The 71576-nt window shown below is 39.0% G+C and overlaps 5 protein-coding genes and 3 long non-coding RNA genes across 12 annotated transcripts; 1 reads left to right on the top strand and 7 right to left on the bottom strand.

Annotated features, from left to right (window-relative positions):
• Window positions 1-26138: 26138 nt before the first annotated feature.
• On the bottom strand, window positions 26139-27671 carry LOC104446888 (phospholipase A1-IIgamma-like). The gene is made up of 2 exons (XM_039312256.1): window positions 27003-27671; window positions 26139-26817 (listed from the first exon to the last, which is right to left on the bottom strand). The coding sequence occupies exons 1-2, from the start codon at window positions 27552-27554 to the stop codon at window positions 26755-26757; spliced, it is 615 nt and encodes a 204-aa protein (XP_039168190.1). The 5' UTR covers window positions 27555-27671; the 3' UTR covers window positions 26139-26754.
• Window positions 27672-30889: 3218 nt separating this feature from the next.
• Window positions 30890-33100, bottom strand: LOC120293241. 5 transcript variants are annotated; one of them, XR_005550984.1, is made up of 5 exons: window positions 33061-33100; window positions 32516-32584; window positions 32043-32378; window positions 31478-31691; window positions 30890-31396 (listed from the first exon to the last, which is right to left on the bottom strand). It is a non-coding gene; the product is annotated as an uncharacterized LOC120293241 (long non-coding RNA). The 5 variants fall into 5 exon arrangements; XR_005550982.1 differs by having other exon boundaries at window positions 32043-32584; XR_005550983.1 differs by lacking the exon at window positions 33061-33100 and having other exon boundaries at window positions 32043-32389; window positions 32516-32921.
• Window positions 33101-33105: 5 nt separating this feature from the next.
• LOC120293242 lies at window positions 33106-34265 on the bottom strand. Its single transcript, XR_005550985.1, has 3 exons — window positions 34190-34265; window positions 33521-33594; window positions 33106-33161 (listed from the first exon to the last, which is right to left on the bottom strand). It is a non-coding gene; the product is annotated as an uncharacterized LOC120293242 (long non-coding RNA).
• A 249-nt stretch (window positions 34266-34514) lies between these two features.
• LOC120293243 lies at window positions 34515-36989 on the bottom strand. Its single transcript, XR_005550986.1, has 3 exons — window positions 36478-36989; window positions 36304-36405; window positions 34515-34581 (listed from the first exon to the last, which is right to left on the bottom strand). It is a non-coding gene; the product is annotated as an uncharacterized LOC120293243 (long non-coding RNA).
• A 14091-nt stretch (window positions 36990-51080) lies between these two features.
• Window positions 51081-51464, bottom strand: LOC104446890 (phospholipase A1-IIgamma). Its single transcript, XM_018873364.2, has one exon. It carries the CDS (start codon window positions 51462-51464, stop codon window positions 51081-51083), a length of 384 nt encoding a protein of 127 aa, XP_018728909.2.
• An 8700-nt stretch (window positions 51465-60164) lies between these two features.
• On the bottom strand, window positions 60165-61139 carry LOC104446891. Its single transcript, XM_010060687.2, has one exon. The coding sequence runs from the start codon at window positions 61137-61139 to the stop codon at window positions 60165-60167; it is 975 nt and encodes a 324-aa protein (XP_010058989.2).
• Window positions 61140-64845: 3706 nt separating this feature from the next.
• On the top strand, window positions 64846-66133 carry LOC104446892 (ervatamin-B). Its single transcript, XM_039313743.1, has 2 exons — window positions 64846-65099; window positions 65551-66133. Exons 1-2 carry the CDS (start codon window positions 64846-64848, stop codon window positions 66131-66133), a joined length of 837 nt encoding a protein of 278 aa, XP_039169677.1.
• A 669-nt stretch (window positions 66134-66802) lies between these two features.
• LOC104446893 (protein NRT1/ PTR FAMILY 5.3-like) lies at window positions 66803-67590 on the bottom strand. Its single transcript, XM_010060689.2, has 2 exons — window positions 67502-67590; window positions 66803-67232 (listed from the first exon to the last, which is right to left on the bottom strand). Exons 1-2 carry the CDS (start codon window positions 67588-67590, stop codon window positions 66803-66805), a joined length of 519 nt encoding a protein of 172 aa, XP_010058991.2.
• Window positions 67591-71576: the final 3986 nt, after the last annotated feature.

The raw sequence follows: 71576 nt of genomic DNA, 5'->3' as shown, positions 1-71576 counted from the left end.
TCTTCTTTGAGTTTATAAATTCATGTTTCAAAAATGAAATAAATTAGTTATGTTATGAGTTAAGAACAAGCATATTCCTTGCATAAATTGGATTTAGCATTTACTACCATTTGCGTATTAGATGTGAAAATGTTATATTTTGATTATAGTCTAAATTGATTACTTGCAAATGGGTTTACAAAGCCTTTTGGGAAAGACTCACGAGAAGTCTTTGATTATAAATAAGGTTTGTGAATGGTTATATATTGATTTGTGAACTGGTTCACGAAATGGACTTTGAAATAGTTTGGGAAATGTATTGTGATATGTAAGATGTGATTTGATAGAGATTAATTAATGGACTTGACCATTGATATTTGAATTGTAATGGTGAAAAGTTGTGATCTGGTTGTTAAACCTAAGTTGTAAGATTGTATTTTATTTTACTTGTGGATTTCTAGAGATTGAGCTTGATGGATTATGCTTAGTGTCTTTATAAACCTATTGAGGTGTGTGTGGGTATGTGCATACTAGTTTAGAATATTTTTGTGGACGGAGTAGCTAGCTGTTAATAGGTGGAGACCTGACTAAGGAGAGAATCTTAGTCACCTTTTTATGAGCATTATGTATGATCATGACTAGATACTTGAGCATGAGATTGGTCAATGGAATGGACTATTTATTGGTGGATGAAGCCAAATCTTTTTAGGGGCTTTTTTTGTCTTTTATATTAATTTTTCTTTTAGGTTAAAAGCTACACCATTATATTAGTGATAGTTAGACATTAGCAGTTAGCCATCAAGGGGTTGAAAAGGAAAACAAAGAGAAAAGAAAAAGCGAGAAGAAAAAGTGAGTTTTTCTTTATGAGTGTACTCAACCTTTTTGTGCCTTGATCTTGACCAAAAATTATCGCTATATTCCAAATTTCTTCAAAGTGCATTCATAGAGTGCCTTGTGCGAAAATGTAGTCCAGGTTTGGATGAACTTCAACAATACATTTTCTAGTGTGTTCTTTCGACTCTGCTCTTTATTATTATATTATGCTTGAGTGAATTGTTTGCAAACGTTATTTTTCTGAAATTGACATGCTCTTTCCTAACATCTAGTATCGTAGCCTAGGTTGGCTAATTGAGAACATAGAGGATTTGTTTGGTAACGTTCGATGGGCAGGATTTTGGAGGTGGAAACTCCAAATTGAGAACTATATTTATTAGAAGGATCTCTAAGCACCACTTTAGGGTTGGAAACCCAAGATCATGGAGGTGGATCTAGTAGCAAAATTGGGGTGGAAAATTGATCGAAATGCATTAGATGCAATTCATCTAGGGCTAACGAAAAAGATAAGATACCATTGCGAAAGCAAAAACTACAAAAGAAGCCATGGATATTCTAACGAATATTTATGAGAAGCCATCCACATCAAATATGGTATTCTTGTTGAAGAAGTTGGTTAATATGAAGTTATTTGTGGCAAAACTTATCAATAGTTTCACATAAGTCACATCTTAGTTGGAATTCACAAGCATAATGAGGATATGAAATTTCAAGCATTGTTATTTTTATGTTCCCTTATAGAAAGGTATAATACCATAGTGCAAGGAATTTCATACCCCAAGAAGGATCATTTGACTTTAGATGGATGAAGAGATGCCAAAGAAAGTCTCAAGTGGAGATAATTTTTCAGCATCTACATCGTTGTCCCAAGGACCAATGTCATTTTCAATCACACATCCACATCATGATGCAGCAATTCCATGATTCAATTTAAAAACACATTGACGTCAGTACAATCCAGGGACTCAACCATCAATCGAATAAATCCTTAGTCATTTCTTATCCCTGAGAGTAATATAAACTCACTAGTGCTTATATTATATGAACTGTAAAAAGAATCTCATATTCTAGGCCCTAAATTAGCCTTGAAAGGTGTTATGCGCGCCCTTAGAAATGACATTTGTTATCTAGGTAAACAGGTTTAGAAAATAACGAAACTTTAATATAAGATAGACAAGACCTAGTGGGACATTTTTCAGCGAAGGACCCAAAGTTCGATTCAGCTAAATAACTTTCATGAAGGACGCATGTTAAGATTCTTTGACCAAAAATTTGTGGAAAATGGAAAGCAAAAAGAGGTTGGTTCGGCGACCTCGAAAATAGATTTCTAATCATGTAGTTTTCAAATGTATTTTTGTCATATGAAGTCCTAAAATTCGGATATTAAAGTATGTTGTAGAACGGCCAAAAATGGACAATTTTCCTGAAGAATGCCTCTGAAATTCACATCATATAAGTCAGTAAAAAATTAGCAAAATTCATGGTTGGGCTAAATCGAATCTGTCCTCAATCCCAGCACTAATTTCACCCATAAATTCAACTACCAGCCCCCGTACGTGGTAAATATTAACCGTCCATGTTCCTACGACCTAACCACAAGCTCGACTACTTCGAACTCGACAATGTAGCTAGCTAACATAATTGAAACTTTTGATAAAATGAGGATCTAAACAATATTCATGAATTTCTAGGAAACCATCCTCATCACACGTAATCGGTCGACATATGATAGAACGGGAGATATCTACTTGCCTTGGGTCCTTATGGATTGTGGTGGCAGTTCGGCAGGACAGTGGGGTGGCTGATGGTGGCGACGTGCATGGCTGCGACGGAAAGGGAAGCTGCTAGTGGTCGCAAGTTGTAGTGGTGCGCTGGACAAAGGCTTGGGGGAGAGAGCATGACCGTTAACTGAGGAGGGGCGGTCTTCGCTAGCTTCTAGCTTGCTAGCATAGACATGTAGAGGGCAACCGAAGATGAGTGTGAGGTGAATTGTGGCGTGACAACAGAAGAGAAAGAGGGAGGGAGCATGTAGTGTTTGAAGAGGGATTAAGGAAGCAGCTTCTGCTCCGAGCGAGGATGGGTAGAGTTTTTGTTATACTCTGTTTTTGCCTTCTCGCTGTTGTTCTGGAGTTGGGCAGCACCGTTGCTCGAGTTGGTCGTCGTGATTGACTTGAGCGGCATTGCTGTTGGTGGCAAATGGAAGAAGGGCCAACCGGTCAGGCGTGTCTTGTAGGGATGCGGCCAGGTGGTGGCATGCGGAGGTGCCGAGTTGGCAAGCTGGCATGGCATTGCCGTGGCGGTGCGGTGGTAGTTTGCCAATGCCGGAAACTACTAACGTGAGAAACTACTAACGTGAGGCACGATGGATCCGGTGTTGAAATTCAATAGTGGGCTTGGCAAGTACGAGGTGACGGTAGGACCTAGTGGCTTGTTTTAATGGCGGTTTAAGACACGGCACTAAGTGAGGGAGTGGTGGTGGCGCGTTGCGACAATGTCAACTTGACCGACTGAGGCGTCTTGATGGTGCCGAAGACGAGCTTACTTGCGCCGCATGATTGTCAAGTATTTGAGGCTTGTTATTTTGTCGAGGGAAATTTTGGATGCCACACTCCCCATCCCTATGATTATGCATCACCATAAAATTGACAATTCGTTTATGCAACTTCCAATTTTCATCAAAAAAATGTGCAGTGAGGCATAAATAATTCAGGTTTTGAATGGAACTTCATGTATCAGTCGTGAGTGTAATCCTAAATTAAAGACAAGGTGGGCTCATTACTTCAGAACAAAACTTGGGAGATGACCAAGTTGCCTAAAAGTAAAAAGGCCTTATTAAACAATTGATATTAAACAAGTGAGTGTATAGGATAAAAAATGAAGCAAGTGGTGGTATTAGATGCAAGGTGAGACATGTGGTCAAGAGCTTTTCAAAAAAAGAATGGATTGACTACACCAAGATATTTCACCATAGTTAAAATGACATCAGTCAGAGTTCTACTGAGTATAGTTGTAGTGGAGGATCTTCATCTTGAGCGGTTAGACGTAAAAACGACATTTTTACATGGTGACCTAGATGTAGACTTATACGGCGCAATCTAATCGTTTTGAAGTCAGAGATAATGAGCACATGGCATGTCGCTTGAAGAAAAGCTTGTATAGCTTGAAACAAGCTCCACAACAGTGATATTTAATTGATGGTTTTATGGAAGAAAACGGATTTGCTCATTGTGAGGTTGACCATTGTGTTTATTTTCGCAAATATGACGATGGTGATATTGTGTTTCTCTCTTTATTTTTAAATGACATGTTAACTTTTAATTGATGGTCCATGAACTTTTTGTATTTATTCGATATAATCCATAAACTATATAAAAATGTTTAATGTAACTATCAATCAAAATTCTATATGATACACAAATTATGTAATTTGTATATTTGGTTGTAATTATCTTGTGGTGCACGGAAAAGTTACTCCCCTGTACACAATGTTTATGTCACGTTCACATGTAATGAGCGATTTGAAATGTCCACATTCGTCAATTACTTATGACATTGCAAGACTAAGCAAGTGAGACACCTTGCAATAAGAAAGAAGATGTATGCCTCGGATTGATTAAATCATAGGGACCGAATGGACAGGAAGAAAACACACAAGGAACATAAGGTTTTAATTCAATAGGACAAACAACAACAATCGACAGTGCTGATGAGGCATGTTAACGATACTCACAGAAGAAGAACAAGAAGAATCAAAGGAGATTAAGATGGTTAGGGGTCAATGGCTTGAAGACGGTGGGAGCGTGGGACTCAATGAAGGCCACCTGAGACCTGGGGAGGTGAAGGTAGGCCACCCAATCCCCATTGGAAAGCAAGCTGGGCATGGGCATAATGAACCCGGCTTTGCCTCCCCATGGGAAGTGGTAGGACCCTAGCACTAGCTTCCCCCACTCAAAGTCCATCTTGGTCACTAGGAACCTCTGTTCGGATGACACCACGAGCACCGTCCACCCTTCCTCCTCCACCTTGCTGTCGGGCTTGCAGAATATCCTTACCAATGCTGGCATTCGCCGGTGTTCTTCCACCCAATCTATCAGGTCTAGAAAGTGCTCCTTCGTTGCTGCCCTATCCACAAACTCATGCCTTGGTGAGATTTAAGATTAGTTCTACACGCTCTAGACATACCTTTGGTAGCTTACCCTGAGAAGTTATCAAATAACATATTGACCATATAGAACAATGTTATTTCAATAAATAATTATATATGTCCGAACATGGAACGCATGATTAACATAGAGACTGCGAAAAAGGTGATATCCATTATCTAATTACTTCATATGAGACTTACTAAAGAGAGGAGAGATTATTTAAGAGTCTTAGGATGTATTTGGTAACCATTCTATTTCCGAAACAATTTGCACTCGAAAATAGTTTTTTTTTTCTCTGATTCTGCTCCCTAAAAAGTTTCTAAGGGTGCGCATGACAATCATTTTGTTCTAGAAATAGTTTCTAGAATATAAATAAATTTTTCTATTTCTATTTTTAGAAGATTTTTAAGTAAAAATAACCGTTTGATAACGATGCAAAATTTCTATTGTATAGAAATTCATTTAATAATGACATAAAATTTCTTTCTTTCAAACGGTAGTGGACCGGCGGCGGCAAAGCCTGACAATCGGCGGCAGCGACGTGGCGGCCGGTGATTGGCAGCAGCAGGCATGGCGCGGCGGCCGGCGGCGGCGGCCGACCGGCAACAATCGACCAATGGTGGTCAACGGCAACAAATGAAAGACTGGTTGACGAATGATGAGAAATTTTTTTATTTTTCATTTCTGTTCCAGAAATAGAGAAGTAGAAAATTTCTACTTTTGATTTCTATTCCAAACCTATTTCTTGAATAGAAATCTATTACAGAAATAAAAAAACGGAATAAGTTTATCAAACGGATTTCTATTCCAAAAACAGATCCGGAATAGAAAAATTATTGCCGGAACAGAAATATGCAGTTGTCATGCATCCCCTAAGTATTCAAATATGTTTGATCATTGCATAAATTTTTATTCCCAAAATATTAAAAGAACATCAATGCGTTTTGTACGATCCTCAAACCTTTTTTTTCTATGAAGTAAAATGTCTTTCAATTTTTTAATAATTTTGTGAGATTTTTCGTTTTTTTTTTTTTTTTTTTTTTTTTTTTACTTTGTTCTTCTTCCTCCTCTAGCTAAACGCTAGGCCTTGGCAATGGTTAGTAACCAACCAAAGACAAGAGCTAGCAACCTCGTTAGCCCCCAGGGAGGTTGGCCTCACCTAGCTACCAACAAGGCTCGACCTCACCCAATCAAGGCAAGGCCAACCTTGTTGAGGGCCGGCGAGGTCACTGGGCCTCATCTCTGATTGGTCATTAGCTAGTTGCCACCATTGCCGAGCCCTACAATTAGTTAGAGGAGGAAGAAGAAGAAAAGGGAAAAAAAAATGATTTGGTTTTAGAAATTGTTCCCAAAAACAAAAAATTAATTTTTTCAATTTCTTATTTCTATTTCAAATCTATTCGATGGTCACTGATTTATTCCCGTGAATAGAAAAATTAGCTAATGTTATCAAATGAATTTATTTTCTTTTTTTATTTTGAGAAATAAAAGAATAAAAATAATCAAGGATTGACCGGTCATCTAATAAGACCTTAAAATGTTTCCCATGAAGTCGAGGGTAAAAGAGAGATCCCACCTCTGCCACATATATTTGAATTATTTTGTGCTTGAGGGCACTAGGAACCCACGCCATGCCATTACGGTCTCAATAAATTAATGATTGCTTTTGAGGTCCACCTTCGCAATATTTTTCCACTCATTCAATTCGGTCCATAAAAAAAAAAAAAAAAAATGATAGTCTCCTCCTGCGCTATATTATTATCGCTCATCTATCATGCTATTATTATCTCGCTATTCTCTATGGACTCAATGAGCCAATGTATAATCTCAATGATCACACAAGTAAACGAGAGAAACTCGTGCAAAGTGTGAGATTCTTTTTCCTTTCAATATTTAGGTTCAATTTATTTCGGAAAAAAATATAATATTTCTGAAAAATATTTTTCAAGGAATCACTTTTGAGGAAATGACTATTTTATAGTGCTTAGCTAAAAAATGAAAATGAATTAGAAAATATTTTCCACCGTTTGGCATGGAAATTGATTTTCTTGGAGAAAATTAATATATTCAATTATTTTTTCCATTCTTTTTATCTTTTTCCTTCTTCCTTGACCAATCGCTGGCCATAGCGGCAATTGGCTAGGCTCATGCTCTCCAAATTCCAGCAAGCTTGAGCCATGGCTTGCCTGCGATGGGTTGTCGCCGTGGTGGTTGAGTAAGAAGCGAAAAAGAAAAGTAGAAAGAAAAATAATAAAAAATAATTTAAAGTTTGAATTTTGAATTTTTTTTTTTTTTGCAATATTTTAATAAGAGCAAACATTTCATCAACCAAGGACTCGAGTCCAAGTGCCGAAGACCGATGTCGATATATAGTCATATTTTGGAAAATGTTTTTCAACCTTTTAAGGAGGAAATCATTTTCCCAAATTTTAGTATAGATTTTTTGCTGACTAGGAAAACATTTACCATTGGCTCATTTTCCTAAGCAAACCAAATGATGGAAAAAAATGGAAAATGTTTTTAATAAAATATTTTCCACGAAACAAATAGAACCTTAGCAATAAATCTTTCTACATTGTTATGTTTTGTATGAGAAATCATTGATGTACTTATGCTCTATTTGTTTCACAGAAAATATAATATTTCTAGAAAATCTTTTCCAAAAGGTCATTTCCCAAGAAAATGATAACGTTTTATGGTGTTTAGTTGAAACCTTAAAATGAATTGGAAAATATTATTCACCATTCGGTATATAAAATATAATTTCATTTTTCTAAGGAAAATTACTACTAAATTCAATATTTTAAATAATACTTTGAATTTATTAATTTTCTTTCTTCTTTTTTTTTGTTTTCCCTTCTTTCTCAGCTTGTCACTTTGGCCATGGTGACGATTGGTGAGGCTCAAGCTTGCTAGATTTCGATGAGCTAGAGACTTTTTAGTGGTCATTGAGGTGTCTAGCAAGCTCAAGACTTGCCAAATTTCCACAAGACTGGAGCTCCCCGAGAATTTGGTGAGCTCAAGCTCAAGTCTCACCGACCTTTGGTGAGACTCAAGCTAGCTTATGGCCATTCGATGATTGTTGGTGTGGCCCACAATTGGCCAAAAAGAAGCAAAATAAAAAAATTAATTGAAAATTCAAATTTTTAAATATTTTTATAAGAATGAACGTTTCATAAACAAGAACTCAAGCCCGTGTACCGAAGACCCACACCAATACCAAATCATATTTTGAAAAATGTTTTATGATCTTTCAAAGACAAAATCATTTTCCTGAATTTCTTGTCTGATTTTTTTTTTTTTTTTTTTGAGTCGATTTAAGCATAGTTTTCCATTAACTCATTTTCTTAAAAGAACTAAACGCTGGAAAATATTTTTCATGAAACAAACAAAGCCTTAATCATAGATTATGCTATTAGGCGTGATCAAAGTCCAAGCATTATTCTTCTTTTTGAACAATGGTAGAGGGTATCCAAATCGATCAGTCAAATTTGCACACTGAGTGATGTAAACAATTAGTTTATATTCAATGCCTATTGAAAACACTTCAATATCGATGAAAAATCAATTTAGTGAACCGTTCTAAGTAAAGTTGGAAAATTCGACTAATAGACTACATGCAGAAGATGCACTATTTTGTTCGACGCTAGTTATGCATAAATAAAAGATTTAAGAAAAACACTATAGATTTAGGTGAAACAAAGATGAAAATGGGTGCGATTGCTTATACAGTAATATGATCTTAGATGGATAAATGATATATAGTGAGGTTGTATCTAATATCAATACCTGAACAGCAAGCACGCCTCGCTTCTTTGTGGGCACCAGTTTCCCTTCAATGGTGTCATCTGGATTATCCAAGTTGAGATGGCGGAGTTCCATGTCTGCGAAAGCTTCGATGAAGCCGACCCCCGAATTGTTGCATAGGAGCTCAGGCTCACCGGCTGAGTTTTGCACCACCTCTCTGACGAGAGCATAGTAGGAGACCAAAGCTTGGGCCAAGGTAGCTTTTAGAACACCAACCACAGACCCATATTCCAGCCTCTATGATGCGATGGTGATTGGATTGGTGTAGTAGAAGAAGACGCCTACGTCGAGTATGATAAGGCTAGTAAGGACACCTAGAGGGGGGTGAATAGGTGTTAAAAGATGTTTTTGCAATACTTAATAGATTAACTCGTCTTTTGAGGATAATAGAGTGAAGATGTAAAAGACTACAAATAGTTATATAAAGCTACGAATTAAAGTAAAGAGTTCGGCGAAAGAAAATTGAAACACAAGATTTATAGTGGCTTGGCTTAGACCAAGCCTACGTCCACTCTCCCGCATTGACAGCCTACTGGCTAGATTTCACTAAGAATCAAAAGAGATTTTACAGTCTCACATCCTTAATTCAATAGTGTAGAAACTTTACTACACTTCCTCAAGGTCTCACAAGTATTTGATCTCTCTTTTGAGCACAACTTAAGCTTAGCGATTGAAATATCAATGAACTAAGAGCTTCAAACTTTGGAATTTTTCTTTCACGCACACACTCAAATAACTTGAGCGTCTTCCTTATATACTCCTCCATGCCTTTATAACCATTGGTACTTTCCAAAAGAGTTCTTCCAATCTACCCATTGGACAGAATCAATCAAAGAGATCTCGAGTTATTTAAGGAATGTGATGATAGCCTACCAATCCTACTTGCTCATACAATCAGGATCTAGGTTTCCATAAGTAGAACTTGATATAGCTAGTATGAGTACCTAGAGGGGGTGAATAGGTATATAAAGGATTTTTCTTGATAACTCGCACAATACTAGACAGTTGATAGATTTGAGACAAACGATAATCAAAGTAAGACTGAGAGAAGAGAAAATTGAACACGCGGTTTATAGTGGTTCGGCTTATGTCAAGCCTATGTCCACTCTTCTGCACTGACAGCCTATTGGCTAGATTCCACTATGAACAAAGAGATGTTACAGTGTTGTTCTCTCTTGCTTTCTCGGTGTAGATGATCTACCACACTCGCTCAAGGAATCACTAAGTATAGACACTCTTTGTGTGTACAATTTTGCTCAAAATGTATTGACTGATAATCAAGGTACTTCAGACTCTGGAATTTCTCTATCGATCATGCACTAAAGTAACTAGAACGTCTTCCTTTTATACTCCTTTATGCCATCATACCCGTTGGCACTTACTAAAGGAATTCCTCCAATCTACCCGTTGGACGGAATCAATCAAGAAGATCATTCAAGCTATTAAAGGAACCTGACAATAGCCCATCAATCTTGTTCGCCCATACAATCAGGATCTTGGTTTCCAAGAATAGAACCTTCCAAGAATATTTCGTCGACCATCGGATCTTCAAACGATCTTTAATACGAATAAAAGAATCCGTTATATTTATCCAGCCAAGAGATCTTCTCCGAGGATAAGACCAAATCCTCAACCAAATACTTTGGCTTTGGATTGCCTTCGTCACTGGATTAGAAGAACTGTCAATGAGAATAGTCTTGAGTCTTGAGTCTGCTGATCCGAAAGTCTTCAGACTCTAAACCGAAGGTCCAGTACTTATCCGACTAGACCGATAGAAATGTTTTGTCAGCTTCAAAATATTCGAAAGATTTCTCCAACAATCTCCCCTTTTTTATGGTGACAAAACTTTCCTGTAGATTTGAACAACTTTGACCTACAAAACATTACTCAAGCAATATGGCTATCTCATAAAGATTAATAAATTAACCGACTCGCATCCACAGAAAATTGGTTAGTCTTTCATGAGTAAGACCATACAACAATACTTGATATAAATGCAAACAAATCAAAGATCAAAATCCACACAAGTCACCAAATTCAAGTTCACACCCAAGTCATACTCAAATATTCAAACACGTCTCAAAGTTTAAAGTTAAAGAGTTTAAAGAGTTCAAATTGCAATTCTCCCCCTTTTTGTCATCATTAAAAAGGTGAGAAATGAGTCAAGTCTTTTTGGGAACGCGCACAACTGAAGTCTCCCATCGATTGGACGATGCCTTCCAGGCCTCTTCAAGTCTTCCCGAAGATGAGCCACCTCTTCTCCTTTGGCATTGGCTTGAATTTGAAGAGCGAGGTCTTTCATTTGATCTGCGCGGGTAACGAAGATGCTTGTCCAGCATTCTTCATGACTTGAAGTTCACATTCCGAGCATAGATTTGACCCCGCATTTCCGGAAGAACATCAAGGATACAACGAAAATCTGCTGTATTGTCCGTCTCGTGTGCTCGCATTTGCTTTTTCGGATGGAGTGAAGGCGGACGATGGAACTTCAGCGTAATCGAGCAGATTTGGTGTTGACGTATCATGTCCTTCCTCGGGCATTTGAGAAGCCTGAAAATCTTACCGGATTTGCTGGTGAGCGACTCACACCTTCACCGTTGACGCATGTGGTGTAGTCCTTCCTTGCTCTCCATCTCCCCCTGTCTCTAAGACCTCTATTGGGGAAGTGTTAAGGTCATGCTCTTCTGCGCCTTGATTCCCTTCCTCTGCAGCTTCATCTGCAGACTTTTCTTTTTCTGCTTCTCCTTCTGCTTCAGCTTCTTTTTCTTTCTCTTGTTGCTCCTTTGCTTCTCTCGTTCTTTGATTGTCCCTCTTCTTCTCTATGTGGTCCCCCTGTTTGCGATTCTTGAAGACTTTCTCGAGGAAGACATTCTTTCTTGTCGTTGAAAGATTCATTTACTCGCTTTCCCAAGAAAAAATGACAACTTTCTCGAAGATAAACACGAAGTAGAAACAGGATTGGGAGGAGAATGCTTTTTAGGGTTTTGAAGATTGAGCGAGAAAAACTGTATATATATATATATAACTCAGTTTAAAAAGGAAAAACCAATCGGCACAAAGGAAAATGAACAGACGCCTTTTTTTTTTTTAAAATCAATAACGCCAAATAGAAGTTAATCTTTTTAAAAGACAAGATTCAGTTTTTCACGGAAATTATAAATTAACTGAATTAATGATCGTACCTTTTCGAGATTGAATATAATAACAACTTACGTCTATAGCCATGTATGTCTAAGTATGAGGGTTGGAGAGTCTCTAGACTTTAACTTCCTCAAGCTTCAAAATGTTGAGTCTGGAACGGATGAAATCGAATTGATTTTTCTCCAAAGGCTTTGTGAATATATCCGCTAGTTGATTTTTTGAATCAACAAATTGAATTGAGATTTCTCCATTTTGAACATGATCTCTAATGAAGTGATGGCGAATCTCTATATGCTTTGCTCTTGAGTGAAGAATTGGATTTTTAGTGAGATTGATTGCGCCGGTGTTGTCACATCTAATCTCTCGTGCATGAGTCTTCAATTTCAAAGTCTTGTAGCTGTTGTTTTATCCATGGAATTTGCGAACAGCAACTTCCAAGAGCTACATACTCTGCTTCTGTTGTTGAAAGAGCCACGGTGCTTTGTTTCCTTGAAAACCAAGACACCATCCCCGCTTCCAAGCAACGGCAAGTTCCCGAAGTGCTTTTTCTATCAACTCGCAACCGGCCAAATCTGCGTCTCGAATATCCTTGAAGATTAAAGTCTCCCTTCTTAGGATACCAAAGACCGATGCTTGAAGATGTAGCAACATATTTAATAATACGTTTCGCAGACCGAGATGGGATTCTCTAGGATCTCGATTGAAACCTAGCACGGATGCAAACACTCAACAAAATGTCGTCTAGAAGCGATAAGATAAATAAGTGAACCAATGATGCTCCTATAAAGCTTTTGATCAATTTTTTTCCCTTCTTCATCTTTGTCTATCTTCAAAGAACTTGACATTGGTATGTCGGTCTTTTTGCACTTTTCCAGTCCAAACCTTTTGACAAGATCGTTAGCATATTTTTCTTGATAAATAAAAGTTCCTTCCTTCAATTGTTTTACTTGAAGACCAAGAAAGTATGTTAACTCTCCCATCATACTCATTTCAAACTCATCCCGCATAGACTTAGAAAATTTCTTGCCTGGACGACTTTCATTAGATGATCCAAAAATAATATCATCAACATATATTTGAACAAGTAAGAAACTTTTGTTTTCCTTTTTTGATAAATAAAGTAGTATCTACTTTACCTTTGACAAAACCATTCTGTATTAAGAACTTACTTAGCTGTCGTACCAAGCTCGAAGTGCTTGCTTTAAACCATACAAAGCCTTTTCGGTTTGAAGACCGAGTCCGGCTTCTTTGGGTCTTCAAACCCTGGTGGTTGTTCCACATAAACTTCCTCATGTATAAATCCATTTAGGAAGGCGCTTTTGACGTCCATTTGAAATAACCTGAAATTTTTATAACAAGCAAACGGAAGTAATAGTCTAATAGCTTATAACCTTGCTACTGGCGCGTAAGTCTCATCATAGTCTATTCCTTCTTCTTGCGTATATCCCTTGGCCACGAGTCTTGCTTTTTTTTTTTTTGTACGACTTTTCCTTTCTCATTCATCTTGTTCCCGAACACCCATTTAGCTCCAATAACGGTTTTACCTTTTAGTTTGGATGTCAATTCCCGGACATCATTAATGTTGAACTATGTTCGAGCTCTTCTTGCATAGCTTCAATCCAGCTTTCATCAGATAAAGCTTCTTCTATGCTCTTTGGTTCAATTTCAGAAACGAGAGCCACAGCACTAGACTCTTCTCGCCTTTTGGATCTGGTGTGAATTCTTTCATTAATTTCGCCGATAATGAGATCTTTGGGATGACTGGACTTATGCTTCCAGTTACTGGTTGATTTGTCTAGTTGATGATCTCTTTCTTTATTTGAATCTTCACAAACAGCTTGATGCTGGTCTTCTAGAGTCTGAGATGCTTCTTGAGTTGTAAGCTTTGGAGGGTCTGGAGCAGGTTCAGACTCTTCATGATGAGTCCGACTGGATTCATCTTGCGTAGAGTCTTGAAATTTGACATTCATTGACTCCTCCACAGACTGGCTCTTCTTGTTATAGACTCGTAGGCTTTGCTTGATGTAAAATATCCAAGGAAGATGCCTTCATCTGATCTTTCTTCAAACTTACCAACTCGATCTTTTGCATTTTTCAATATAAAGCATTTGCAACCGAATACATGAAAGTATGAAACAATAGGCTTCTTATCTTTGAATAACTCATAAGGGGTTTTCTCTAGAATAGGTCTTAAGAAGACTCTATTGATGATATAGCATGCTGTTGAAATAGCTTCAGCCTAAAATCGTGAAGAAATCTTACTTTCAATTAAAAGAGTTCTAGCCATTTTTTGAAGAGATCTATTTTTTCTTTCCACAACTCCATTTTGCTGAGGAGTATATGGAGAGGAGAACACATGCTTAAAACCAGATTCATCACAAAATTTTGTAAAGTCTTGATTTTCAACTTCACCTCCATGATCTGTTCTTATACTTGAGATAACACACCCTTTTTCATTTTGAACCTTTTTAGCAAATTTTTCAAAATACGAGAAGGTTTCAGACTTACTTGCAAGGAAATATACCCAAGTAAAATGGGAGTAATCGTCCACAATTACTAGGCAATATTTCTTACCTCCAATGCTCTGGGTTCTAGTTGGTCCGAAGATATCCATATGCAGCAGCTGTAGAACATGATTAGTAGAGACATGATTTATTGGCTTAAATGAATTTCTTACCTGCTTTCCCAGATTGCATGGAGTGCATGGATCAATCTTTTGGTAAGGTAATTTGGGTAGACCTCGAACAAGCTGCTTTGATGAAATTTTGGCTAATTGCTTCATGTTGACATGACCAAGCTTTTTGTGCCATAAGCTTGCTTCGTCTTGAATTGAGATTAGACATTGCGATTCATTTGGTTTCACATCCAGAAGATAGATATTTCCATGTCTTCGACCCATGAAAGACTGAGTAGAGTCTTTACTGATTCTAGAACATATTCATTCTTGAAAGAAGATCTTAAAACCAGTATCACACAATTGACTAAAGCTGAGAAGATTGTAATTGAGTCATTCCACTAGGGAAACATTACTTATTGTGAGATTTCCAATTTTCACAGTTCCAAATCCCACAATACTTCCTTTGATGTTTCCTCCAAATGAAACTTTTCCACCATTTACTTGAACAAGCTTTATGAAGCAATTTGAGTCTCTTGTCATGTGTCTTGAGCATCCACTATCAAGATACCACTTCACATTTTTCTTGACGGAGACCTGCATTTAAAATAGAGTCTCAAGCTTTCTTTGGTACCCAAACTTTCTTGGGTCCTTTGGTGTTAGTAAGATAAGCGTATTAGCCCATGCTTTCTTAACGGGTTTCCAAACCATAGGACACTCTTTTTCAAAGTGATCCAGACCGTTGCACTTTGAACATCGAGAGCATTTCGACCTACAGACTTTACAAAAACTTTCTTGAAATGATTTTTGTAAGCCTCTCTCGAGGGTCTTTTCTTAATTCTTTCTTTTACTTTAGGAAAATCAATCAAGGGAATTGTTTCTGCTGTCATACCTAGACCGGACTTATTGAAGTAAGGTCTTTGAGCTGAAAGAATTTTTTCAAGTTTTTCGGACCCTATTGAAAATTTCTTTGAAATATTTGATATGTCGAGTTTTTAAAAGAGCATTTTCTTTCAAAAGATTATCTTCATTTTCTTTAAGAGAGGAAACAGTCAAGTCTTGACTTTTAACTCTTTCTTCTAAAACAATTTCCTTTTGTTTTAGAGTTGAGTTTTCCTTCTTAAGTTCTGAAATTCTTTTGAGAGAAGTCTTAAGACTAAAACACAGTTCATCAATGTATTTGGAAACTTGACAGAATTTTAAAATTACTTGCCTCAAATTCATCAAGCAGAGTCGATCCAGTCCGAGTCGATTGTGCCATTAGACATAGGTTGGCATTTCATTATCACTTTCTTCACACTCTGTATCACTCCAGGTTTCGGCTTTGAGAGCTTTTCGAAACTTTTCAGCTTTTCCTTTCTTCTTCTTCAGAAGAGGACAATTGGGTTTGATGTGTCCCTTTTTCTTACATTCAAAGCAAACTACATCTTTGTTTGGTTCCTCATCATCAACGAGACTTAGTCTCGCTGTCTTTGAAAGCTTTGTTTCTTTGAGTTGAACCTTCTTCCTTTTCTATTCAGTTTTCTGAATCTTCTTATCATGAGGGCAAGCTCCTCATCGTCCATATCATCTTCAGAATTTGTATCATCAGAATCATCATTTGATTTTAATGCAATAGATTTCTTACCTTTTGGATCTTCATCATCATTGATCCGTTCCACTTCATAAGACTGAAGAGTTCCAATCAGCTCGTCGACAGATAATGGCATAATCTTTGCATCTCTCTTATTGAAGTCTTTATGTGATTCCAATCCTTGGAGAGTCCACGCAGTAGCTTGTTTACCTTCATGGGATCAGAAATTGCTTGTCCTTGATTCTCAAGACCATTGACAATATCTGTAAAACGGCTAAACATGTCAGTTATAGATTCTCCTGACTTCATTTTGAAGGCTTCATATTGACCGAGGAGAATGTTAATTCTGGTTTCCTTCACTCGATCTGTTCCTTCATAGGTGATATGTAATCTGTCTCAAACTTCTTTTGCTGTAACACAAGAAGATATTCTATTATATTCAGTTGGTGACAAAGCACAATATAAAGAGTAAATTGCTTTTGCATCGAGTGCTTGTCTCTTGATTATCTCTTCTTGAGTCATTCCGCTGGTCTCAACAGTTTCTTTCCCTCTTTTAGAGACTGATGCAGCTGTAGGAGTAATTCTTTTTTCTACAACGTCCCATTCCAAAGGATCCTTTGATCATAGGAAAGCTTTCATCTTGTTCTTCCAAATGTTGTAATCCTTTCCATCAAAGTAGGGTGGTCTGGTATTGCTTTTCCCTTCCATCAGCCCTGGTGCTAACATACTAGCCATGGATCTTTTACTCTGAAGCAAAACACTTCAAATAAAATAAGTACACGAGCTCTGATACCAATTGATATAGCTAGTATGAGTACCTAGAGGGGGTGAATAGGTATATAAAGGATTTTTCTTGATAACTGCACAATACTAGACAGTTGATAGATTTGAGACAAACGATAATCAAAGTAAGACTGAGAGAAGAGAAAATTGAACACGCGGTTTATAGTGGTTCGGCTTATGTCAAGCCTACGTCCACTCTTATGCACTGACAGCCTATTGGCTGGATTCCACTATGAACAAAGAGATGTTACAAGTGTTGTTCTCTCTTGCTTTCTCGGTGTAGATGATCTACCACACTCGCTCAAGGAATCACTAAGTATAGACACTCTTTGTGTGTACAATTTTGCTCAAAATGTATTGACTGATAATCAAGGTACTTCAGACTCTGGAATTTCTCTGTCGATCATGCACTAAAGTAACTAGAACGTCTTCCTTTTATACTCCTTTATGCCATTATACCCGTTGGCACTTACTAAAGGAATTCCTCCAATCTACCCGTTGGACGGAATCAATCAAGAAGATCATTCGAGCTATTAAAGGAACACGACGATAGCCCATCAATCATGTTCGCCCATACAATCAAGATCTTGGTTTCCAAGAATAGAACCTTCCAAGAATATTTCGTCGACCATCGGATCTTCAAACGATCTTGAATACGAATAAAAGAATCCATTATATTTATCCAGCCAAGAGATCTTCTCTAGAGGATAAGACCAAATCCTCAACCAAATACTTTGGCTTTGGATTGCCTTCGTCACTAGATTAGAAGAACTGTCAATGAGAATAGTCTTGAGTCTTGAGTCTAGTGATCCGAAAGTCTTCAGACTCTAAACCGAAGGTCTGTACTTATCCAGACTAAACTGATAGAAATGTTTTGTCGGCTTCAAAATATTCTGGAAAGATTTCTCCAACAGAACTTTCCAAGTATACTTTGCCAATCGACAGATCTAATTATCCAAATTGATTTCAATAAGAATATTTGATCATGAGATGCTATCTCCAGCCATAAGATCTTCTTCAACCATACCAACCAAATCCTTAAAGATAAACTCGCATTTGAATAAATCTTCTCTTCATCGGTCTAGAAACTATCAGTGAGGGTAGACTTTAAATCTTGAGTCTGGAAGTCTTCAGACTTTGATGATAGAGTCTACAAGCCTTCGAACTATACTTGATGGAAACGTTTTGTCAATTTCAAAATAATAAAGAAGTTTTCTCCGACAATCTACGCCATTTTGATGGTGACAAAACTTTCCCGCAAATTTGAACACTTTTGTTCTGCAAAATAACACTTAAGCAAAACAAGATATCTCATAAAATATAAGAAGATTAGGACATGGATAGTAATGATTTTGCAACCATAGAAAACATGTTAGTCCTGCAAAATAACTATCCTTCCATAATCATTATCATAGCCTAAGTTACTGCAGGCATCAAAAGATTAAATCAAACAGTCCAAAGTCAAAAAGTCCAATCCACAACCAAAACAAAAGATAAGTCCAAGGGTAAAATAATCCAAACCAACAAACAAAAGTCAAATCTGCATCAAACATCTCTCCCTTTTTGTCAATAGCAAAAAGTGGAGAACAAATAAAAAGAGTTGTTTGAAAATAGCGGGGTTTGAGTCAAGGCTGTTTGGGCAGGCAAACAAGCTGGAATTCTCCTATAGAATTCACTATCTTATCAAGATTTGCTATAGTCTCCTTCAACGGTTATGAATCTTCACCCTTCACATTTGTCTGTACTTGAGTCTTCAAGTCGAGTAGCCATTCTTGCAGTGACACTGAAGTGGCCATGAAAGCTTTCTTAAGATCCTTCATCTCATACTCCAAACCATATTACTTGTCTCCTCAAATCCAACATGATATCAAGCAGTCTTGAAAAGTTTGATGTTTGTTCTAGTGCAGCACTAGGTCCAGTGAGTCTAATCTAGGAGTTTTGAGAATAGATGGCTCTTCAGCAGTTTGTCCACCATGACTAGGAGTGGATGCTTCTGGATAATGAGAGACATACACATCCTCTAGGTCTGTTGCAGAACGACTCACATCACTAGTAAAGATATGTGAAAAAATACATCGTTTTTCAATAACTTCCCCTATTTGTTTACCTTCTAGTGGAGTGGTGAATTCTTCTTCTTGTTCAACTTCAGCTTCAGAGTGATTTTTTTCTTTTCATGCTCTTCAAAGAATTCCATTTCCTATCTTCTTAGAGTGATTTGACAAGGATATAGCCAAAGTTGGCTCAAAGAGTCATCTTGAGCCTCTTCTTCCTCTTCCCTTCTTTCTTCTTCTCTTTGGTCAAGTCGAAGTGAATAGGACCTCGGGCATGTGTTATGGTCCCCTGCTTACGATTCTCAAAGACTTTCTCGAAAATATTGTTGATTCAAGGAAGAAATTCTCAAACTTGCTCGAAAAGGTGAAATTTTTTTGGGTTAATCGAGAGTGAAAGTGAAAGCAAGTAGGAGTTTAGTATTTTAAGGTTTGGGAGTGAAAACGGAGAAGACGAAATTGAACAGTATATAAAGCAAATGAAGCGAGGTAAACGAATCGTCATAAAAATGCCTTTTCAAAAATGAATAGCTGCCTTTTTGAAAATGAATAACTGCATTTTAAAATGAATAACTACATTTTTGAAAATGAATAACTGCTATAAATTCAAAAACTTGGAAAGGTAATTTCAATAAATTTGCAATTAAAAAGTAACTGAACCTTTTCAAGCCTTTAATCAAAAATTAAATTGCTAGAACCGAAATAATTTACAGTCGTAACTTTTGGTCTTCTAAGTCTCGAACACCTTCAAACTTTACCTCTAAGTCTCGAGCACCTTCGGACTTTATTGGATAAGAGATGTGATATTCAATCTGGTGCGAATGGACTCAAATAGGTTTTTCTTCAGTGGCTTTATAAATATGTCTGCCAGTTAATTCTTTGAATCATTGAACTGAATCATAACTTTTCTATTTTGAACATGTTCTCTAATAAAGTGATGTCGAATCTCTATATGCTTTGCCCTTGAGTGAAGAATTGGATTTTTTGTGAGATTAGGTGTGCTGGTGTTGTCACATTTGATCTCGGTGCATAAATCTTCGATTCCAAAGTCTCTCAGTTGTTGTTTTATCCATAAGATTTGAGAATAGCAACTCCCAAGAGCCACATACTCTGCTTTTGCTGTTGAAAAAGCTACATTACTTTGCTTCCTTGAGGACCAAGATACTGTCTTGTTTCCCATCAATTGACAAGTACCGAAAGTACTCTTTCTATCAACGCTACAACCCGCTAAATATGCGTATGAATATCTAAGGGGAGTAAAGTCTCATTCTTTAGGATACCACAAACCTAACTTTGAAATAGTTGCAATGTATTTGATGATGCATTTTGCAGCACTTAGATGAGATTCTTCGGGATCTGATTGAAATATAGCACAAATGCAAACACTAAACAAAATGTCAGGTCTATAAATAGTAAGATAAAGAAGTGAACCAATAATACTCCTGTAAAGTTTCTGGTCAACTTTCTTTCCTCCTTCATCTTTGTCCAGCTTCGAAGAACTTGATATTGGTATCTCAGTCTTTTTGCAATTCTCCAATCCGAACCTTTTTAACGAGATCTTTTGCATATTTTTCTTGGTGAATGAAAATTCATTCCTTCAATTGTTTCACTTGTAATCCGAGAAAAAAAGATAGTTTACCCATCATGTTCATCTCAAATTTATCCTACATAGACTTAGAAAACTTCTTGCACAGATTTTCGTTAGCTGATCCAAATATGATATCATCAACATAGATTTGAACAAATAAAAAGTTTTTACCTTGTCTTTTAATAAACAAGGTAATATCCACTTTTCCTCTAACAAAACCATTTTGAATTAAAAAGTTACTTAACTTTGTTGTACCATATTCGAGGTGCTTGCTTTAATCCATATAGAGCTTTTTTCAGTTTGAAAACCGAGTCTGGTCTCTTTGGATCTTCAAATCCAAGAGGTTGTTCCACATAGACTTCTTCTTGGATAAATCCATTTAGGAATGCACTTTTGACGTCCATTTGGAATAACCTAAAATTTTTATAACAAGCAAAAGCAAGCAATAATCTATTTGCTTCTAACCTTGCTATTGGTACATAGATCTCATCATAGTCTATCCCTTCTTCTTGCGTATATCCTTTGGCCACGAGTCTTGCTTTGTTTCTAACCACATTTCCTTTTTTCGTCCATCTTATTCCTAAAAACCCATTTAGCTCTAATAATAAATTTACATTTTGGTTTAGGAGTTAGTTCCCAAACATCATTAATGCTGAATTGTCTCGATTCTTCTTACATAGCTTCAATCCGGCTTTTGTCAGCTAAAACTTCTTCTATGCTTTTGGGTTCTATTTCAGAAATAAGTGCCATGGCGCTAGACTCTTCTTGCTTTTTGGATCTGGTGCGAATCCATTCATCAATGTCACCAATGCTGAGTTCTTTTGAATGACTAGACTTGTGCTTCCAATTACTGGTCGGTCTGACAGTTTGCTGATCTTCTACTTTAGTTGATTCTTCAACTTCCGTTCGTTGTTGTTCTTCAGAAGTCTGACCCACTTTAGGGGAGGTAGACTTTGTAAAGTCTGGAGCAATTTCGGAATCTTCAAGTTGAGTCTGAATCAATTGATTCTGCAAAGAGTCTTGGAATTTGACGTTCATAGATTCTTCCACAGACTGAGTCTTCTTTTTGAATACCCTATAGGCTTTGCTTGAAGTTGAGTAGCCAAGGAAAATTCCTTCGTCTGATTTCTCTTCAAACTTACCAATTTGATCATTTGTATTTTTCAAGACAAAACATTTGCAACCAAACACATGAAAATAAGAAACAATTGGCTTCTTTCCTTTGAATAACTCATAAGGAGTTTTCTCCATAATAGACCTTAAGAATATTCTGTTAATAATATAACAGGCTGTAGAAACTACTTCAGCTCAAAAAAGAGAAGAAATATTACTTTCATTAAAAGAGTTCTTGTCATTTCTTGCAAAGATCTATTCTTTCTTTCCACAACTCCATTCTGTTCTAGAGTGTATGGGGAGGAGAAAATATGCTGAAAACCAGATTTATCACAAAATCTGGCAAAGTCTTGATTTTCAAACTCACCTCCATAGTCTATCCGTATGCTTAAAATAACATATCCTTTCTAATTCTGAACTTTCTTGGCAAACTTTGAAAAGTCAGAAAATATTTCAAACTTACTTGCTAGAAAGTAAACCTAAGTAAATTGAAAGTAATCATTCATAATTACTAGGCAATATCTCTTTCCACCAATGCTTTGAGTTCTGGTTGGTCCAAATAAATCCATATGCAGAAGCTGCAAAATACGATTAGTAGAAACCTGATTTATTGGTTTGAAAAAACTTCTAACCTGTTTTTCGAACACACATGGTGTGCATAAGTCAGATTTTTTATATTTCAGGTTCAGTAGTCCACAAACAAGCTTCTTAGATGAGATCTTGGCAATTTGTTTTATGTCAACATGGCCAAGCTTTCGATGCCATCAATTCGCTTAATCTTGAATTGATATTAGACATTGAGATCTTTCTGGTTTTATATCCATAAGATAAATGTTCCAATGTCTTCATCCAGTAAAAGATTGAGAAAGATCTTTACTAGTTCCCAAACATATTCCTTCTTGGAAATTAATCTTGAATCCAATGTCACACAATTGGCTAATGCTGAGTAGATTGTAATTTAATCATTTCACCAAGAAGACATTATTGATTGTGAGACTTCTAATCTTTATAGTTCTCGCCTAACAATACTTCATTTGATGTTTTCACCAAAAGAGACTTTTCCACCATTTATTTGCATAAGTTTTATAAAACAACTTGAATCTCCAATCATGTGCTTCAAAAAAAACCACTATCCAAATACCATTTAACTTTTTTTTTTTTTTTATAATGACCTGCAATTAAAGATGGAACTCAAACTTTCTTTGGTACCCATATTTTCTTGGGTCCAGGAGAGTTAGTGCAATATACAGTCTTTGTCCATTCCTTTTTAACAGGTCTTTAAACCATATGGCATTCTTTCTTAAAATATTGTAAACCGTTGCATTTTGAACATTTGAGAATACTTTAGCCAACAGGTTTTACAAAGACTTTTTAAAAATGGTTTCGTAAAAGTTTTTGTAGGTCTTTGTTTGATTCTTTTATTTACTTTTGGAAAATCAATTCGAGGAATAGTTTCTAAAGTCATTTCAAAGCCTGGTTTGTTGAAATAAGGTCTTTGTACTGAAAGAATCTTTTATAACATTTCGGATCCTATTGAAAACCTTTTTGAGATATTTGAAATGTCCCTTTTTAAAATTGTATTTTCTTTTGAAAGAGAGTCTGCGTTTTCTTTTAAAACAACAAAAATTTTATGTAAATTTTCGAACTTTTCTTTCCAAGAATTTTCCTATTGCTTAAGTGTAGAATTTTCCTTTTAGCTCGGAATCCTTTTAAGAGAGGTTTTGAAACTAAGACAAAGTTCATCAATATATTTCGAGACTTTAGTAGGAATTTTTAAATTGCTTACCTTGATTTCGCTATTTGAGTGTAAGTCTGAATTTATCTCAGATTCTGAGCCTGATTCTGATTTTACTATTAGACAAATATTGGCATAACCTTCATCACTTTCTTTGCATTCAGTATCACTCTATGTGTCTGCTTTGAGTGCCTTTCTATTTTTCTCAGCTCTTCCCTTCTTCTTTTTTCAACAAAGGACAGTTGAGTCTGATGTATCCATTTTTCTTGCATTCAAAACATATTACATTTTTGTTGGCTTCATCATCCTTAGTTGATTTGTTTTGAAATTTTTGAGTGCTCTACTTCTTCCAATTGAATCTTATTCCATTTTTGTTCAATTTCCTAAACCTCATTATCATGAGTGCTAACTCTTCATCGTCCATATCATCTTCAGAATCAGTAACATCAGAATCATCGTTAGATTTTAAAGCAATTGATTTCCTACTTTTAGGATCTTCTTCCTCGTTGATTTGCTCCACTTCATAAGACTGAAGCGTGCCAACCAGCTTGTCTATAAAAAGCAGTATGATCCTTTGAGTTTCCCTAATATTCAGGACAAAGCGTTCAGACCGGATAAACCCGATCCGACTCACTAACCCGACCCAATCAGATAAAAACGAAATTTTTTTAGTTTTTTAGTTTTTTTTCTTTCTTTTTTGTCTTTTTGTCCTTTCCCTGTTTTAGCCAATTCACTGCACTCCCTACTTCTCCACCCAACGTCCCCATCTGCCGTCCTTTCTTCCCTTTTGTCTTTTTTCAATTCTTTTCATTACCCCTTTTTATTTCTTTTTTCTTTTCTTTTCCTCTTACTTTTGTTTTCCCTTTTGGTCTTCTTCTTTTTCTTCGTGCATCCCCTATGCACGCCCGAAGTTATCCAAACCCACTAAAGCCAAAGCAAACCCAGACTCATTAAACTCATCTCGGTGGAGGTCAGCTCCATAGACCAGATTAAACCCATCGTCCAGCATGACTCTTTTAACATTCCGCACCAAAGTATGAGTTCTAAAACAAAGCCCGCACTAACCTACAGCAACGCCCTTTTCAATTTCACCAAAATAAGCCCAACACCATCTCCTATTGGCCACTTTACTCAGCCTCACGCGGTCTTCTTGCTCCTGTTATTGCAGAACAAAAAAGGAGCCGAAGATGGAATGTGAACTCCGGGCAATCAAAGGGGTGATAACACCTCCAAACTCCAACATAACCGAGACTCCATCACCACCCGACCATCATCTACTCTCACTTATGAACATGCCAACATTTACCACACAAAGGCCACAAAGGCACATTGAACCACAGAGTTAAAAAATCCATGTGTTGAGGTTAGTAAAAGATCACCATTAAGCAAAACCTATCACAACACATTTCAGCGACTGAAAATCGGAGGAAAATATGTGCGACCTTGGTTCAAATATTTTGTCAAACAAATGGTCTGCGGTAGCTCTGTAAAACCCAAAACGCAAACGGACTAACAAAAAGAACAAGTCTCGGTTTCTTGGCTTGGCCAAACTAGGGTGAGGCACCAAAAGATTTGAGGAGCGAGCATTTGGTCGTGGGGGTCCCTACCAGCTCACAGATGGCGGCGGGAGGGCGAGCTCGAGATGAATCAAGCAATGGCCGACCGCCCCCACAATGTTTCCGAGGCGTGATCCTCGGGAGAAGGGAGGTTCTTACCGGAAAAATGAAACTCACTGGAGAGGTTTGGTTACAGGGGTGACCAGGTCGGAACGACGAGGATAACGACCGGGGTCGTTGAACAAGACTCAGGCGCGCCAATCGACCCGAGAACTCCTCGCTTTCAGTCGCTCTCCCTCAATCGCCCCTTCTCCCAAAAAACCATATCCTCTCTCGGTTTCTCCAGTTCTCTCTCTCTCTCCGCGAACCCTCTCCTCTCGCAAATGAGCGAGTCGCCCCCTTTTGAGAGCAACCGGCCAGCGCGCATGGCCTCTGCCGCTGCCAACTTGCCGGCCGAACTGCTCCCGACCCGCGGATCACGCCGCCCGCTTGCCCCTCGCGATCCCCTGCTCTCCATTGCTGCTGTCCTCTCCTTTCTTTTCTGCAGGTCGCACGCGAAGCTCGTCCGGAGGGAGAAGACAAGCTGGGATGGGCCGGGCCGAAGGGCAGGGAAGACTGGGCCAGGCCTGGTTGCGCGAAAAGGAGAAAAGGGGGGAAAAGAAGGATGGGCTGGGCCGCGCAGGGAAGGAAGGAAGGGCGGGTTGGGTCGAGGTCGGATTCGGCCCGACCCGGCCTCTCCCACGCGTTTTTTTCTTTTTGTAAACATTTTTTAAAAACATTTTTTACTTCTTTTTTTTCTTTCCTATTTTTTTTTTGAGACTTTCATTAATATATGTTTGAGAAAAAAACTAGGTGTCGACAGGTTTAGTTGTGAACTCAAATAAGATTTTTCAACGTAGAAGGCTAGAAATAAAGAAAGGAGGGCAAATTAAGAAATCAAGAGTTACACAATTAAACTACTGCAAGAAAACAAATGATACTGAATCAATCATTATTATTCATTTAAGACCTTATTTATTTCATGACATGAAGGTAAACAAAAGATGAGACACATAACTTAGGACCACTAGTACAACACACTTAACTTAGTACCACCAATACAGCTCAATCAAACCACTCCACTTTTGCATTACGAAGCTTTATTATGGTACTGCTAAGTCATAAAGCAGCAACTTACTGGTAATAGCTAATCACACAGTAATATATATATATATATATATATATATATATATATATTGAGATTTGGGACTATTCGTTCTAATTATCTTCTAGTGGAGGTGGGATGTACGGAGTAGCCAAGCTCCAGTCTCCAGTGACCTCATCCTGGACCATGTTCTTGTTCTTGGCCACCAACCAAGACGCCAGAATTTTGTATTTATCCTTCAGAGCATCCATTCCCTTGTTCACCAGCGCAATCCCACGACGCTCGCCAAGATCGAATTTGTTGCTATCGATCCCTTGTGTGCCCGCGATTAGATGCAGGTACGTCTCCAAAATATGCCCAATTTTCACGGCGCCAGTCAAACCGCTGTAGAGAGGCTTCAAGTACGTGGACTGGCGCGAGTCGACCAGCAGCTGTTCTCCGACGTGGAAATATCTGATTGGAGGGGTGAAGGGAACGATATCAAGGGCGTTGGTCACTTGAAGGGCGCGGAGCTTCTCAGACGACGAGAACTTTGCCCGGAAGTTCTCGTCCCCGACCTTGGGGCTGGCGAAGGGGAACGCGGTCACCAGACAGGCATTCTCGGGGTGGTCGGTAGGCGCGTTGTAGCCATTGGTCACGATGTCCAGCGCGTTGATCGTTGCCAAAGCCGCGCCCAGGCTGTGGCCAGCCACTGTTATGCTAATTGTCTCGCCTTTTCCGGCGTAGAGATCGACTTCTTCCCGACCTCCCTTAGAACCTGACCAAAGTTGTCCATCAATACCAGTTTTAATTTGACAAAGTAGTCCAAACATCACGTGCTATATCTTATCATATTTTTAGATTTATATATAATTAAAAAAAAGAAAAAGATGAAGACAATTTGGAGCTTATTCGGGAGGTAAATTAGCAACAGCAATCTATAAAGGAGTGAAAGTTTCATACCTGGTCTCTGGCACTAAGCCTTGTGTACGGATTTACAAGATCCCTTTTCGTATACAAATCTAAAAAGCCAGCGTGAATCTTAGTATGGGTGTCGCCCTTGAAAATGTTGTTCGCCGGGGCCAAATCATCTCGAATACCTTCTAATGACTCTAGGCGATTCGACGTTCCAGTCCAAGAGACCAAACTGTCTCTTCTCCCCAACACCTCGGTCCCCTCATCGGTGCTCACCGCGACGTATCCAGCCCAAGACCTGTCTGGCTGCGCCAGAAAGACTGCGTGCGACGGCATGTAGAAATACCGGGTCACCTCGTACCTGAACTTGTTGTTGTCCGTCTCGAGACCCACTTCAGAGAAGAGTTTGTCCATCGGGTACAGCGGCATGCCGTAGCCTGCCGACTCCTCCTGGCCGTTGTACGCGTCGCCGATGGCTTGGACTCGTTCTCCGTAGTGTATGAGGTACATCCGAAGATCCTCGTCGAGAGGATCCAACATGTCCTTCCAGTTGGTCTCGCCGCTGAGCTCGGTCCAGGGCCTTGAGCTGCCGCCTCCCATGGTATCTCTCTCTTTCTCCCTGAACTCTCACCGACAATTTTCGTTCTCTAGATGGAAAGTCTTGTGGAGATGCAATCTTGCTTCCACGCAATTTATAGACTCTACCTCTTCACTTTGCCATTGTTGACACCCAAAATTACCCCCATTGTCACGTGTCCACGAGGGAAATAAAAATGGTGAAACGCTCGGTTTTGCTCATAAAAGCTGGGGATAGCCAATGTTTGTGAAGAAGACTTGAGCTAAGTATCAATGGAGTTCTAGGCACAAATTCAAGAGTCAACAGTAGAGTAATTGGTTGCCACCTACCAGGCTATGAAAATAAGGCGTTAGATTTGAAGTTTAAATGAAATTAGCACTAGAGCTTAGGCAAGAATAACTGTTGAGCGAAATGTGGAAAAGGAATACTTGGAATGCCAAAACTTGGTAGGCGGGTACACTTAAGTGCCAAAAGTTATGAAAGCGATACCTAAGTGTCAAAATTGGAACAAAATAGATCAGTTAAGTGGCAATGGTGAAAAAATCCGATCATAATACTGACGTTGCAATTTTCTGGTGAGACAAATGCAAAACAACTATTTTGCATTGCTAACATGGCTAGACAAGTGCAAAATCAACATTATTTTGCTGACGTGGCTAGATATATTTATATTAATTATATCAAAATTTAAATGTATTGATATGTTTATATATATTTTAAAGGAAGAATATGAACATTGCAGGCGACTAATGGCCAAGCCCTTGCTGCCTCCTCACCATCATTGGAAGGGCTAGCGACGGTGGGGGAGGGTCAGTTGGGGTCGTGGGGCGTTAGTCAAGGGTCGGTGACCTCGGCCAACCGATGGCAAGGACCTACAAGCCCTCGCTAGATCTGGGGCAAGGGTCAGCAAAGGTGGCGGCCCTCTCCCAAATCTAGCAAGGGTAGGGTCAAGCAAGGCTCTCGCCATTGGTTGGCCAAGCTTGCCGAGCCCTACCCTCCCTCACTTTTGCCGGCTCTTCCTAATGATGGCTAGGAGGCAGCGGTGAAAGTTTAGCTCTAGCCTTCTACCTTCTTTTCTCTCTCTCTCTCTCTCTCTCTCTCTCATTTTTATTTTTATAAGTATAAATATTTTAATTTAATTAATATTTATATTAAATAAAAACAAAAAACAAAACAAGACAACGTCATTTTGATTCTTCATCGTTGATTCAACTCTTTAGCATGCCACGTAGGCAAGTTATATTATTAAAAAAATTACCATGTAAGATTTTCAATCACCTTCGTTGGACTCGACATTCAAGTGTTCTATTTTTAATAAAAATAAAAAAAAAAAGTGGCACTTAAATGTACTTTTGTAACTTTCGATCTTAAGTGTCCTTTGTCTTAAGTTTTGGCACTCAGATGTTCGGCTCCCGTGAAATTGGCATAAAATTAGGGAACTGTTACTTACTTAATGCGTAAATCACCTAATGACCTGTCAGCCTCCCTGCAACTTGTGTTACAGGAGTGTCAAACTCCTGACCTTTCCCTTCAAAGGTCAGGAGCCTACCTAGCAAAGCCACCATGGCCGGTGGTTTAGGAAATAGTTGTTTATAGATAAGGTTGCCAAGAAAACATGGAAAACATGGAGAATGCCAAGAGTACCCTATAAACCGACTATTGGCTGCTAGTTCACCCTATAAATATCACAGCTCGTCCAACATAACGTGTGATCACATAACTTGTCGAGGGTTTTTGTTTTTTCTTTAAATTGCTATGATAAGTTACGTGATAGAGATGCTTTCGTGCATTATCTAGCACGTGAAAAACTTCCCTGATTATCTATTAGAGGGTAGTCGACCTTTTTTGCATGTCCACATATATTAAATAGCATTATGAACAGAATGGATCAGAGGGACCGTGCATATCTTCAGTTCAGTATTTAAGAATGTGAATTTCGAGTCTCAATAGCTCGAAAGTAAATATTGAATATTACATGCCTGTCTTTCGCAAGGAATGATATTTGAGCTATAAAAAGGTGCCAATATTTTGTTTCTACATGATGGGTGATGCAGCAACTGATGAAGGGAATGAACCATCTACTTTGTATTGGGTCTCACTGTTTATATAACTAATTAAATTCAATCTGGCCATATTAGGCCGGAAATCATTGACATGGATCCTGGCCGTTGTACGTAGTATGATCGATGTTGATATGGACTAATTTTAAGTAATTTTTATTTTATTTTATTTTATACTATTTTTTTTCATTGTTACCAACAAGAGTCATGGACCCCACGTAGGCCATAGCCAACCGTGGGTGAGGGTGGCCCTTGCATAAGAAGTATTGCAAACTTAATAAATTGCTCTGTCAATAGGAAAAATTTAGTAATTAAGAAGTCTTCAATACCTCTACATTATTTAAATAGAATATATTGATGTGCAAATTTGTACTTTCCTATTTTTAGCAGTTAAATGTATTATTCCTATATACATATTGATGAATTTACCAAAAAATGCCATTATTAGGGATTTGTCGCGGATTTTTTTCACGCGAGCATTGCTCAGTGAATGAATAACTTAGGATAGGTGGCAGGACCATAGGTTATTCTTGACTGTTTAGGATGTTTAAGAGAGTTTTTTGCTTGATGGGCTGGGAAGAGGCTTATTAGGAATGGCCCTACCTATTTCCTAACCCTGTCTAGTGGGTGAATAAGGCTTATCAAATTAATGGTCGATGGCCTTGCATCCTGAAAATATGATAGTTGAGTCCCAAAGCCTGAGTTTTGGCCATCATGAGCCAAAACTCAAATTGAATTTAGCAAGGTAGCGAATCGGACTTTTGTCATATGTCTCGTCCGGTTATATATTCAATTTTTCGATCGCTGAAACTTGTCAAACGTGCAAAGCGTGCGAGGTCCAGGGACCATCCACCCATTATATGGACTGCTCGCTATTGGACCACATCAGTTGTGGACTATTTGCTTGTCTTTTTTGTTGGACCATTCCGGTCCTCGTACACTGGAAAAATGAAGGGAATCGTCATGTAGTGAACAATGGAATCATAAGGACAGCTATCCTCGACCAAGAGTATCTCGCTGGTACACATCCTTTCAGTTTCTTGTTTCGTTCATGCCCGATTTCTTACTCCTTTTGTTTTAACTCCGAATATCATCTATCTCGTTATATGACTAAATACATCGTTTCTATCGCGTGACACTCTTATTTTAAGATTAACATTTTCTATGATAAGTTAGCAGATGTTCTTTAATTTGATCATTGCTAGTGATTAGTGTTAAAAACATATAGTAGAAGTTCGATACTTCCACTTTGGGAGATCATCAAGAGGGAGCACAAATCTGAACCTATCAACGACACATATAAAAAATGCTCTCCAGAAGAGGAGCCCTCTCTCGTCTCTGCGAGTTCTTCTCTACCATTTGGGTAGCTTTCCTTCTTCCACAAACCCTAATCGTCTAAGGTTTTGTCTGTAACTCCAATCCTTCTCTACTCACCTTTGATCCTTCTTCGCTGTTTTCCTCCTTTTTCGTTTTTTTCGCTTACCTGGTTTTGAAAAAACCCAAAAAAAAAAAAAAAAAAAAAAATCATCTATCCACCATCCTGCCTCGATCTGGTGCCGATTTGCGCTGATTCTGTCCCATAGATCAGTCTTCAGTGCTTTTTCTTCAATATAAACTTCATCTGGTGACCTTGATGTTGGGGGCCGCTCAAGGCTTTCGTCTGGAGATCTTGTTGTTTGGGGCTCTGACAAGGTGTGATTTCTGCTGCTTTGCACTTGATGCTTGGCTGGTTGTTTGATTTATGTAGTTGGGGAACTTTATGGTCGCAACCGGTGCTCTTTCTCTGGTTCTCTGGCGTTGCGATGCTGAGGAAATAGAAGGTGTTGTCAGATTATGGTTCTAGCCATAAACAATCGGTTCTAATGTCTCTTCATATGGATCTTTACCTTTCCTCACTCTGTTTGGGCGGATGAACTACGTATGGCTGTAGGATACTTTTTATGGTGCTAACCTTTACTCTTTTCAATACCCCCACACTTGCGGCAACTGGGTTTCTTTTCACGAGCTCCCTTCAATCTCTCATCTATACTCTTCCGGATCCACATTGTACTCCAGCCTTTTCCCGTAAGCTTGTAGGTAACTCCCCCTCGCAACAAGTAACTATGGAAGGGAAAGAAGAAAATGAGTTGCGAATAGCTGCACTATGTAAATGCTTGGGAGATTTGTGGTCTGAGGATGACATAGTTGAAGCTGACACAGCTATTTCACCACAAAAGAAGGCAGAATGTAATCGTACTTTATACGGGAAGCTATTTTCAAAGCCAAACGTCAACTTTCCTGCTTTTCTGACTACCATGAAGAAAGCTTGGCGATCAGACTCTGTGGTTTGTTACCAGAAAGAACCAGGTTTTTTTACCTTTGTGTTTCAATCAGAAGAGGAAAAGGAGAGAGTTCTACAAGCTGGTCCTTGGTCTTATTCCAGCAATCTACTTGTTTTAAGACAACGTGTACCTGACATTCTGGAACACTACTATGACTTTTCCAGCAATGCTTCTGGGTAAGATTTGGAGGAATTCCTCTAGGATGGCGAACAGAAGAGGTATTCCATGACCTGGCAAAGAAAATAGGGCAAGTGTTAGAAGTTCAGGTGGACCCCTAGGGCAATGGACAAAACAAAGGAGGTCGGGTCAGAGTGGACCTGGACTTAACAGTTCCATTAAAGTCAGGGGCCATATTGGATATTGGTTCCAAATGGCTCTGGGTGGAATTCAAATACGAACGTTTGCCGCATTATTGTTATTCGTGCGGTAGGATAGGCCATTACGCTTCTAACTGTGAACTCATCCCCTATCATCAATCTAAATGGTCAGAGAAAAAGATAGGCAAATTTGGCCCCTGGTTGAAAGCGGAAGATTGTGACCATAGTCCCTATTGGGAAGCGTTTTATGGCAAACTAGAGGAGTATATAGTGGAGGAAACAATACCAGAAAATATTCCTCCAGTGCAGACTATGGAAATAGTAGCCACAGACGAGGGTGGCTCCAGCAAAGCTCCTACAAGCAGTAAGAAAAGAACAGAGAGCTTATATGAACAGGAGACAACATTAGAACCAGCTGATAGCTCTATGAAAAACCTTGAACATGGTAAACAGTTAATTTGTTATGAGGCAACTAAACCCATTCTTTCGAAGATGGGCATATGCAGTAAGAAGAGCATGAAAGTGCAGAAGGCAAAGAAACAAAAATGCATGGCAGAACCAGTTCCCTTATTGATTGATGATACTGATCTTTTGGAAACCCCAATTCAGATCGTTAAGGATGGCAAAGAATGGGCCTTGGTGGCTGGCCCTAATAAGCCACCAATGACGAAATGAAAATTATCGTTGGAATTGTCGGGTGGGCAACCCCTGACATTCCATGCATTGAGAGCACTAGTTTCTCTTGAAAGGCCCAACCTTATCTTTTTAATGGAAACGAAAAATAAAGCATCGATGGTGGAAGGAATCAAAAGGAAACTAAAATTTTCAAACCTATTCACAGTTAATCCGGAAGGAATTGCAAGAGGCTTAGGCATTATGTGGCAAGAAGAAGTGGGGCTTCAACTCAACGAAACTTCTCAGAATTTATTGACCTGCAATGTATAGACTCGGTGAGTGGCTATTCCATGCGAATCACCTTTGTCCACGCCTCAACAAATTTTCGACAAAGGTTAAAGCTATGGCAACATTTGATGCATTTTCAGCTTACCAACTCTCTTCCCTGGATTTGCATGGGAGATTTCAACGAAATATTATATGTATGGGAGAAAGTGGGGAAAAGAGAAGCAGATAACTATCGAATCACAGCATTCAGAGATTTCCTAAATGCATGCTCTTTTATGGAGATTGAAAGTAAAGGGTGCGCTTACACGTGGACAAATAACAGGGAAGGGGAGGATCTTGTTAAAAAACGCCTAGATCGAGTCCTTTCTAATATGGAATGGAGACTTACCTTCCATGATGCTGAAGTACAAGCTCTCCCAGCAATCGGCTCAGATCATAGTCCTCTTCTCCTTGTGTTACACCCTGAAGTTCAGAAAAGAAAAAGAGTTTTCAGAATGGAAGCCTATTGGACAGACCATGCAGAGTATGGAGAGATTATAAGACACACATGGAACAGTACACCCTGGAGCCAGGCTAAATTCTCGACAAAGCTAGCAGAAATATCAAAAGCTCTCATTAAGTGGAGTAAAGCTACGTTTGCACATGCTCCAACTCGACTTAGGGCACTCAACCCAAAAACTTATTGAACTCAACAATGAACCTCCTCATCCCTCTAGTCGGCGGTAGTACAACAAATGGTACAGCAGATCCAACAACTATGGCACCAAGAAGAGAAATTTTGGGGCATACGCTCTCGTATCAACGGCTACAATGGGGGATCGAAATAGCAAGTTTTTCCATGCAACTACTGTGCAAAGAAGGAAAAGAAATAAGATCACAATGCTGCAACTAGAAGACCTCAGTTGGAGTAGAGATATTTCAGCTATTAAAACTCATATAGGGATTTTTTTTTGGCAACTGTTCACATCAACAGGCCCCCGAAATTACCAGCCAATTCGGCTCAATGCCAATGCCCGATTAACGCGAACATTAATGCACATCTAATGGCTACTCTTACCATGGAAGAAGTTAAGACAGCGGTGTTTCAATTGGGATCCCTCAAAGCCCCCGTGTCCCGACGGTTTTAATGGTCTCTGTTCTACCATCAATCCTGGGAGGACATCAAAGCCGATGTTTTTTAGTTGGTGCAGAATTTTTTCCATACAGGTACTATTGATCCCCATATTAACAAAACATACATTACCTTGATACCAAAGACAAAACACCCTGAAAATATAAGCCAGTTCAGACCGATCAGTTTATGCAATTTCAGCTATAAAATCATCTCCAAAGTTCTGGCCAACAGTTGAAGAGTTACCTCCCGGAAATCATCGAGCACGAACGGGTGCCTTTGTCCAAGGACGCCAAATCCAGGATAATATCCTCATCGTCCAAGAAGTTTTACATCACCTGCGAACCACCAAAAAGAAGAAGAAATCTCAGGCTGTCTTAAAACTGGATATGCAAAAGGCTTATGACAGAATTGAATGGGATTTTCTAAGAGATTGCATGCTACAAATGGGATTTTGTGAGAGGTGGGTACACCTAATTATGCAATGTGTTACTACGGTGTCCTTGAGTGTTCTTATCAACGGGGAACCATCTCAGTTTTTTACTCCTTCGCGAGGCCTTAGGCAAGGAGATCGCCTCTCGCCATATCTCTTTATCCTAGCAGCAAATGTTCTGACATGGATGATGAAGAAAGCCACAAATGAAGGCGTAGATAAGGGATAACACTCAACGGGTTACGCCCTACTCTAACACATCTATTGTTTGCGAGATGATGCAATATTTTTCTTGACGGAACTCTTATTGAATGCCAAAACATAGCCAATATCCTTCATCAATCTTTGTTATGCAACAGGGCAAGCCATTAATTTAAACAAATCGGGGTCTTCTTTAGCGAAATTGCCCTCCACCCTTGAAAAGAAACTTAGCAACCGAACTCGAGTTCCCTTATCGAAAAAAGGTAAATACCTTGGCATTCCAACGGAATGGGGAATACTAAAAAGAGATGTTTGCTTGGGTATTGGCACGAGTTAACTCGAAGTTAGCAGGCTGGAAAGAACAATTACTAACAAAAGTGGGCAAAGAAGTTCGATTAAAAGCGTTGTACAAGCAATTCCCACTTATGCTATGTCAGTTTTTAAACTCCCTATCTCAATATGTCGAGCTATAGAACGAAGGATTGCAGCTTTTTGGTGGCGAAAGGTGAGGCACACGAGGCTTGCATTGGAAAAAATGGGAAGTATTAAAAACCAGGAAGGATGAGGGTGGTTTGGGATTCAAAGACTTGATTAATTTTAACAGGGCCATGCTTGGAAAGCAAGCATGGCGACTAGCTAACTCCCCTTCAGACCTGTGGAGCAGAATTTTGAAAGGTATTTACTATCCAAATGGGGATCTATGGAAGGCAAACAAAGGTTCGCGGTCGTCTTGGGGATGGCAAAGTATTCTAACGGGTAGAGATAACATAGCAGCAGAAGTCAAGTGGAAAGTGGGGGATGGAAAATCTATAAAAATCAGAGAAGATCGATGGCTCCAGTCGGGTGTGTTAGGTGGCCCAGCAAATCAGCATGACCCTATTATGGTATCAGACCTGATCAATGAAGATTTGAGAACCTGGAAGGAACCTCTAATACTTAACACTTTTGAGGAAACTACGGCAAATGAAATTTTGGCGATGGACCTCAGCACACGCCCAGAAAATGATAGTCTTGTGTGGACAGGAAATAAAACAGGCCACTATACGGTGAAGAGTGGCTATAACCGAGCCTCATCCCCCTCTACCAGAACTGATATAAACAGAGCATCTTCTTCTTTCACCCCCCCAAGAGCTCTGTGGACAAAAATCTGGACTATTTCTATACCCCCAAAACAGAGAATCTTTTTATGGAGTTTGTGTCAAAATGCTATACCTACAAGGGAGAACTTGTACAAAAGGCGAATACTTCCTGATCCATTATGCCCTATTTGTTCTAACCACATGGAAACCGTAGAACATTTATTTCGCTGTGCAAATGGACAACATCTATCCGGGCTGACCCTCGCTTGAACATTATCACCATCCCAACAACATCAAGCGGTTTGATTTGTGGCTTATGGAGGTTTTTAGCATAAAGAAAGGCTTACCGGAGCAAGAACTCATCGCGACTGTCCTCTGGAACATCTGGAAGTCCCGGAATCACTTCATTTTCAGAGCCAAACCCACCGCAACCAGCAGATCTCGTGGATCTTGCTCAAGAACAGCAAAGGAGTTTCGGTCGGCAAACTAACGAAAGGAAAACCCAAAATCCCGTGCCGAACCCGGATGGTGGAAGCCGCCGGATGGGGAAGATCTGAAACTCAACATCGACGCTTCGTGGCTCCCAGGCGAGTTTCTCTGCTCAATCGCCGGAATCATCCGCGATTCGAATGGGTTGGTGGTCGCGGGTTTCGCCTGCGAAGCTAGGGCTTCATCCTCTCAACAAGCCGAAGCTCTCTCTCTCCTGCACGGGTTCATGTACTTGAAGGAAAAAGAAGAGTCGCACGTGCAGAACTCCTTCAGTCAACCGGTTAGATGGGTGGTTGAAAGCGACAGCTTTAATTTGGTGGAGATGGTTCTGGGCCGGGCCGAACCCCATGGAACTTAAAGGCCATTACTGCAAAATGCCGAGAACTGATGAAGTCTCGTATTCCCATCCAGGTCCTCTACTGTCCACGCGAAGCAAATAGGGCGGCTGATTGGGTGGCCAGATCACATCGCGCTAGGAAACTCCCGGTAAATTGGGTGAGCTATCCTCCTCTTCCTCTATCGGAAATCCTTTGTTCAGAATTCTATCCATCGATGTCGTGTAAGACTCATCTTATCTAATGAATGAATGAAGTACTTCCTTTTCGACCAAAAAAAAAACATAACTAGTTGGATCCATCTTCATTCAAAATCTTAAGTAAATGAGTTTTAAGCCAATTAAAATTATATTAATTGCTCCACATATGGGACTTCTTTAATATAACTCAACATGTATCTGAATAATCTCCCTCTCACGCATAAGCTTACGCCAATTCCGATGTGACATTTTTCTAACATAAGTCACATGTGTATTTCAATAATCTCCCTTTCATGTGTGAGCTCAGTGTTAAGTGTACTCCCTATAATTTAGGTATCTTTCTACATCAACTTATCTAAAGTTGAATCTCCACGTCATTGTAATGCCCCTGTAACTATGCACAACAATCATCATCAATTGCTAACTCGGGATTACATCACCCATGGCCTCTATCTTGCATTACCATACCAACTATCCATGTTCTCTTCTCGCCAAACTAACCGTGATGGCTATTTCCACTCGAAACAAGCTTTGATAATGAGATTTCTTTTTTAAGTCAGAACAAATTAGGGGTGGAGCGTCAATTGACCATTGCCTCTGATATCATTTATTAAGAATGTGCAATAGAAACCAAATACCTTCACCTAGGGAGATCGTGAAGATGGAGCCCAAGTCCGAGCCCTTCAACATATTCAATTAGACTTACCTTCACTCATAAACTTAAGCCTATGAGTTATGAGTCAATTAGGATATATTAACAACACCACACCATACTAATTCTCTAATGTGAGACTTGTCTAATATAACTCACTTGTATATCTCAACAATTATTGCCACACCTCTTAGGTAAAAAATTTTCTTCATATTGTAACGTGACGTAATTACTATCACTAAACAATAACTTTGTATTTTTCTTTTTTCTTTTTTCTTGTTTTGTCGGTATAACATTGTAGTTTGATTAGGCAAGTTTGCTCTCCTTGCTAATCCCTCGAACTTTCTTTCTTTCTATAACACAATGCTTCTACATCATTTCTCTCTTTCTTTGCCTTTTCCTATTCTCGAAATATATACTTTTAGAGAATAGGAAACGTGCACATATAGGCAATGTAAGATCCTAGAATTAGATATTATTTGCATGTCATTCCTTTTCACTAGCAAAAACGAGAGGGCCTCATTTATCTTTCATTTAGTGCCTTACGTAATCCAATGTCCCTCGGAGGTGTCTATGGGAACTAAATTAAAATATCTTATGATGAAAGCCACGGTCCTCATGCACGAGAAGAATGAAGGGAATTTCTTTTTCCGTGAGAAAAATTAAGGGAATTGCTGTGCAGTGAATGTTGGATTAACGAGGACCACAGTCCTCGACCAATTGTTTATTACATTTAGAATAACTACTATAAAATACAGCAAATTCAATCATTCATCGATGAATTAAATTTAGGTAGTTTCTGGTGATTGTGTGATAAACAATTAATTCTGATGCAATACATCCCGTTCAAACATTTTCTCAATCAGAGTAATCTGTCTTTCTGTGGTTGGAGTTTGATGAAGCGAATCTAGACGTAATAGTTTACATGCATTCATGACATCTGTGCAACATAAGGTTTATGATCATATCACAAGAGAAAAGGATCATAATTGCTACTTACACATCAAGAATGCAAAGAGATCCACACAAAGAATGAGATTAACACAGTTATGATTAGGCTTAATAAGTACCTAAAACATTTTATTGTAGGAGGACATAGAATATTTATTTAAGTTCTATTGTTCTCGACGATATAAAGGTGACCAAGATTTAAAACGTGTATACTCTCAAAAACTACCCTAAAGGAACGAAATTGACTTTTATCGTGTTAGCTGTCCTACGATGCCAAAACTGAATTTTGTCACCTTAGGTTGTCGGCTGAGGTGACCCAAGGCAACAAATCATGGTTTTATCGTTTTAAGTCTACCTCCTATTGAGAACAATCTCATTCTTTGTGTGGATCTCTTTGCATTCTTGATGTGTAAGTAGTAATTATGATCCTTTTCTCTTGTAATATGATCATAACCCTTATGTTGCACAGATGTCACCAATGCATGCAAACTATTACGTCTAGATATGCTTCATGAAACTCCAACCACAAAATGATAGATTAATCTAATTGAAAAAAGGCTTAATATGTAGCTAAAACATTTTATTGTAGGAGGACATAGAATATTGATTTAAGTTCTATTGTTCTCGATGATATAAAGATGACAAAGTTTTAAAACTTCCATACTCTCAAAAAATACCATAAAGGAACGAAATTGGCTTTTGTTGTATTAGCTGACCCGAAGGTGCCAAAACTGAATTTTGTCACCTTAGGTTGTCGGCTAAGGTGACCCAAGGCAACAAATCATCGTTTTATCGTTTTAACCCTACCTCCTATCGAAAAAAAGAAGAGCACTAGCCGTTCTCAAAGGTGCGGCTAAGTTCGTTTTATTTAATTATTGAACAGAATAAGATCTAAATTTTGCCAACGCCATGGGCCGGCACCACTTATCTGTGTTCTCCTCTATCGCGGTATCGGGTCTAGGCTCGCGACACTAGATCACCAACATCGCGACCTTTTTGAAGTGAACCATTAAAAACAAGAGCTGGGCATAAACGGTTACTCATTAAGGTTCTGTTTTTCGTAAAAAAAGTGGCATTTCTAAAAAATATTTTTTAAGAAAATGATAATATTTGTGACATCTTGGCTAAAATCTGACAATTAACTGAAAAATATTTTCCATCATTTGATATGGAAAAATGATTTGATTTTTGTTAGGAAAATTATCAAAAAATTTTGTTTTTTTTAATTATTATTATTTTTTAAATTATTTTTCTTTTCTTTCTTCTTCTTACAGTGAAGATCATCATAGGCTGGCGGGGCTCGAGCCTCACCAGATGTCGCCAGAGGTTGGCCGGTGATTGGTATGAAGATCAAAATCAAATAGCGACCAATTCTACAATTTTCCTGAATGAAAAAAGGCTTCGTAGCACAGTCAAGCTTCGACCCAGTAGGAAGACAAGCAACCGCAGAAAGAAAATGGCAGCGATGACTCGTCTCCATCTCCGGTATCCTCCGACTATCTCCGGGCCTTCTCCTCTGTTCTTGAAACCTTCATTATCTCCTCGTCTCGACTCCTACGCATAACAAACACCTCAGATCTCTCTCTATTCTCTCTCTGAATTGATGCGCTTGGTGTTTCCTACTCATGTACTTTTATGTTTATCTGCCTCTCTGACGCCCTTGCTTGCAATCAGAGTGCTTCTTTGTTGACCGTGTCGAGCGGTTCAGCTGTTGGAGATCTAGTGGCTGGTCGTCAACAGACCTCTAGCAACCTTGGGTGAGACTTGAGCCTTGCCTAGCTCGTCGGATCTAGGGAGATGAGCCTTGCCTAGCTTGCTGGATGTAGGGAGGTGAGCCTCACCCAAATCTAGATGAGGCTTGAGCTCATCTACGGACAATCGCTAGCTATTGTTGTGGTCGGCGACTGGCTGAGGATGAAGCAATAAGAAAATAATAAAAGAAAATAAATATTAAATACAAATTTGATTTTTAAATATTTTTTATAAGAATAAATCTTTCATTAATTAATGACCCAAGCTCAAGAGCCGAGGACCTGGGCCTGAGTGTCGGGGACCTAAGCATAGCCTTTACAGTCTCAGGCTTGAGTGCCAGGGCATCGAGCATGGGCACTAGGGGTTTAGGGCCAAGCTCAAGCTCAAGCACCAAGGTCCGAGGCCCAGCCACTGAAGACCTAAAAACCAACATTGGGTTTCCATGCCCAAGCGTAGTTTCAAGTTCAAGCTGCAATACGTAGTCATATTTTATAATATGTTTTCTGATTTTTCAAAGAGAATCATCTTTCATGATTTAAACTCGGGTAGGAAAATATTTTCTCTTTAATTGGAAAGCATTTTCCATTAACTCATTTTCCTAAGCGAACCAACTACTAGAAAAATGAGAAATCTTTTTCAAGAATGATATTTTCTAGGAAACAAACAGAGCGTAAAGAAATGGTAACGTCCCCTAGCGCGAACTCTCCCCAACCTATACCAATCGCAACTTTGGGATTTTAAATAAATCATTTACACATACAATTTAATTTACTTTGAAGGTGTCACTGATCAGCCTAAGCAAGCTTGAATTTCTGAATTCGGTGGTCAAAGAAAGGCTAAAAGGAGACATGAGGAAATGAAGCGTAATTTATGAGACGCAAGAGCATATTTACGCGCAGGTATCATGATAAGCGTAGGCTGAGTAGGTATCAAATGAAGAAGCGTTTTTCTTGAGGAGGTGAGCGAATGAACGGACAAGGAAGCACGCGATAGAGGGGAGATAGAAAAGGGTGTGTGCGCATGTGGAGACAAAAAAAAAGAACAGCAAAGAAACATGTAACAGACAAGAAGAAAGCAAGGTTCAGAGGGAATATTTGTTCAGCTACGAATCAGAAATTTTGGGAAGAGCGGGTCAACATTCACGGCCGAAGGGAGAGGAAGAAACAGCAGCAAGCTAGAAGAAGGCAAGAACACGTTTAGCTAAGCATGGACAGAACGTGATGGAAGAAGACGAACGCGCACTTCGGGATGGACTTCAGGGAGCTCTTCCTCCCTTTTGTTTTTCTGTTAAAAGGAGACTGAAGGCGAGATTTAGAGGGGGGAATTTCGGGAGAAAAAGAGAGGAGAGAAAAAGGAGGATTCATTTGAATATACAGGTACACGACGTGATTTACTCTCTCCCAGGTCAGATGGCTACACCAATTGCTAGAGGCAGTGACGCATTCGAACAAAGAGGAGGCACAATGAGTAACTAAAGATGACCTCTCGTTTCCATCCGTCAACCGTGTTTATCTCAGTGATCACTAGTTCATCATTACTGTTGCGATTGTTGTCGTAAATCCTGTGCTAGCTGCTGTTTGAGTCACCGCTGCCCGTGACGGCATTGCTTGATGGGATAATTTGAAGGTGAACTACTCACAACTTACACAAGTCAAGGAAGCGAAGGAGACATGTAGGCTTTTTTATTTATTTCACCTTATCAGAAACGATTGCAATACTTGCTTTTATATAGGCTTGTTATATGACTATTACAATTAAATGGCTAATAAATATATTTATAATCCCAATGAGATAAATCCTAGGAATTTACAAAACATTAACTAGACAATAGTCAAGACATAGAAATACAAACAGACTCTTTAAAATAACATTACAATGAAGACCCTTCTTAACTCGTGCACCAGTTGTGGAATCTGAATAGACATTGACATTAAACTTGTCCATAAACAACCGCAGCCGATCGACAACATTATTAATTTGGTTGTGAGCCGCATCATCACCGTTGTAAGCCGCATCAGATTAAGTGAGACGTCTCTGGCGAACAACGAAGGAAACTTAGAGGGAGCTCATCCTGGGAAGAAGAAGAAGCGGAAAGAGAGAAAAGAGAGAAAACTTTAGTGCCTGGCCGATCAGGACTCCACGATTAGCTGAATCAACTACGTGTCGCAACACCTGATGAGTATTCAAGTTGATCATTCATCTAATTGGAGTCAATTTCTGATTTAGGGCACGAGTTCGGACTTATGTGGATTCTGATGGACGATTGAGGAGCTCTTAAGCTTAAATTTATGTGCAAATGATTGATAAAGGCATTGTGAAGCTTTGGGGTTTGAAGAAATTCGATTATGAAGCACGGTTTGATTGAAACAAAATTTTGAAGTTCGCGTGCGAGTTTTGCATAACGGATGATACACGTAAGGAAAATGATGAATGTGTGCTTTGAACGAGGTTACTCATGAACACATAGAAGTCATTTATCTACAATTAAACGTAGTTTAGTCGAGTTGTTTGTTAATATTGTGTTACTCAGTTTTGAATATCGTTTTTCAATTAATTGATAGGAATGCAAGTGCAACGTTTTAAGTAACCGCCATAGGTTGGTTTTCGGTTTTTTTTAGGTGAGTGATCTTATTTCTTCTATGAGTTTATAAATTCATGCTTCAAAAAATAAAATAAATTGGCTATGTTATAAGTTAAGAACGAATATATTCCTTGCATAAATTGGATCAAGCATTTACTACCATTCGTATATTAGATGTGAAAAATGTTATCTTTTGATTACAATCTAAGCTGATTGCTTGCAAATGGGTTTGCAAAGTCTTTTGGGAAAGACTTATGAGAACTCATTGATTTTAAATATGGTTTATGAAAGGTTACTTACTAATTTGTCAACTAGTTTATGAAATCAAGTTTGAAGTAGTTTGCGAAATGTATTGTGATATATAAAATGTGATTTGATAGAGATTAATCAATGGACTTGACCATCAATATTCGAATTGTGATGGTGAAAAGTTGTGATTTGGTTATTAAACCTAAATTGTAAGATGATTTTTTTTATTTTAATTGTGGATTTCTAGATATTGAGGTTGATGGAATATACTTAGTGTCTCTGTAAACTCCTTGAGAGGTGTGTGAGTATGCACATACTAGTTTAAAATATCTTGTGGGTATAGCCACTAGCTGATAATAGGAGGAGACCTAACCAATGAGGGAATCTTGGTGACCTTTTACAGGCATTGTACGTGATTATGGCTAGATACTTGAGCATGAGATTGATCAATAAAATGGAACATTTGTTGGCGGATAAAGCCAAATCTTTTTAGGGGCTTTTTTGTCTTTTCCATTAATTTCGATTTTAAGTTAAAAGTTACACCTTTATATCAATAATAGTTAAACGTTAGTAGTCAAGTGGTTGAAAAGGAAAATAGAGAGAATAAAATGAGAGAAGAAAAAGTGAGTTTTTTTTTTTTTATGAGTCAACCTTTTTGTGCCGTTATCTCGAGAAAATATCATAGCTGTATATCATCTTTCTTCAATGTCCAATGGATTCGTAGAGTACCTCTATGCAAAGACATAGTCAGATTTGAATGAACTTCAATAACAAATTTTCTAATGTGTTCTTTCGATTTTTTTCTTTATTATTATATTCTACTTGGGCAAATTGTTTACAAGCGTTGTTTTTCTAGAATTGGCGTGCTATTTCCTAGCAACTAGTATCAAAGCCTAGGTTGGCTAATTGAGAGCGTAGAGGGTTTTTCGATAATGTTCGATTGAAAGCAAACAACATGACAAAAGATAAAATTAGAATCGACAATATCAATGGGCAGGATTTTAGATGGTGGAAACTCCAAATTGAGAATTATTTTTATCAAAAAGATCTCTATGCACCACTTCAAGGTTGGAAACCCAAGATCACGGAGGTAGATCTAGTAGCAAAATTGGGGTGGAAAATTCTTGACAAAAAGAATTAGGTGCAATTCGTCTAGGGCTGATGAAATGGACAAGATACAAAATTGTGAAAGCAAAAACTACAAAAGAAGCCATGGATATTCTAATAAATATTTATGAGAAACCGTCCACATCAAATCAGGTATTTTTGTTGAAGAAATTGGTTAATATGAAGTTATTTGTGGCAAAACATATTGATAGTTTCACATAGGTCACGAGTCAGTTGGAATCCACAAGCATAAATCTGGATATGAAGTTTCAAACTTTATTATTTTTATGTTCCCTTCCAAAAAGTTACAATACGACATTGCAAGGAATTTCAACCACCATGAAGGATGATTTGATTTTGGATGGATGAAGAGATGTGAAAAAAAGCCCTAGGTGGAGATAATTTTTCGACATCTACATCGTCAAAGGCACTAGCAATAGAGAACCATAGAATAAAAGTGGAGGAAAATTCAGCGGACATAGTAAGTCATAATCAATGGGAAAGAGACAAGTTGCAAAAGATGAGTATTGATTTTGTCACTAGACTCGATACCGAAGGTTTCAGTGTGAAGCCTAGAAAAAGAAGTAATATGATGAGAATCAATGAGCTAATGTGGTTGGCGATGAACCTTTGCTAAAGAAATTATGCCTGTCTGCAAAGTTTAACTTGACAATAGATAAGTGGTTTATTAATTCCAGTGCTTCTTTTCGTTGCACCTCACAAAGAGATTTATTTGCTAATTATGCCAATGGAGATTTCAGGTAAGTGGTTATGGGAAATGGCTATATGTGTTGAATTGTTGGAAAATGATATGCAATTGTGAACATCTCAGGTAGGGAATGTCTAGTTTTGCATGAAACCAGGCATATTCCAAAATTAAAGAAAAATAGCATCTTAAATAGGAAACTTGACCAAGGAGGTATGGTAGCAACCTTTGGATGTGAAGAGTGGGAGATAACCTTAAAGACAAGAGTCGTAGCAAAGGAAATCATACGAGTATACTTTACCTTCTCCGAGGAGACAATATTAGTGATATGGTTGCAAGTATATTGACTATAGGTAATTTGTCTACTTTTTGGCATTATCGTTTGGGACATCTTGATGAAGTGTGTAAAGCAATTACATTCAAGGAAATTACTTCTAGGTTTGCCAAAAGTTGAGTTGGATTTCTATGAGAATTGCATTTATTAAAAAAAAAATAGTAGTCAGTTTTCAATTGAATGGGTAACAAAATAAAGGTCGAAAGTTAGAGTTCATATTGATGAGTGGGGCAAACACAACAACTCTCTTATGGTGGTAAGAAATATTTCGTCATCTTCCTTGATGATGCAACAAGGAAGACTTGGGTCTATACTCTCAAAGAAAATTCATAAGTATTCAGGATGTTCGAAATGTGGAAGACCATGGTAGAAAAAGAGATAATTCATCCAATCAAAGCTATGAAGTTTGATAATAGTGGTAAATACATGAGTAAGGAATTTGCAGAATACTTCAACCTTTTAAGGAGGAAATCATTTTCCTAAATTTTAGTATAGGTTTTTTGTTGACTAAGAAAACATTTACCATTGGCTCATTTTCCTAAGCAAATCAAATGATGGAAAATGAGGAAAATGTTTCCTAGAAAATATTTTCCATGAAACAAACATAACCTTAACATTAAATCTTTCTACATTGTTATGTTTTTTATGAGAAATCATTAATATATTTATGCTCTATTTGTTTCACAGAAAATATAACATTTCTAGAAAATCTTTTCCAAAAGTCATTTTCCAAGAAAATGATAACATTTTATGATGAGAGTTAAAACCTGAAAATGAACTAGAAAATATTATTAATCATTTGGTATATAAAATCTAATTTGGTTTTCTAAGGAAAATTACTAATAAATTCAATATTTTAAATAATATTTTGAATTTATTTCTTTTCTTTCTTTATTATGTTTTCCCTTCTTCCTAAGCTAGTCATTAGCCATGGCGACGATCGACGAGGCTCAAGCTTACTAGATTTCGATGAGCTAGAGACTTGCTAGAGGTCATTGAGGCATGAATTCACGAAAGTCTAGCAAGCTCAAGACTTGAGCTTGCTAGAATTGGCGAGCTCGAGCTCGAGTCTCGTTGACCTCTGGTGAGGCTCAAGCTAGCTTATGGCCAATCGATGATTGTTGCCATGGCCCACAATTGGCCAAAATGAAGCCAATAAAAAGAAAAAGAAAAATAATTAAATATTCAAATTTTTAAATATTTTTATAAGAATGAACATTTCATAAACAAGAACTCAAGCCTGTGTGCCAAAGACCCACACCAATACAAAATCATTTTCCCAAACTAATTATTTTCCGTGAAACAAACAAAGTCTTAATCATAGATTATGCTGTTAGGCGTGATTGAAGTCCAAGCATTATTCTTCTTTCTGAACAATGGTAAAGGGTATCTAAATTGATCAGTCAAATTCGCAAGCCAAGTGATGTAAACAATTAGTTTATATTCAACACCTATTCAAAAACTTCAATATCAATGATTAAATCAATTTTGTGAACCATTCTAAGTAAAGTTGGAAAATTCGACTGATAGACTAGAGGCAGAACATACACTATTTCGTTCGACGCTGGTTATGCATAAATAAAAGATATAAGAAAAAGACTATAGATATAGGTGAAATGAAGATGAAAATGGGTGCGGGTGCATACACGGTGATATGATCTCTTGAGATGGATAAACAATATATAGCGAGGCTGTATCTAATATCAATACCTGAACAGCAAGCACGCCTCGCTTCTTTGTGGGCACCAGTTTCCCTTCAACGGTGTCATCCGGATTATACAGGTTGAGATGGCGGAGTTCCATGTCGGCGAAAGCTTCGATGAAGTCAACCCCCCGATTGTTGCACAGGAGCTCAGGCTCACCGGCTGAGTTCTGCATTACCTCTCCGGCGAGAGCATAGTAGGAGACCAGAGCTTGGGCCAAGGTGGCTTTCAGAACACCAACCACCGACCCATATCCCAGCCTCTGTGACGCGGTGGTGGTTGGATTGGCGTAGCAGAAGAAGACGCCTACATCGAGCGGAGGCAAGAGCAAGTCGAGGTTGGAGAGGGGCAGCCAATGCTCTTGCATGGGCAGTGGTGCCGCCACCACTTCTCTCTTGCCCGGCTTCACCATGAACTCTCTGCCTGCACCTCCATCTGCATCCATTTTATGTACTCTGTAGCGAGTTTGAGAGGAAGGGAGGGGGAGAGAGAGAGAGAGAGAGAGAGAGAGAGAGAGAGAGAGAGAGAGGAGGAGGAGGAGGAAGAGAAGGAAGAGGATGGACCTGTTTGGTTGAAGATGAGCCGGCTTATAGTCCCAAACGGCCGTAGAGTAACAAGTTTGGGTATCGAGGAGTTCACAGGTTAGGCTTCCGTGTCTAAGCGCACAGAACTAGGGTTTGACCCATAAATCTTCAATCCAAGTCCTCCGATCCAATCGAGTCCGGGGATTCGAGCCCTTGGAAACAGATACCAAGGAAAATATGCTAAAAGATAACAATTTCTGAGCGAATTTTCCACGATTCTTTGGGGAGTAGGAGTAGCGGTACATATTTTGTCGTTCATGGAGCTTCGAAAATAACTGGAGCAGCGGTGCAGGCAGGAGGGTGCAGTGGTTTCTCGTGTACAAATAAATTTTCCGTTCAATAAATCGTGTTGAGCAAGTGTAAATGAGGAAGTTGTTTACGTTTGAAGTTTGTAATGTCTAATGATGGGCTCCTTCAGAGCACCACTAGCATGGCTAGTCAAAGTTACCATGCTTTTCTCCTTTTTTATTGTGGTTGTTGACTTCAAGCATGACCTCCTTTTCCACAAAAAGTCTTGATTGAAGTATCCTCTAATGATCACTTGTCACATCCAAGTTCGTTAGGGTAAATTTATTATCTGGTTGGTGGAATTAAGGCTTATTCCCTATCTAACACTGCGCATTCAACACTGTCTTGATACCGTCTTGATGTCTTGAGTAGAATCATTAATATGGGAATGAATTTTCGGCATTTAGTCCAATGTGGCTTTTTAAAAAGTTTTGAAGTTCAAATTGGAAATTTGTTCATATGACGTGGCAAAAGTAACCAAAAAGTTAGAAAAGAAAAACCAAGAAGAAATCATATGGAGAATTTTAGTCATTTCGATTGAATATCCAAATAATAAGTTTGTGACTAAATTGACAAATTCTAATAAGGTTTAGGATTGAATTTGCAATTTAGGAATTCAAATAATAAGTTTATGACTAAATTGACAAATTCTAATAAGGTTTAGGATTGAATTTGCAATTTAGGAATTCAAATAATAGGTTTATGACTAAATTGACAAATTCTAATAAGGTTTAGGATTAAATTTGCAATTTAGAATTAAGTTGGCACAATAGAAAGATTTATGATTAAATTAGCCACCGTACAATAAGTTTATGATTTTTGGACAATTATCTCTAGAGAGATTGGTAGTTGTTAATGCAAAGCCCTCAAAATCCAGTGACAAAGCAATATCAATAGACATCCTCCCTTTCTTTTTTTAAATCAATTCCACTATGCGATTTTATCATTTTAAAATTCGAATTAGTGCATGCCCATCTTCTTCCTTCAAAGGAATTTCTTTAAAGTTCGAAAGTTGGAAACTTCTTTATCCGGTTTCCACTGAATTTTCCTTTTTGTTTGAGTGACTGGGTATATACACCACGGCTACTTAATTGATCTCGATTAAGAAGGATGCATTAGCTTTCATTTTGTTGACACCTAAATTTTGGCAATCCATTTAATTGTTAATTACATAGAAAATTAAGGACTAAGTTTTAATCCTAAATAAAAATATTATTTAAAGCATATAGTTATTAGGAACATTCACATTAGTAGTTAATAGATTCATATAGTTTGCAATTGAATTAAATTGGAGGTAGATGGACTCAAATGATTGGTTTTGAGCTTAATTAATTAATTGGACTGTGCCCATGATAGTATTGTATTAGACTTTGGCCAAGCCTGTTACTTTGTTCACGGCCAGAATTAAGAAATATTTGGGATCACATGGAAAGCAATCGGCATGATATTCACGCGTGAGAGATGAGCGGATTATTTTGTTATTCTTAAGATCTCTCGTGTATTGTCAACTGGCATATAGGCAGCGAACATTTGGCTCGGCAGAGAGAGATCCCGGTACTTAATCAAATAAAATTTTCGCATGGAATCAGTCAATCAGGAAAAGAAATAATTGATTGGGGGAAAGAATATATGAAGAGGTCAGTTCCTGTACAGTATAAATAGACAATCGCATAGTTAAAAAGAGGGGGCCACACAATCGATACAAACGGCCACATTGAGGGGAGCCCAATAGAGATAAAAGGGAAGAGAAAGTCGGGACGTGCGAGGTTGGTTCATCGAAAATCGTGAGAGGGAGAGAGGGCACCTCCAATATTCCTTGGGGCATCGAAAAGCTTGGGCCCAACTACTGCGACGATCGACGCTGCTCCCTGTACGAGACCTTGACGTTGGAACCTCGCCGCTCTGCTATCCGACCCTGCCGGTGAACCGGCGCTCCTGCTAGTCCCAACATCGCCTGCTTGAAGCTTCTGCCGTTGCTGCCCATGTCCACGTACCGAGATTCAGCAAATTCCCAACGACGCTGTTGCTCTCCCGACATTGCAGTTTCCCCATGACGCTGGCTGTGACGCTGATCATGTGATTTTAGTTGGACCTTTTGTACGCCTTTGCATTGCACGTAGATTAGTTTTTATTAAATAACAGAAAACCCTAAAATATTGAATAAATTGAGTGTTAATTAAATATCATATATAGGTTATAGACGTGATTTTCTATTATAGATGTGATTTGCTAACTAACACTATAGATTAGGTTTCATTAAATAAGAGAAAAACTTAAAATATTGAATGAATTGAGTATTAATTAAAAATCATATATAGGTTATAGATGTGATTTTCTACTTTCGTTGCTTTGATCTCATGTGCTCACAATTTATTTATTGCTTTGTTTTATTGAGTGTTAAATAATAGTTTCACACCCATAAAATCAATGCAAGTTGCATGCAAAGCATTTTTTGAAGTAAAAGGGAAAAGGTGCGAAACGACATTAGAAAAATGTAGCATAATCAAGTCCTTGAACTCACTTAATTTAGTTCGTAGAAGTGAATTGATTCTTCCATAAATCGATCCACCAAAATAGATTAGTGGTGACTTCTAATTGAAAACTCATTTGCATGTTAAGAATTTAAATTCTAAGTCGCATGTTGGTATGGGTTTAGGAGAGTCTAAATTAACTCTATTTTTAGTATTCCATTTGTCCTTAGGTGGTGCAAACTGAGGATAGGTCACGACACATTTTATATAATTTTGGGCATTCAATCAGACTCTTGAACAATAGCACCCGGGTTAAATCAAAATGATTTAAAGATTGTCAACTTAATTGATCTCGATTTGGTTTAATTGTGAACTCAAATGAGATTTTTCAACATAGAAGGCTAGCAAAAAAGAAAGGAGGCAAATTACGAAATCAAGATTTACACAATGAAACTACTGCAAGAAAACAAATGATAATGAAGCGATCTTTATTATTCATTTAAGACCATATTTATTTCATGACATGAAGGTAAACAAAAGATAACTTAGGACCACTAGTAGAACACACATAACTTAGTACCACCAATACAACTCAATCAAACCACTCCACATTTGCATTACGAACCTTTATTATGGTACTGCTAAGTCATACAGCAGCAACTATTGGTAATAGCTGATCACACAGTAATATATATATATATTGAGACTTGGGACTATTTGTTCTAATTATCTTCTGGTGGAGGTGGGATGTACGGAGGGGCCAAGCTCCAGTCTCCAGTGACCTCATCTTGGACCATGTTCTTGTTCTTCGCTACCCACCAATAGGCCGGAATTTTTCTTTCATACTTCAGAGCATCCATTCCCTTGTTCACCAGCTCAATCCCGCGACGCTTGTCAACATTGAATTCGTTGCTATCGATGCCTTGTGTGCCCGCGATTAGATGCAGGCACGTCTCCAACATATGCCCGATTGCCACGGCGCCAGTCATACCGCTGTAGAGAGACTTCAGGTCCGGGGACTTGCGCGAGTCGACCAGCAGCTGTTCTCCGACGTGGTAATATCTGATTGGAGGGATGAAGGGAACGATATCAAGGGCGTTGGTCATTCGAAGGGCTCGGAGCTTCTCGGACGACGAGAACTTCGCCTGGAACTTCTCGTCCCCGACCTTGGGGCTGGCGAAGGGGAATGCGGTCACCAGACAGGCATTCTCGGGGTGGTCGGTGGGCGCGTTGTAGCCATTGGTAACGATGTCCAGCGCATTGATCGTTGCCAAAGCCGCGCCCAGGCTGTGGCCGGCCACTGTTATGCTGATTGTCTCGCCTCTACCGGCATAGAGATCGACTTGCTTCCGGACCTCCCTTAGAACCTGACCAAAGTTGTCCATCGATACCAGTTTTAATTTGGCAAAGTAGTCCATACATCACGTGCTATATCTTATCACATTTTTAGATTTCTATATAATAAATAAATTTAAAAAAAAAAGGTGAAGGGGGGAGCTTGTTCGGGAGGTAAATTAGCAAGAGCAATCTATAAATGGAGTGAAAGTTTCATACCTGGTCTCTGGCACTATGCCTCGTGTAATCATTTAGAAAATTCGATTTCGTATACAAATCTAAAAAGCCAGCGTGAATCTTAGTATCGGTGTCGTCCTTGAAAATGTCGGTCGCTGGCTTCAAATCATCTTGAACATCTTCAAAGGACTCCAGGAGATTCGCCGTTCCTCTCCAAGTGACCAAAATGTCCCTTCTCCCTAACGCCTCGGTCCCCTCGTCGGTGCTCACCGCAACATACCCGGCCCAAGACCTGTCCGGCTGCACCAGAAGGAACGCATGCGATCGCAAATAAAAGTACCGGGTCACCTCGTACCTGAACTTATTGTTGTCCGTCTCGAGACCCACTTCAGAGAAGAGCTTGTCCATCGGGTACAGGGGCATGCCGTAGCCGTCTCCAGACTCCTCCTGGCCGTTGTACATGAAGAACTTCGTGAACAGAACAAGAAATGGAAGAAATTGGGAGAGAAAAAGAGAGAGAGAGATTTTGACGAATGAATTTCTTCTTCTATTTGATTTCCTTGAAAAGTTACATTTCAGTATGTGAGATTTCCTTCTTATATCTCCTCTGGTTCTCACTTAACAGAATCTGTTTTACACGAGAGCTGTTGAAGAAATGGCCAACTTCTAACTGCAGAAGACTAACCGAATACCGGTCACTACAGCTAAGGTACAGAGTAAAGCTAAGATACAGAGTAAAGGAAAAACAGAGTAGATGAGCAGAGTAGCGGTTTAGTCGACTTTGCAGCATCTTTTCCTACAATCTCTCGATCCGTATATCATCCTTCTTCTTTCCTTTCTTTATTCTTAACAGTAGATCTTCTTCTTTCTGTACATTTCTTGACACCATTTATACAGTCAGCTTCTTCCTGTCTTTTGTCCTTAACATCCCCCTGCAAATTGGGCAGGGGTGAAGAACCAATGCCCAATTTGAGACGAAGAGAGGAATGTGTTAGTTTAGATAGTGGTTTGGTAAAAATATCAGCAACTTGGTTATGGCTGGGAACATATCTAACACATAAGGATCCAGACGCAACTTTTTCTCGAACAAAGTGGAAATCAACCTCAATATGTTTTGTTCGAGCATGAAGTATAGGATTTGCTGTAAGAGATATGGCAGATTGATTGTCACAGAATAATATGGTTGGTGAGTGAAGAGAAACTCCAATATCTATGAGTACAAAAGTAATCCAAGTAAGATCGGCTGTTGCTGAGGCGAGGGCTCTATATTCAGCTTCAGTGGAGGAACGTGAAACAGTTGATTGTTTCTTAGCTGTCCATGAGATGAGATTAGAACCGAGATAAGTACAGAAGCCTGTGGTAGAAAGTCTAGTTTGAAGACAGCCAGCCCAATCTGCATCAGAGAAGCCATATAATTTGAGAGAACTTTGAGAATGAAGTGAAATACCGAGGTGAATTGTTCCTTTTACATATCGAAGAACTCGTTTCAGTTGAAGAAAGTCTCCAATAGTAGGTTGCTGTAGTTTCTGACATAGGATATTTGTTGCAAAGGCAAGATCAGGCCTGGTGATAGTGAGATATTGTAAGCCACCTACAAGACTTCGGTAGTTCATGGGATTTGGAAGAAGAACAGCATCTCTTGCAAGTATGACTGGTTTAAGAGAGAGAGGTGTAGCAATAGGTTTACAGTCAGTCATATTTGCACGAGACAGTAAGTCAAGGGCATACTTGGTTTGACATAAGAACAACTCGAGAGGTTCGTGTGGCTTCAATTCCAAGAAAATAATGAAGCTGGCCAAGATCTTTCATATGGAATTTAACACTGAGTGAGTGAATAAAAGTTTGTAGCAGATGTTCTGAGCTACCAGTTAGAATTATGTCGTCAACATATAGAAGTAAAAGTATGGTCTCTTGTCCTTGATGAAGTATGAACAGAGAGGGGTCGGTTGAGCTACGAAAAAACCAACTTCAAGCAAGAAATTGCTGAATTTATCATACCGGCACGCGGAGCTTGACGCAATCCATAGAGGGATTTTGAAGTAGACATACATATTGATCATACGTGGATGAACAAAACCAGGAGGTTGCTCCATGTACACGGTTTCATTTAGGGTGCCATGTAAGAAGGCGTTCTTGACATCAAGTTGATGCATAGACCGGTGTTTTACCATTGCTACGAGAGGGATAAGTCTAACAGTTGAATGTTTTATCACAGGGCTAAAGGTTTCTGTGAAGTCAATTCCTTGTTCCTGATGAAATCCCTTGGCTACTAGACGAGCCTTCAATCGATCTAGACTTCCAGTAGAGGTAAGTTTAGTCTTAAACACCCATTTGCAGCCAATAACATTCATGTTATTAGTACGAGGAACCAATAACCAAGTTTGATTATGGTGTAAGGCATTCATTTCTTCTTGCATTGCCTGATACCATCCTGGATCTGCTAGAGCAGATTTTACTGATTTTGGTTCTGGAGGAACTTGGTATTGAGCAAGACATGCATATCGAGGATTCACTTTGACTATACCAGATTTAGATCTGGTTTGCATGTGATGAGTAGGTTGTGTACCTTGCACAGGATGGATAGTCTGTGTTTGTGTGTTAGAAACACTTTGATCGATAGCTGGTTCTGTTCTTTGTCCTTTGTTGTGGTTCCAGATATATTTACTTGTTGAGACATACTTTGAGTAGTAGATGGAACTTGATCATTAGGTGACACAGTTGTAGAGATAGGTTCTATATGTTCTGTAAAAGCTTGCTCAACTGGAAGGTTCTGAACATACTTTGTTTGATGAGATGATGAAGTGTTGATAAGCTCAGTATTTGGAGTTTGTAAGAATCTCTCTTCTTCTGTCCATAGTTTATATAGTCGTGTATATGTTGAGGAATGTGTTGCCAGCTTCTTAGAGAAAGGAAAGAATGTCTCATCAAAGGTTACATGTCGACTGATGTACACATGACCAGTGGTAGGCACCAAGCATCGATATCCTTTATGATGAGTGTTGTATCCGAGAAAGACACAGGTAAGAGATCGTGGATCCATCTTGTGTTGAGCATAGGGTCGAAGACAGGGATAGCAGGCACACCCGAACACTCGAGATGATCATATCTTGGCTTATGCCGATGTAGCTTAGTAAAGGGAGATTGCATCTCTAATTTTGGAGTAGGAAGTATATTGACAATATAGTTTGCTGTCATAAAAGCATCAACCCAAAATTTTAATGGGACTTTTGCATGATATAGCATAGCTAGACCAAGCTCAACTATATGGCGATGTTTCCTTTCAGGTATTCCATTCTGCTCGGGTGTATATGGACAAGAGATAAGCTGTTTGATGCCACAACTCTGTAGGTGAGCTTTAAACTTGTGACTGACAAACTCTCCCCCACCATCACACTGAAACTTCTTGATTTTACAGTTGTGATGGTTCTCTACTAACTTCTGAAACATAAGAAAGATGTCATAGAAGTCTGATTTTAGTTTCAATGGGTACATCCAGCTGAATCGAGAGAAGTTATCAACAAAGATCACATAATATTTGAAGTTCTGATAAGAGTTGACTGGAGAAGGTCCCCAGATATCGCAATGGACTTGTTCTAGAGGTTTATTAGCTACAGAACTTGACATAGGAAAAGGTAGAGCAGTATTCTTAGCAAGCTGACAACTTCTGCATACAGATTGTGGTTCTGTATAACACTGGATTAACTTTTGATTCTTCAAATGTTTCAGGACATTCTGGTTTGTATGAGCTAGCCGTTGATGCCACACGTTTTCTCCTGTAATCTTCTGTCTTTGAGTGAAGAATACCTCTGCAGCACAAGGATCAACTCTGTATAGTCCTTTTTCCTTCTTCCCTAGCATCTTGGTTATGTTGGTGATGCTGTCCTTTATGTACACCCCAATTTTGTCAAAGACAAAAGAACAGGGGATAATCATCGGTTAGTTTAGAGACGAAAGAAGATTTTCTTAATTGCTGGAACAATTAACACATCTTTTAGAGGCAAGGTAGTAGTAGCAGTAGTTAGCATTGTATTACCAACATATTTCACGGGTAAACATGAACCGTTCCCAATCATTACTTTGTATCATTACCGAGCGTTCTTAGAAAAGTTTTGAAGAATACCAAGATTTGCCGTAATGTGAGCTGTTGCTCGAGTGGCGGGATACCATTCATTTTCATTGGTTTCCTCAATATGAAGAGCCGATAAAGCCGTCGGTATCTCCTCGGCTTGGTAAGAATTATCAAACCTATACCAACAGTGTAATGCATCATGACCTGGTTTTCTACATATCTGACATTCCAGTCGAGTGTTTGTTGTTGTTTTCTCCATCTGCACATCTTTCTGGAAAGTTAGATTTGGAGATGGATATATCTTGGCTTCTGTATACCTCTGTGCTGAACCATTATATGGTCTGAACCCCTGACCAGAACTCAGAGTAGAGGGGGTATTAACCTGGTTAAGGTGTTGACTCCCCTGTTCATAGCTCGAGTTATTAGTTCTGTAGTTCATATTTCTTCCTGTGTTTCCAAAATTTCTGTATCTGTTACCGAATGACCTTCCTCTTCCAATATTTCTTCCTCCACGACTATATCCCCTTGAACTTCCAAGACTGTTATTTTGCTGTACAATATTTCTATCAAACTCCTCGTTGTGTATAGCTTCAGTCTTTCTTTGACCATAATAGGCCAGATTTGGACTGAACTGGCTTGAGGAATAGTTTTGCAGCCTTGATTCAAACCTCTCTAGATGAGAGATCACTTCATCATATTCCGGTTGTGGCTTTAAACAATAGATTGTTGTTCTAAAGCTCTCATACTCGGACCCCAAACCTTCCAAAATACCAAACAGTTTTGTTATTTCATCCACTGGTTTACCTATTGCATTTAATTGATCACATATTGTTTTATACTCTCGAGATATGTTGATAAAGCTCTATCACGTTTCGACAAGCCTGCAATTTTCCTCTTAGTTCAAACTCCTTTGCCACAGATTTTTGGGTGAACCGATTAAGCAAGGCCTGCCAAAGTTCATAAGCTGTGTTTAAGCCGATTATTAGGCTAAGTATGTCTTCGGAAATAGCACCACTAATCCACGAGGAAACAAGTTGATCTGTCTTAATCCAATCATTATAGTCAGGATTAGAGATATCAACTGTTTGATCTCCTTCGTCTACCTGTAGAGTTCTAGCAGGTGGTGTAATTTCTCCATTCACAAACCCAAACAGATCTTGGCTTCTTAAAAACCTATGAAACTGAGCTTGCCATAGGAGGAAGTTATCCTCAGCTAATCTGATTGTAACAAAGTTCGAGATGTTAACATGAATGGGAAATGGATATCTCAAGCTTCTTGCTGTCATTCTACTTTTCCAGATCTTTGAGCACTACTTGATTCGAATACAACCTCTACTGATTTCTGCAATATGATGCAGCAAATCGATTTCTGATGATAGAGATTTGAAGAAACATGAAGAGTATCAACTCACAGATCAATGAGACTTCGATTCCTGATTCCAATCTGCTGTAGATTCAGCTATTTTTATGCAGTATTGAGATGATTTCTTCAGGATGAAGGCTCTGATACCATGAAGAACTTCGTGAACAGAACAAGAAATGGAAGAAATTGGGAGAGAAAAAGAGAGAGAGAGAGATTTTGACGAATGAATTTCTTCTTCTATTTGATTTCCTTGAAAAGTTACATTTCAGTATGTGAGATTTCCTTCTTATATCTCCTCTGGTTCTCACTTAACAGAATCTGTTTTACACGAGAGCTGTTGAAGAAATGGCCAACTTCCTAACTGCAGAAGACTAACCGAATACCGGTCACTACAGCTAAGGTACAGAGTAAAGGTAAGATACAGAGTAAAGGAAAAACAGAGTAGATGAGCAGAGTAGCGGTTTAGTCGACTTTGCAGCATCTTTTCCTGCAATCTCTCGATCCGTATATCATCCTTCTTCTTTCCTTTCTTTATTCTTAACAGTAGATCTTCTTCTTTCTGTACATTTCTTGACACCATTTATACAGTCAGCTTCTTCCTGTCTTTTGTCCTTAACAGTACGCATCGTAGATGGCTTGGACTCGTTCTCCGTAGTGTATGAGGTACATCCGGAGATCCTCGTCGATAGGATCCAACATGTCCTTCCAGTTGGTCTCGCCGCTGAGCTCGGTCCATGGCCTTGAGCTACCGTCTCCCATGGTAGGTATCTCTCTCCCTCTCCCTGAACTCTCGCTGATAATTTATTTTTCTCTAGATGGAAAGGCTTGTGGAGATGCAATCTTGCTTCCATGCAATTTATAGACCCTACCTCTTCACTGTGCCATGCGCGATCACATTACGTGTCGAGGGTTTTTGTTTTTCTTTAAATTGCTACGATAAGTTACGTGATGGAGTTGCTTTGTGCATAATCTGGCACGTGAAAAACTCCCCTGATTATCTATCAGAGAGTACTCAATTTCTAGGTGAGTCCCCCACCTTTTTTTTGCGTGCCCACCTATATTAAATAGCACTACGAACCGAATGGATCAGAGGGACCGTGCATATCTTCAGTTTAGTTGATAAGAATGTGAATTTCCAGTCTCAGTAGCTCGAAACTAAATATTAAAGATTATATTCCTGTCTTTGGTAAGGAGTGATACTTGTGCTATAAAAATATGCCAATATTTTGTTTCCACATGATGGGTAACGCAGCTACTGGTGAAGGGAATGAACCATCCACTTTATATTGGGTCTCACTCTTTATATAACTAATTAAATTCAATCTTGCCATATTAGGCTGGAAATTGTTGACATGGACTCCGACTATTGTATATGGTATGACCGACGCTGACGTGAATTAATTTTAGAAAATTTTTAATTTTTTTCTGAATATTTTATTCTATTTCTTTATTAATTGTGACCAACAAGAGTCATGGCCCTGCCTAGGCCATAGCCAACCACGGGTGAGGGTGCCCCTTGCATAAGAAATATTGCAAACCTAAGTCAATAAACTGCTTCTCTGTCAATAGGAGAAATTTAGTAATTAAGACGTCTTCAATACCTCTACATTGTTCAAATTAAATATGGAGATGCGTAAATTTGTACTTTCCTATTTTTAGCAGTTAAATCTATTATTCCTATATACATATTGATGAATTTAACAAAAAATGCCATTATTAGGGATTTGTCGCGGTTTTCTTTTTTTCTTCATGCAAGCGTTGCTCAGTGAATGAATGACTTAGGATAGGTGGCAGGACCCTAGGTTGTTCTTGACTATTTGAGATGTTTTAGAGAGTTTTTTTTTTTTTGCTCGATTGGCTGGGGACAAGGCTTATTAAAAATGGCCCTACCTAATTGCTTATTCAGAATGGCCCTACCTATTTTCTAACCCTTTTAATTAGATTTCTTGTCATTAATTTTGAGAGATTAAGGCTTATCTAACTGATGGTCGGTGCCCTTGCATCCTGAAAATATGATTCTTTACTCCCAAAGCCTAAGTTTTGGCCATCATGAGCCAAAACTCAACTTCAATTTGGGAAGGTAGTGAATCGAACTTCTGTCATATGTCTCGCCCGGTTATATATTCAGTTTTTCGATCGCTGAAACTTGTCAAACGTGCAAAGCGTGCGAGCTCCGGGGACCATCCACCCGTTATATGGACGGCTCGCTCTTGGACCACATCAGTTCGGGAATATCTGCTTGTTTTTTTCTTGTTGGACCATTCCAGTCCTCTTGCATTAGAAAAATGAAGGGAACCGTCATGCAATGCAGTGAACAGTGGAATTATGAGGACAGCTGACCTCGACCAAGAGCATCTCGCTGGTACAAATCCTTTCAGCTTCCTGTTCTGCTCATGCCTGATTTCTTACTCCTTCTGTTTTAACTCCGAATATAATATATCTCGTTATATAACTAAATACATCATTTCTATCTCGTGACACTCTTATTCTAAGACTAACATTTTCGATGATAAGTTCATAGATGTTCTTAAATTCAATCATTGCTAGTGATTATTATTATTTTTTTTTTGGTGAAAGGTAAGAATATATTGAGCTTTAACCAAAAAATACAAAAGATCCGACACCACAAACTTGCACTCAACAAGACAACAAGTCAGGGTGAGTGGAAGGGAGCCGAATGCAAAAAAGGACCACAAGAGCGGGCCTAAGCAAGCAAGACAGCCACATAAGGCAAAAGGCAACAGAAGGCCACGAAAGGCCAAAAGAACCACAATCTACGCATACATCTGGTAGTGACAAAAGTGAAGAACCGTCAAGGAAGTAGCCGTGTAGATGAAGAGTATCCAGACAGCAAACACTAGGCTAGGGACTTGCAGAAGTAGAATAGTCCCTAGCTGAAAAAATGATTGGATCAATACCCCAGCTACGCTGCAGCCTCCGGTTTCTATATGTATCATCCACATTCCTATAGGTGGTGGCCTTGTCTTTGTCGACCTTGATGAGTTGATTCTTCACCTCTGGGACGGATAAGCTTTGCTCTCTAAATAGGATGTTATTTCTGTGCTTCCATATGTAGTAACAAAGAGCACCAAAAGAGAAGCGAGCAATGCACTTATAGAATTCTTTACCCATAAGGAAAGTGGCAGCCCAATTGAGATTCTCGACCCAAGAATTGTTTCGCCACGGAAGATTGCACCTGGAGGCCCAAAAGAAGGCAATGCTAGCGGAGATGCAGTAGCCAAAAAATAGGTGGTCTATAGAATCCAATACCTCATTGCAGAATGGACACAAGGCACTATCTATCTTACCATAAGATAATAATAGAGCTTGGGTAGGAAGCCTGCGTTTGGCAATAAGCCAAAGGTTAAATTGGTACCTTGAAGTGATGGAGTTGTTCCAAATGAATGTGTGCCAGGAGACCCGAGTCTTCCTCCTCCTAATCAAATCCCATGCCGAAGCCACCGTAAAGAGATGGGAGGTATTTCCCTTCCAGCCGAAACGATCGGAAGAGTGGGAGAGGGTGGGAAGGGGATCCGCCCAAGAGTCCAAGACCCTCTTAATCATAGCTCCACAATTAGTGAATAGGTTCGCCATTGTCGCCTGCTTAGGAAGGCCAGATGCATATATGGCCAAGTCCGAAAAGTACAAGTTCAAAGGGCCCCTGGGGTGCCAATTATCAAACCAGAGGGATACTGAGGAACCATTCCCAATTCTCCAATAGAAAGAGCTTCGACACTCAGCCCTGAGTTGGAGGATCTTCTTCCAGGCCCACGAACAGCAGGTTGGCTTTTTGGCCACCCAGAAATTCGCCTTCTTAAGAAGGTCGAGTGAATCCATTTGCACCATAAAGATTCCTTATCGGCAAACAGAATCCAGATATGTTTTAACATGGCGGCCTTGTTATACTATCATTGCTAGTGATTATTGTTAAGAGCATACAGTAGAAATCCGATATTTTCACTTGGGGAGATTGTCAAGAGGGGGTCTAAGTCTAAATCCATTAACATAATTAATTGAATCCATCTTCACTCAAAATCTTAAACTAATGAATTATAAGCCAACTAAAATTGTATTAACTGCTCCACATACGAGATTTCTCTAATATAACTCACATGTGTATCTGAAAAATCTCCCTCTCACGAGTAAACTCATGCCAATATTCCGATGTGAGATTTTTCTAATATAAGTCACATGTGTGTTTTGACAATCCCCCCTCTCACGTGTGAGCTTAGTGTTAAGTATATTCTCCCTTAATTTATGTATTATTCAACATCAACTTATCTGAAGTTGAGTCTCCACATCATTGTAATGTACCCGCAACTATGTACAACAATAGTCATCAATTGCTAACTTGGGATTACATCCCCATAGTCTCTATCTTGCATCACCAAACCAACTATCCATGGTCTCTTCTCACCAAATTAACTGTGATGGCAATTTCCACCAAAAACAAGCTTTGATCATGAGATTTCTTTTTAAGTTAGAACAAAATGGGGGTGGAGCATCAATTGACTATCATCTTTGATATCATTTATTAAGAGCACGCAATAGAAATTGGATACCTTCACCTAGAGAGTTTGTCAAGAGGGAGTCAAGGCCGAGCCTTTCAACATATCAAATTGGACCCACTTTCACTCATAAACTTAAGCCTAAGAGTTATGGGTCAATTATGATATATTAACTACTCCATATCACACCAATTCTCCACTGTGAGACATTGCTACCATAACTCATGCATATATCTCAACAATTATCGCCACACCTCTCAAGTAAAAAATTTTCTTCATATTGTAATGTGACGTCATTACTATCACTAAACCATAACATTGTAGTTTTTTTTTTTTTTTTTTCTTTTGTTGGTATAACATTGTAGTTTGATTAGGCAAGTTTGTTCTCCTTGCTAATCTCTCGAACTTTCTTGCTTTCTATAACACAATGCTTCTACATCATTTCTTACTTTCTTTGCCTTTTCCTACTCTCGAAATAAATACTTTTAGAGAATAGGAAACGTGCACATGTATGCGATGTAAGATCCTAGAATTAGACATTTTATTTATGTCATTCCTTGTCACTAGCAAAAACGGGAGGGCCTCATTTATCTTTCATCTAGTGCCTTACGCAGTCCAATGTCCCTCGGAGGTGTCTATGAGAACTAATTTAAAATATCTTATGATGAGGACCACCGTCCTCGTGCACGACAAAAATGAAGGGAATTTCTTTTGGCGTGAGAAAAATTAATGGAATTGCTGTGCAATGAACGTTGGATTAATGAGGACCACAGTCCTCGACCAATTGTTTATTACATAACTACTATTAAATACAGCAAATTTAATCATTCATCGATGAATTAAATTAAGGTAGTTTGTGTGATTGTGTGCTAAAACAATTAATTATGGGCAAAAGAACTGAGTAAATGCCAAAACTTAGCACGGGGATACCTAAGTACAAAAGTTATGAAAGGTACATTTAAGTGTCATTTAAAAAAAAAAAATTGAAACACCTGAATGCCAAGTCTGGTGACCCCAGTCAGAAATCCTGCATGGCAATGTTTTAGTAATATAACTGACCTATATGGCTTGCCGGGAGAGTTGAGTAAGCAAAAAGAGCAAAAAAGACGTTGTTTTTGCATTTTTAAAATTTTAATATAAATATTAATAAATTAAATTATTAAAATAAAGGAGGAGATCAAGATTGCGAAGGCGAGGTTCAACCTTTGCTGTCGTCTCCCCACCGTCATCAAGAAGGGTTGGCTAGGGTCATCAGGCCTTGGCCAGGGGCCAGCAACCCTGGTTGACTGGCAATGAGGGCTTGCAAGCCCTTGCCCAAATCTAGGGTGAGGGTCGCGGCCCTCCCTAGATCCGCGAGGGTTGTCGGCCTTTCTGGTACAGTCGCTTGGCACCTATTGGTGCTACTCAAGCAAAGCCCTTAACGTCACGGTTATTGCCTCCCGACGAACTTGATTCCATAATTTTGACCTCTAGTGACCTTTCGATGAGGCTTGAGCCTTGCCTAGCTAGCTAGATTTGGGGAGGTGAGCCTCGCCAAATCTTGAACTCGTCTACGGCCAGTCGTAGGCTATTATTATGGCCGACGACTGGTTGAGGATGAAGCAATAAGAAAAGAAGAAAATAAAATAAAATAAAATATTGATTTTTAAATATTTTTTTTAAGAAGAAATGTTCCATTAAAAAATGACCCAAGCTCAAACGCCGAGGACTCGGGCTTAAGTGTCAGGGACTTGAGCACAGCCTTTATGAACCCAAGCTTGAGTGCCAGGGCATTGAGCATGGGCACTAGGGGTTTAGGGTTGAACTCAATGGACCCAAGCATGGGCATTTCAGCCTAAGCTCAAGCACCGAGGTCCGAGGCCTAGCCACTGGAGACCTAAGAACCAACATCGGGTTTCCACGCCCAAGCGTAGTTTCAAGTTCAAGCTCCAGTACCTAGTCATATTTTATAATATGTTTTCCGATATTTCAAAGAGAAAATCATTTTTCATAATTTAAAATTGGGTAGGAAAATATAAGCATTTTTGTTAACTCATTTTCCTAGGCAAACCAACTACTAGAAAAATGAGTAAAATGTTTTTCAAGAATTATATTTTCTAGGAAACAAACGGAGCTTAAAGAGATGATATCATTGCATAGCGCAAACTCTCCCAAGCCTATACTAATCGCAACTTTGGGATTTTAAATAAATCATTTACACATACAATTTTATTTACTTTGGAGGTGTCACTGATCTATTATGCTTAAGACGATAATCTCCGGTCAGCATAAGCAAGCTTGAATTTCTGAATTCGGTGGTCAAAGAAAGGCTAAAAGGAGATATGAGAAAATGAAGCGTAATTTATGAGACGCAAGAGCATAAATACGCGCGGGCATCATGATAAGCGTAGGCTAAGTAGGTATCAAACGAAGAGGCGTTTTTCTTGAGGAGGTGTGCGAATGAACGGACAAGAGCACGCGATAGAGGGAGATAGAAAAGGGTGTGCGCATGTGGAGAAAAAAAAGAAGAGCAAAGAAGCACGTGAAACACAAGAAGAAAGCAAGGTTCAGAGGGAATATTTGTTCAGCTACGAATCGGAAATTTTGGGAAGAGTAGGTCAACATTCACGGCCGAAGGGATAGGAAGAAACAGCAGCACGCCAGAATAAGACAAGAAGACGAACGCGCACTTCGAGATGGACTTCAGGGAGCTCTTCCTCCATTTTGTTTTTCTGTTAAAAGGAGACTGAAGGCGAGTTTTAGAGGGGGCGTATTTCGGGAGAAAAAGAGAGGAGAGGAAAAGGAGGATTCATTTGAATAAGAAGAAAACACATTCCCGCGAGAGAGTGTCCACGCAATGGCTTTTATGCTCAAGAGTGAACTCATCATCTGCCTTGCTCTAATTCTTGGCGCTTGGGCGTGGCATAAGATGTTGCACAATCCCACCATTGCCGAGCAGCATGAGCAATGGATGGCCAATTACGGCCGGACCTACAAAGACCCACAGGAGAAGGCGATGCGCCAGGCGATTTTCACAAGACCCACAGGAGAAGGCGATGCGCCAGGCGATTTTCACAAAGAACTTGCAGTTCATCGAAGATTTCAACAAGTCCGGGAATCGGACTTTCAAATTAGGTCTCAACCAATTCTCAGACTTGACCAACGAGGAGTTTGTCCGGAGCCATACTGGATGCTTGGCACCCAGGCGACCTGAGCCTGCCATACCAACGTCCGTTAGCCACCAAAAGCTGACCGCAGATGTTCCTGATCACATTGACTGGGTAGAGAAAGGTGTCGTAAACGCGATTAAGTACCAAGGCTATTGTGGTAAGTACAAATGTTAAGTATGCATCCACCATTTTTTTACCCAGTAAACAAGTAGGTATTTTGTGGCCTATTTGGTAAAATTTTCTCGAGAATTTGAGCATATGTGCGTCTTAGAACCTATTTGGTAAAAAATTTTCTAGGCATCTACAATTGTGAACAGAAGTGCTTCATCTTTTATAACGGGTTTGATAAACTCTTGACAACTGTAATAGTTTATAGCTTCTTGGTTGTTGTTTCACCCAAATTTAAGGTGCCATAGTTAATGTGTAACAACACATTCTAGCACAACCACCGAGTAACACAACTAAAACACAGCCACAATTGTACGAAACAAATGCTTACCATATTGTAACGAAAGGTCAGACACCAATGGCAACAAAATTATGGAAATAATGTAATTTCATATGTTTATAACGTCAACAAATATTATGTAGGATCCTGCTGGGCATTCTCAGTCGTTGCAGCAGTAGAAGGAATCGTGGGTATCACCAACGGTACACTGCCGGTGCTCTCGAGCAACAGCTAGTAGATTGTGTGACTACAAACTTCGGCTGTGGAGGCGGTTACCTAGAATATGCTTTCGAGTACATTATCCAAAACCAAGGAATTGCGTCCGAGGATAGCTATCCATATGAAGCAGTACAGGGGACCTGCGATGCAACAAAAGCAGCAGAGCACGCGGCACAGATCAAGGGTTTCAGGTATGTCCTGTCTGGGGAGGACGAGCTCATGAAGGCAGTTGCGCAGCAGCCGGTCTCAGTCATAATCCCATCAAGCGGCCAAGAGTTCCAGTACTATAGTGGAGGCGTGTTCAATGGGGAATGTGGCCCGAAGCTAGACCACGCAGTCGTCGTGGTTGGGTACGGGACAAGCGAAGAAGGAACCGACTTCTGGAAGATCAGGAACTCGTGGGGCGAGACATGGGGTGAACGCGGTTACATGAGGATTCAAAGAGGCAGTGGTAGTTCCGAAGGAATATGCAAAGTCGCATCGGCAGCTTCTTATCCAACTGCTTGAGAATACTAATTTTAACATACATACACGGATCACGTGGGTCTTGCGATTATAAGTTCTGTTTGTGTTGTTTCTTTTATTTCATGTGTTTTTAGCAATCGTTGTGTGCTTGTACGAGGCTACTTTCTAGCCACTGAATTACATGGCGACTATGAATTAATGCCCATAAAATATTAATGAATTTCTCGTTGAATGTTCAATTATCTTTGTCTCTAAAACTCGTACTCCATATATAAAATATTTGCGAATTGTTGGGCTTTGGATATGGGCCACCTATAATGGGCTTGGCTAAGCTTAACTAATTTACATATGAAAGTTCTTTTCTGGAGACAGTAGAGAGACATAAATCGAAAATTTCGGAACTTTCGTGGCGTATATCTTTTTCATACAATAACGTTCATGCAATGAATTCTATGACATTAGAGCCATTCCAACGACATATTATTTGTATTTTACGGCGATTTGATAATAGCAATTGCTTTTCGGAAAACTAGCATTTCAACTAACGATGGACAAAGCAAAAAGTTGAAGCTAAATCATGACAGAACGAAAGACATAAATTTGATGTGTTACCAAAGGATCGCCCATTTTGGGGAAACTTTTTCAATGGACAGCTGATGTATCAACATTTCATATTAAAACACAGAAGAAATATAATTTTGAAGCAAATTACTATCTCAAGGTTGGTGTCGAGTTGATCCTAAATTTCCTTTTGCTGGCATACTCTTGCGGGTCGAGCTCACAGAGCTCGTTCGGATTGCTCAAGACCTGCACCCTCCACTTCCTCGTGGCGGCCACGATGACCCGCGCCATCCTCGTGATTGGGCTGCCTGCAGGCACCCGATGCCAGTACATAGGGGTGCCCGCAAGGAAGATCGCAATCGCGACCGCGAGCGCAAGGGCAGGGAGACCGTAACCAAGGGCCCAGCCCACATTGTCCTGGATATACACGAGGACGGTGTTGCCAAAGGGTGCCCCGAAGAAGACTTTGAACATCCACCAGTCGAAGAAGGAAAGCTTGTGGGCCTTCTCCTTCGTGTCAAAATCGTCGAACTGGTTCGCACCGATCGGCGAGATGTTGGGCTTGGTCCCGCTGGTCTCACTTGTGTAGAATATAATTCAAAGCAGAAGGGATCAGCTATTTGTGTTTATAAACCTGGAATAGTGTCTTTCTTTTTTGTTTCTTTCTGGCACTCCTGCCTACTTCTTCTGCAGTATTGGAAGCATGTTCAGGAGGGCTTGCGTGTCTATAGTTTGCTTTCATTCGATCTTTAGACGCACTTCGTCCCGAGCAATGCTCGCATATTCCCCATCATACTTGTTGGGTTGGGGGTAGAGAGAGAGAGAGAGAGAGAGAGAGAGAGTACCAACGATAAAGGAGCAGGTGGTCCATCTGCCACGCTTGGATCGCCGGACAGGGTTTCCCGGGAGATCGACTGTTCCGTCTTAAGTGTAATCATTGCCTCCTGCTTCGGCTGGCAACATTCTGTTCGCGTTTGAATAGAGCTATTGACCAACTTCGATTCTTTCCTGTAACTGTCGAACAGCATAAGATCCCTCGTCCTAAAGGCCAGCCTCTTTTATAATAGTCCTCCTCGGATCCTGAGTCTTCTCCCTTCGATTCAGCCTAGCCGACGTCCCCATCTCTCACCTCATCCAGCTAGCAACTCCTCGTAACAGATACTCTTTGTTTTTTTTTTTTTTAGTCGGTAACGGATACACTTTGGCTCCGCATGATAGCAATTCTATTTTTCTATTTTTTATTCTTTTGCTCTCCATAATTAAAAAAAAAAAAATAGAGATTCGTTTGCTAACATTAATTAATTATTTTATTCTCCATAATAGAACAAGTGGTAGGGAATAAATTAGAATAGAAATAAGCAGTAGAAAAAAATGATTTCTTGTTTTTAGGAATAATTTCCAAAAATAAGTCATTTTTTCTTTTCTTTCTTTTCTTCTTCTTTGTTGCCCACCGCCCTCGCTGTCCATTGGCCGCCGATCGCCGCCCTCTACTATCGGCCAGCAAGCAATGGCGATGGCCTGCAGCGAAAAGGAAGAGAGGAAAAAAGATAAGAATAAAAAATCTCAAAAAATTATTAAAAAATCAAAAGAAATTCTATGTTACAAAAAACAAAACTTGTGCATCATATCAAATGCTTCTTTTTTTTTTTTTTAAATTTATTTATTCCTAAAATAGAAGTTTTATACAGTTATCAAATGTATCATTTTACTCAGAAATTATTTCAAGAAGTAAAAATAGAAAAGAATTATTTATGAAAAGAAATTATTGAGGAGTAAAAATGTTGCCAAACCTACCTTTTGTTGATGTTTTACTTCTTCCCTCTATTCTTTAAGAGATGTGACTACCTGAGTTTTGACTTTTGATGTACATGACTCATGGCCATCATTCTTTAAGAGATCGACGTCATATATGAATTATGATGTATATGATTCATGGCCCATTATTCTACCCTTGTTGCCATAGATCTGACTTTCACATGGTTGGTCCGAAAAAGCGACCTATAAACTGATCGAGGGCGAATAAATGCATGTGGCTGAATAATACAAGGAATTGCCTATTTTTTTTTTTTTCAATCTTTTCCTCTACCCATACATATATGTATAATTATTATTTTGAGAAGAAGGTACAAGGAGAGAGGAATTATATTCAAGACCTCTGAATATTGATAAAAATATATCATCCTTAGGTCAATGTAGACTCGTTAAATGGGTGGGTCGGGTAGGGATTAGGTCGGGTTATAAATGGTCCGACTCAAGTCGACCTATTTAACCCATTTATGACCCGTTTATTGCAATACAAAAATTTTGACCCATACCCGACCCGATCCATACCCAACCCATATCCGACTCATTTAACTAAACTTAATTTCTTATATATATATTTATATTTAAAAAAATGGTATTGCTAAAATAATTTTATACAATACAAATTTAATGGACAATTTTTATAATTTTTAAAATAATTATTTTAAAAAATCAATTTTAATTATTTTTTTATTTTTTTAAAAATATTTTTTAATTATTTTTAAATATAATTTTTTTTTATTTTTTTATTTTTCTTCTTCTTCTTTGGCTGGCTGCCGACCACAATGATAGCTGGCCGCCGGCCACAGTGCGAGCCTCAAGCTTGCCCGGCTCATCAATGCCGACGAGCTTGAGTCTCGCCCGATCGGCAAGGCTTGAGCCTCGCCGAACGTCGGCGAGCTCGAGGCTCGCCGGCGTCGGGCAAGCTCGAGCTCGCCCCTCGCAGGATGAGGCTCGAGCCTCGCTAGATCCAATGAGCTCAAGCCTCGCCGGCGTCGGGTGAGCTTGAGCTCACTCCTCGCCGAATCTGGCGAGGCTTGAGCCTCGCTCGACGCCGGTGAGTTCGAGCCTCGCCCGACGCCGGAGAGCTTGAGGCTCGCCTGGCGGTCGCCAGCCATCACCGTGCCAGTGACCGGAAGAAGAAGAAAGGAAAAGAAAAGGGAAAGAAAAAAGAAAAGAAAAGAATAATAATAATTATAATTATAATTTCGGTTTTTATTAAAAAATAGTTTTGTAAAGTTAAAGAGAGAAGAGAGATTGTGAGGTCTTGGGTGATAATGGGTTTTAAATCCAACCCACTTAAGACCCACCTACTTTAAGTCTTTACTTGTTAAACCCATTTAACTAACTTCTTCAAAAAAACAAGTGACCCATATATGACCCATTTTAACACCTATAGGTCAATGCTTATTATCTAAAATTTCCAACTTAGTCGTTAGCCTGCAGTGAATAGAAAAATTTGTCATGTAGTCATGGGGACGATTCCCAAAGGTAATCTAGAATCTAGCACAACCTATTAGTCCCCAACCGGATGGGCATTACGCCAAGTAGAGCTTTGATAATCTTGATGGATTTGACCGTACCATATTGGCTCACTTAGGAATGCAAGACAGTCCAACAAATTAGGAGAGAACCAATTGATTCGTTTTCGGGAGCTATTCATCCTTACAAGGATGTTAATTGTAATTAAGACATATGCCATAGGTTATATTAAGACAAATTGTCCTAAAAATTCGAAATCTATTGTACATTAGCCAATTTAGTCATAAACTTTTCAAATTTATGAATTTAATTTTAAACCTTTGGATGATTTGCCAATGTAGCGCAACTATGAATGTAAGAAAACCACAAGCGTCTTAACTTTTTTTCTGACCACTTAAGTGTTATGACTTCTAAAAAAAGGTTCACTTGAGTGTCATAACTTTTAATTAATCACTTAAGTGTCATAACTTTTAAAAAGTTTCACCCAAAGTCGTTGAAAATCTTACATGGCGTGACATTGGTGATGAACATTTTTAATAAGTTAAGTCACTCAAATGATCGGAAAAAAAATATTAATACACTCAAGGTAGCGCCATACAAAAATTAAGATACTTAAGGGATCGAAAGAAATGCTATAACACTCAAGTGAACACTATACAAAAGTTATAACCCTTGTTGTGTTTTTTTCTCTTATATAATCATTCGATACACTTGTTCTTCTCAAGTGATGTAAGGAACCACTTCCATCAGCAACACATCAATCTATCAAGGCTTCCCACCAATAGTTTACTAACACAGTGCCTTCCACTTTATCGTCCTAAGTATGGCCAAGACTAGATGAGTTGTACACCTTGTCACAGTACCTCCAAGTTCTTGTGAACTTCCCGTTCTCTGACTTGTTCACCTCTATTAAGGTCCATCTGACCATCATCAGTCTTTCACTTGATATTCCTAGTTCTAATGGTGATAAAGCTCTCCTTGTATTAGTTCAACTTGACACAAGACAACATATGCATCTATCGGATATTGATATAGACAAATGGTTTTGTCAACTTCAAAATATCATAGTAGTTTTCCCCAACATATAGAACTTGAAAAATAAAAGTGATAGACTGACGATAGCTGGTTGGACCTTAATGAAGATGAACAGGTTAGAAAACAAGAACTTCATGGGGACTTGGAGAAACCGTAACAAGGTGAAAAATTTCTACAGTCTTGGTTATACTCAAGAAGATGAAGTGGAAGACAATACAAAAATCAACTACTATGATTTAAGCCTTAATATACTCACGCGTTGCTAGTAGAAGCAACTCCTTATATCACCTGAGAAGACAGTGCGGGTCACATGATTTTATACTATGATTTGAAGAGCTAGATATATCACTAAAAATCAATTTAAATCTCAAGAATATTGACAGCCAGATATATTTCGAATTTTTTTTATTATAAGAGCATAAAGATATGTCATTGACCATTGGTGCAGGAGTCTGTTAAGCACAATTAATGGCAACACCTCCATATTTTGATGGAACATATTATTGCTACACGAAATGCAAGATGAAAGCATACATCGGACCAACAAATCCAGCCATGCGGGGCACTTTTAAGATGGCCTTAATGGTCCTCAACCAGTTGAACA

The sequence above is a fragment of the Eucalyptus grandis genome, chromosome 5 (assembly GCF_016545825.1).
Source record: "Eucalyptus grandis isolate ANBG69807.140 chromosome 5, ASM1654582v1, whole genome shotgun sequence".
Taxonomy (NCBI): domain Eukaryota; kingdom Viridiplantae; phylum Streptophyta; class Magnoliopsida; order Myrtales; family Myrtaceae; genus Eucalyptus; species Eucalyptus grandis.
Note: the sequence above shows the minus strand (reverse complement) of the source record. Positions and strands in the feature narration are given on the sequence as shown.

Coding starts and splice junctions, on each gene's coding strand:
- LOC104446892 (XM_039313743.1), top strand. CDS start 64,846: ATGCGCCAGGCGATTTTCACAAAGAACTTGCAGTTCATCGAAGATTTC. Junction 65,100..65,550: donor GGTGTCGTAAACGCGATTAA/GTACCAAGGCTA, acceptor AATATTATGTAG/GATCCTGCTGGGCATTCTCA.
- LOC104446891 (XM_010060687.2), bottom strand. CDS start 61,139: ATGGATTCACTCGACCTTCTTAAGAAGGCGAATTTCTGGGTGGCCAAA.
- LOC104446888 (XM_039312256.1), bottom strand. CDS start 27,554: ATGGGAGGCGGCAGCTCAAGGCCCTGGACCGAGCTCAGCGGCGAGACC. Junction 26,818..27,002: donor GGCTTAGTGCCAGAGACCAG/GTATGAAACTTT, acceptor AACTTTGGTCAG/GTTCTAAGGGAGGTCGGGAA.
- LOC104446893 (XM_010060689.2), bottom strand. CDS start 67,590: ATGATTACACTTAAGACGGAACAGTCGATCTCCCGGGAAACCCTGTCC. Junction 67,233..67,501: donor GGACCACCTGCTCCTTTATC/GTTGGTACTCTC, acceptor ATTCTACACAAG/TGAGACCAGCGGGACCAAGC.
- LOC104446890 (XM_018873364.2), bottom strand. CDS start 51,464: ATGACCAACGCCCTTGATATCGTTCCCTTCATCCCTCCAATCAGATAT.